The sequence below is a fragment of the Barbus barbus genome (assembly GCF_936440315.1).
Source record: "Barbus barbus genome assembly, chromosome: 44".
NCBI classification, from domain to species: Eukaryota; Metazoa; Chordata; class Actinopteri; order Cypriniformes; family Cyprinidae; genus Barbus; species Barbus barbus.
In genome coordinates, this window is record NC_136722.1 from 319,269 (window position 1) to 391,357 (window position 72,089).

The following is a 72,089-nucleotide window of genomic DNA, read 5'->3' on the forward strand; positions in this document are numbered from 1 at the left end:
ATTCAAAATGACACTACATGAGCTAATTGGCCAATTACATGTGCCACCTGGCCAAACACCTCAATGGTTAATTGTTAACACTTCAATCAGGATGTAAGCACTATGAAAAGACCACAGGTGAGAACCTTTTTGTGAGAACAATGGAAGACATTGCAGAGAGAGGAAGAGGAAGAGGAAGAGGGAGGTTGAGAATAAGAGGGGGAGGAAGAGTGAGAGGTAGGGGTAGAGCAGGTAGAGGAGTTCATGGCCAAAGAAGACAAACACTTTCAAATGAAATCAGAGCAACCTTAGTAGATCATGTCATCAACCATGGGCTGATAATGCGTGAGGCTGGACCGAGAGTGCAGCCAAACTTGAGTCGTTTTACTGTCGCCTCTGTCATCCGGACCTTTAGACTGGAAAACCGGTATGTAACCAAAATTTCATGTAGTACACATGTAGTATACCCCATGTCATAGTGTATCAGTTGGGTGACACCTGTTTACTTAGTGTATGACATCAGCCATTCATGAACTGTACAAGTTTCCTGTACAATGTACTCTACTGTGGGGGAAAATATTTAGGCTGCATTGTCCAAGCCCTATATATATCTTTATTTGTATTTTTTCTAAAGGACTGAGAGACGACACCATGGTGGAGGAAGGGGCCAAATGTTCACCGGGGTACAGGAAGCTGGCATTGTAAACTTGGTTTTGGAAAATAATGAAATCAGAAATAAGAGAAATTCAAAGCCACATCATCCAAGACAACACCTTATTCAACAACATTGAATGAGTCAGTCTGTCCACATTGGCTCGCATTCTCAAGCGAAACCCAATCAGAATGAAACAACTTTATAAGGTGCCGTTTGAGAGAAACTCTCAAAGAAACAAAGAGTTCAGACGAGCATATGTGGATTTAAGTACTATATTGACTGCAGTACACCACACCAGTGTACTGGATAACACCATATTGACTGATTTTTGTTCTTTGTTTTCAGGGAGTACTGGAAATGGATGCTCATGCAATCCCACATGAGTTCATCTTTATAGATGAGGCTGGGTTCAACCTGGCAAAGACCAGAAGAAGGGGGAGAAACGTCATTGGCCACAGAGCCATTATAGATGTTCCTGGCCAACGTGGTGGGAACATCACAATGTGCACTGCCATCTCCAGTATGCATGGTGTCCTCCACCGTCATGCCAACCTTGGACCATACAACACAGCCCATATTCTCACATTTCTGGACAGACTTCACAATATTCTCATACCACCAGAGCGTATGAATGATGCAGACCATCAAAGAAACAGGTACGTTGCAGTATGGGACAACGTGAGCTTTCATCGTGCAGCCCCAGTCCAAAACTGGTTTGCTGACCACCCAACATTTCTCGTGCAATACCTCCCACCATACTCACCATTTCTGAACCCCATAGAAGAGTTATTTTCGGCATGGCGGTGGAAGGTATACGACCGGCAGCCCTTTGTGCGCATGCCTCTTGTGCAGGCCATGGAAAAGGCATGTGATGAGATTGATGTGGGTGCAATTCAGGGATGGATAAGGCACTCAAGGCGCTTCTTCCCTCGATGTCTGGCAAGGGAAGATATTGCCTGTGATGTTGACGAGGCGGTGTGGCCAGACCCGGCTGTGCGGCAAGATGCTGCCTAATTATTTTTCTTGCCTCTTTTTTTTGCTGTAATTTTTTCTGAAATTGTCTTTTTCAGTTTACTGTTTTTTTTTGTAAGAATATTTTTGTTCAGTCCCATGTAAATATATCTGCTGTGCAATTAGCCCTTTAGCTGTGCATAGATGTTGCACTGACTTGTTTACGGTAGTGAAAAATAAAGTTGCAACCGCGTGTGTGTGTGTGTAATCTGCAAATATTTCTGTGCATGTGAACAATCTGATACATATTTTAGTATTATGGCAAAGCATACTAAAGATGGGGGTACTTTTCATTATGCCCAACAGTGTGTAGTTGGTTAGGCAAAAATCTGGTAACATGAATGAAGTGTGTGCCATTTCATGCAAAAGATAATGCATTGATTTTGATAATGCTATGTGGAGTTTCGGTTGCAGTGCTTCATTTTGCAGGATATATGAGGTATTTTGCAGTTTGGGTGTGTGGTTTTGTGAATTGTGTTAAATATTTTGATAAAACCAGACTAGTCTGAAAAATTGTGTGTTAGCAATTGGAAAAACCTGTATTAAGTCTTATTTAAATGTTTCTGTTCTCATGTCAGATATGTATGAATACGTGTATGTACCAAGAGCTTCTTAAAAACCACAACAAATTCCTTGTGTGTTTGCGCACACTTGGCGAATAAAGCTGATTCTGATTCCACACACTGATATATGATGTGTGTTTTACAGCCGTGGGTCTGTTTGTTTGCACGGACCCCCAAATATGATCACAAGGAACCCTGTCCTGAAATTTATTTACAAGAAGAAAAAAAATACTGTGGGGGAAAAAGAATATTATTAATATGTGTAAAATATATTATTAGGAAAATGTTTAGTTTCTACGGAGCCCCTAAGAGCTCATGGTGGTGGAAAGATTTCGGGGTGGGAGGAAAAAATATTTTTCAAATCTTTTGCGTTCTCTCGCAAAACTTGAGAACGCAAATATTTTTTCCTCCCACCCCGAAATCTTTCCACCACCATGAGCTCTTAGCGGCTCCGTAAGTTTCTATTACATCATTACTTTTTCTTACATGCTATACTGGTAGATCATTTTAATCAATTATGTATTTATTTAAATATGTATGCTTATTTAAATAAAAAGTTACTTATTTAATCAAATTTAGTTAGTTGTAGTTAGTTAATTAGCTTATTCCTTTTAAACTGTCTTTGATTTACCATTTCGTTTCTCTTCCTGTGAGTCTGAATGCAACCAAACTAATTATAAAGAACTAATTATAAAGAACAAAAGGAAAATCTCTGAATCATCTGATGCAAAATGTAAAGATATTTGTGTTGATGCACTGGATTCAAAGAAATGCGTAAAGATGAAGGAAATGTTCACACCGTAATGGATGGGATTGGCCTTTTCTGAAACCGACAGAGTGGCTTTTAGTTCAGAAAGACCCAGAGAAGCTCAAGTATGTATCCGTGTGCATCCATGCATCTGTGAGACCGGAGGAAACCTTCAGAAACAGATGAAGGCTGGAAAGAGCTGATGGCATGCAGGAGAAAATAGCTTCTACTATTGGACTTCATTCTGAAAGATATCAAGGATGGCTTGGATGTGCTTCTTCTTGCACGGCTGATGAACATGCATCTCAGCGATCTCTCCTCGTTCCTCTCTGAACCTGCGTGTCGGGTCACTGATGGTGAAGATGAAGCCCTGCAGCTTCCCCAGAGATGAATGTAAGAAACACAGCAGGAGGAGACGGGAGGAACGAGTGCGGCAGGGACATGGGAAGGTCTCACGGATGACGGGTTTCTTCTGTATCCACGCCTGACTGTTGCACTTCTCTGAATAACACTGAAGTTCACTGCACTGCTCAGATCATTCCCTCCAGCTTCACACAGCGTTACAGAAGAAGCGTGCAGGACGTCCCGTGAAAGAGCGTCAGTTTATCAAACAAGAAAACCAAGACTTCTTAGATCACTGGTTCAGTGAAGAACACCAGCAGATCTTATTTATCTTATTCATCAAAAATGTGGAAAATTTACATTTATGCATTTAGCAGAAGCTTTTATCCAAAGCGACTTACATTGCATTCAAGTTACAGTTTTGACATTTTATCAGCTCTTGCTGAATATCAACTAAATATTTAGATAATATCTAAAATATCAACTTATTTCTATAAACTGCTGGGAAAGACCTATTAAATGTGCTGGTTGTGTGAAAATAGATCATAATGTGATTTTTCAGATAAAGCAAAGAGAAATCAGGTCAGGGAGCCACAGATGATGACTCTGTGAATGTGATTGGTGATCGATGCATGGATCTGAAGCCTTTTCCCACTACATCAGAGACTTCTTACAGAGAAAGACCAAGTGTTTTCTCAATCTCCTCCTCTGTGCGTGAGCTTTAGAGACGGATGTTTTACTGAAGATAAGACAGAAATTCTCTCGTCTCGTGTTGGTCAGCAGCACCATGTCATTTCTGGAGTCGCATCTGTTACAGGCGTAGCAGAAACAGTCTGATTAGATTGATTGTGGTTTTACTGATATGACTCTCTCATACGCTCTCAGGGCCTGTGCACAAACTCAGACTAGATCATGTTTTCCTTCTGCTTCACCGCTGCGGCCTGTCAATCACTTTTCATCTAATTGTGCAGCTGTAACGAAACTGCTGGACACAGAAGGTAAAGTAAATCACACAGTGTTTATTAATGAAGTGAGCAGCACACAGGAGGAGTGAAGAGTCTTCAGACTTGGTGAGTATCAATCCGTGAGATTAACGTGAGGTGAAAGTCACAGTAACAGTTCGTCTCTCTATCTTGACAGATCCAGTAGATCGGCAGCATCAGAGTGGCAGAGACGTACACACAGGACACCAGGAACAGGAGAAGAGGATGACAAGACAGAAGGTAAGTGATAACAGGTAAGCTGAAGGTAGGTATACTCATCGGCATTTGCAGTGTGGTAACTTCAAGATTGGACCAAGAGTGACTGGAGGTGCGTGCATTTCTAGTGTGCAGGATGATGATGGTGACGATGATCAGGTGCGCATGATTAGATGAGGTGCAGGTGGAAGTGATCAGTGAAGGTGGAAACGGGCTATTCTGTGACAGCAGCTCTTTCTTCATGTTTTTTTTGACATGTTCAGTATCTTAAGTTTGTCTTTACATGTGAAGGGCATCAATGGACATGTACTCAGATTCTACGTGGGTTTGGTGATTTCTTTAAAAAAAAGTTACACATAGGTCCATAGTGGACAAAAATGTCCGTGTCAAAAAACTGTCATGAAAATTTGAAACTTGGGAGCACAGACTTAAGTCTCATTTTAAAGAAGACCCATGGCAGATTATTGTTGAAGTAAAAAAAAGTTTAAAAAGTGAAACCAAAAAAAAAATTATAGAGGTTTAAGTTTATGAATATGATTTATGAAAAATATTTTATAGAACATATATATATATTATGAAACATGTTGAACTCTAAACCTGTTAGAAAATCAAAGCCATAAATATAAACAAATGTGAGGTTTATATCTCAAAACAATTAGCTTTCAGTAAGGAGCAGTACCAAATGTTCTCCATTAGATGCCAGCAAACTCTGCTGGTGACACAGTGCTTGGATCTGCAGTTTTTCCCTCTCAAATATTACAAGAACACACACTATTATTTTATGACACACTTACAAACCACACTCTGACATCTATACCAACACACCTACACAATTATAGCTGCATTATTTATCCAATTGGCTTTATAATACGCAGAAGCAGAAAACAGGAATAAAGCGAGTATTTGCTTTATAGACCCTTTATAGACCAAACCTGAAAAAATGGCACCATCTGGTATAAAATAGTAAAAAATATATATTTTAAAGCCTTGCCAACAGAATGAAAGCCTATTAACAAAATTGCATCATTTTACAGTTAAACGGCACTGCGATTAAAAATAGCAGTTTTAACGGGTTTCAATGGGGACATTTTTGTCCTTCAGGTCCTGAGAGGAACTATTTTGTGTACCTAGTGTAAAATAGTAAAATTACAATAAAATTACACACATGTGCCAAGAATTTATGCATCTGGCAATAACACAAGCAAAATGATCAAAAAAATAAAAAAACTGTAAAGAACAGAAATGTCCAAAAGATCGCACAAGGGTTAATGCAACATGGAGGATTTTTTTCCATTCATAATCAGAAGCAGATGATTGAGCTGATGTTTACTCTTGTTTTCTCTGGTGAGATGAAGCTGGACATATTAAAGGCTCTTTGATCTGAGGCCATGCAGATGACATTCATAAACACGCATGATGCTCGACTTTACCAAAATTAGCAAACATAATCTCTAAACTGTTGTCAAGTTGGGACGTCTTGTTTGTTAATGGTTAGAGAGTTGGGCTCGTAATCCAAAGGTTGTGGGTTTGAGTCTCGGGCCGGCAGGGATTGTAGGTGGGGGGAGTGAATGTCCAGCGCTCTCTCCACCCTCAATACCACGACTGAGGTGCCCTTGAGCAAGACACCAAACCCCCACTTGTGTGTGTGTTCACGATGTGTGTGTGTGTGCACGGTGTGTGTGTGTGTGTGTGTGTGTGTGTGTGTGTTTACTGCTGTGTGTGTGTGTGTGTGTGTGTGTGTGTGTGTGTGTTCACTGCTGTGTGTGTGTTCACGGTGTGTGTGTGTGTGCACGGTGTGTGTGTGTGTGTGTTCACTGCTGTGTGTGTGTGCACGGTGTGTGTGTGTTCACTGCTGTGTGTGTGTGCACTTTGGATGGGTTAAATGCAGAGCATGAATTCTGAGTATGGCTCACTGTACTTGGCAGTATGTCACTTCACTTCACTTTAATGTCAAAAACACGGGGTGGCCAGTGATGAATATTACCTGCCGAATTATTTGTTGTTTGTTGGCGATGATTACTTTACCAAAAAAGATTCAAATTCTTTTTATTGGTCACCAACCCGTTTGACAGGTTGGCCATCAACCTGTTTTCACAATTAATTGATGGTTACTTTATTTTGTTTTTGTACAGAGAATGCATGCATTAAAACAGTATTAGCTCAAATAATTTGAAATAATATGCGTGAATACGAGTAGCCTGTGTGACGGTTCCTGAACAACTGCTCAAATGTCAGATATCACACACACACACATTGTTTTCTTTTATCAGTCTGTTTCCCAATAAATGTTTGGATTAATTAGCTTTAAACAGTGACTCAAAGAGTGACCTGGACGCCGGACATGAGAACTGGACTTATATCTGTCATATATCTATAGATTGAGTATAAATGCTGTCATCATTATAGTACAAATCATTTTAGAAAACATCTGGATTATATTTGTAGCTGATTATATGTCAAATGAATCAATATTTATTCAGCATGTATGATGTTTGCATGCCTGTAATTATTCATTTCTTTGTTAGTCTTCAGTAATCTCTTCAGATTGATTTCAGTTTTGACTCTGAGTGTCATTTGAATAAAGTACATGTACAACTAAATAGTGTGTGATGAGTAATTATGAAGAGATCCTTAACGATCAGTAAAGATTCTGCAGTAATTGAGGTTAACTAAAGAGCTTGTGAAGACACTTTCATAATTAGTGCTCGATATCTGCAGTCACAAGTTCATTATGATGAATCTCTTGATACTGTAAATATCACTCAATAACTGTACTGTACATGTTTCACACAAGAAGAATCAGTGAGACTGAACTCAATCATGGAAATAAATGATTCAGTAAAGAGACTAGCAAACAGAAAATAATTTATGATCTCTTAAAGTAAAGAAACCATGTCAAGATCAAGTTAATAATCACAAGTAAATGTGATTATTAACTTGAAAAGCTAAGAAAAGACAATTAAATTGTTCTTGTCTCAAAATAAAACTGCCATGAACCCAGAAAGTGATGCAGGTGAAATCAGCGAGACATGGTGATGATTGACAGAATATCTTGAAATGTAACATAATAAATTAAATTAAAAGCAAAAGCTTAAATTCTCTTTATAATTCTAATAGGACTGTAATTTCAAATTCATTCAGTTAACAGGGTGTCACAGGCTTCATCAATAAGATAACATCAGTAATGAATATAAGACACAATTCATATTCATATATAACATATAAGTAGAAGGTAATTCATCAGTAGGTCATGTTAGATCATCGGCTTGCGTGATATGAGTCTGTCCTTGACTAAAGGTCTCTCAGATGCTGCTGATGAAGAAGCCTGAGGAACTCACCTGGACTGCAGGTAAAGGGGGAACATCTGTCCGTCTGAGTCCGCTGGACATGAAGCCTGTGTGGGACTGAACTGAACTGAAGGGTCACGTTATGAAGCATCTGATCCAGAGCTCAGCATGTGCTGCCTGTTATCCTAATGAAGTTACTCTAGAGCCGGAGAAAGAGCGCTTCTTCACGCTTCTCCAGACCCAAAACAAAACCCACATTCACTACAGCCTCCGACTGAACCTCAAGCTCTGTGAAGCATGATTACGCTCACATGAAGTCAAACCAGACCTCATCTCACATCACTGTTCTGTCTAAAAATACTAAAGCAAGACTCAAAGGAAAAGGAGTCGAGTCAAGTCGAGCTTTATTGTCATTCTGCTACACGTGTGGACATACAGCAGAACGAAATGTTGTGTCTCACAGGACCAGATGCTAACATTATTAAACATAAATATAAACATATAACAATAGAAGTATAAGAAAACCAATTATAGATCTATACACGGTTAACCATCTGACTATACATACATGCACATAAACTGAGACTGTTCAAGAACCTTACATAAATACTGTACAAGAAATTGTGCAAAAGAGATATTTTGGGGATGCAAGATGATATAGTGCACACGTTAACATATATAATCATATTGAGAACAAAGTAATATTATCATTATTTTGTCTCTAACTCTCTTTCTGTTCTCTTACAGGAGCTTGTTCTACATTCTAATAGTGTTAGGAGGAACAGAAAGAAAAAAAGCATAGGCCCATACATCTTTGACAGAACTTGTGTTTCATCTATCAAACATTTCTGTCTCAGACTTGAGAACTAAAGTCCTGATTTACAGTTTTTCTCGATTGCTAACACACTATAACTGATTCATTTGACCCAATTATCCAAACCATTCATACAGTTCTCGAAGCAAAGACACGTTTCTCAAAACCTTTAACACATTTCAGTTTTCTGCAAAACTCTACACAAAAACACACATTTAACCATGTTCTCATTCAGAAAACACAAACACAATATAATTAACTCAAGCATCACAAAATGAACTCAAAAGCACACATTTATCCCTGTGTGAACATTCAGTAGCAAAACTGATGACACACGGCTCAGGATCTCAGGATGATATGCACAGGAGGTTATGTGTTTTGGAAAATGAATCCTGACAGTGGGAGACAAAGAGGAATTGAAGAAGGAAATAAAAATGAAGGGGATGAGGTCAAAGGTCATTTGTTCCTGATGAAATACAAAGCACTATAGTTGACCATGTTCTTCTGCATGGACTGAGCATGAGGGAAGATGCCCTACAGGCTCAGATACAGGGTTTCAATACTACTGACACATGCAATATAATTACAGTACAACTTCAGATGAGAGAACTTTCACTATTCTATGTACAGTAAATACTGATTAATTTGACAGAATAATTGAGAATAATTCGAGAAAAACTGTAATAATATCATCCGTTCATAGTCTGTAGGTCTCATGCAGTGTAATGGGATATATCGCCCTCTGAAGGGCACTTCGGAGTGAAAACAATCATGGCCGCCATATTGAAGGGTCACTCCCATGATCCTTTGCGCTGATTCTTTGCATGAGGATGGCACCTCTGTGTGGGCACGGGAGGATGACGCAGAAGGGCAGTGTTTGGTCCCCTACACCCTTCAACCCTTCGAAGCTCTCACTCCAGAGGGTAAACCCTTTGAAGGGATTAGGGCTCTTCTGAATCAGCAGGCCTCATCCAGATGTGTTTGTGATGCTCTCTCGCCCTCTGCTGTCCAAACCTGCTCTCTGTGAGAGAAACCACCGAACACATGCATCTGTCTCACATCTCACTCAGAGTTAATGAAAATCATTCTTCTTTGCTGTATAAAACACAATGAAAGAAGAGCAGTAATTAACTTTATTAATTAATATGTGACTTTTTGTTCTGATACATTTTGTCTGATAGCATGTAACTAATGTTAATAAATATGAATTCTGACTGTGAATGTGCTTTACTGCACAATCCTCCAGATGATGATGGAAGAGAAGACAGATATAGTCTTGCACACGTCTCTCAAACACAAACCAGGAAATGACTTCGCTGTTTCTGGAGAGAGAAAGTGAATGTGAAGCGCTGCAGATGCTCTCTTTCACACAAACTCACACACAATGACAGAAGCCAGTATTCCAGTGGATCAGGATCAGTTCTTGTGTCCAGTGTGTCTGGATCTGCTGAAGGATCCGGTGACCACTGCCTGTGGACACAGTTACTGTAAGAGCTGTATTACAGGCTGCTGGGATCAGGAGGATCAGATGAGCGTCTACAGCTGCCCTCAGTGCAGACAGACCTTCAGCCCCAGACCTGCTTTAGCTACCAATGTCCTGCTGGCTGAAATGCTGGAGAAACTGAAGAAGACCAGACTCCAAACCGCTGATAGTGATGCTGGATCTGCAGATGTGGAGTGTGACGTCTGTACTGGGAAGAAACTCATAGCTGTCAAGTCCTGTCTGGTGTGTCTGAACTCTTACTGTCAGAATCACCTTCAGCAACATGAGAGTCTCTTCAGAAGCAAGAAACACAAACTGACCGAAGCCACTGGACGACTGCAGGAGATGATCTGCTCAAAACATCAAGAACAGCTGAAACTCTACTGCAGAACTGACCAGCGGTGCATCTGTTATCCGTGTTTGATGGATGAACACAAGAACCATGAAACTGTGACGGCAGAAGCAGAGAGGAGCGAGAAACAGGTATGAGCTCAATCACATTACACAACACAATCTGACTGATCCAGCAGCGTTCAGTGACTTTATCAATCTGCTGCCCTCTCTCATGTCAGCAAATCACTCACATATCAGACCACATTTCACAGCAAGTGAACAAAAGTGAGCATAATTTATTGCACAAATTAATACTGAGCAATTTGTCCTGGTTTACCTCCTCTAGATGAAGTGCTGAGGAAGCATGTGATTCAGATGAAATACACAGTAATGATTGTTTATACTTTAGAACATCTGAGAGTCTATACTGCTATTACCAAACATCAGCTTAAATATTTGGTTTTAATATATATATATATATATATATACAGTATATATATATATATATATGTGTGTGTGTGTGTGTATGTGTGTGTGTGTGTGTGTGAGTGTGTGTGTGTGTGTGACCAAATGTCCCCACAAGGATAGTAAAACCAGATATTTTTGATTAAAAATAGTAAATGATGTTTATCTGAAAGCGTAAGAATGCAAACAGGTTTTCTGTAAGGGGTAGGTTTAAGGTTAGGGGATAGAAAATATAATTTGGTCAGTATAAAAGTAATAGCAGTTTATGGAAAGTCCCCACGATTCACAGAAACACACACACACACACACACACACACACATGTTGGGTTTCCATGTTTTATGGGGACATCCCATAGGCGTAATGGTTTTTATACTGTACAATCTGTATGTGCTATTGCCCTACACCAACCCTACACCTAAACTTAGCCCTCACAGGGAACATGCTGCATTTTTAGATTTTCAAAAAACTTTATGCTGTATGATTTATAAGCTTGTTTCCTCATGGGGACCAAAAAATGTCCCCACAAGATTAAGATTTACTGGTACTACTATCCTTGTGGGGACATTTGGTCCCCAGGACGTGATGAATACCAGGTGCACACACACACACACACACACACACACACACACACACACACACACACACTGGATCAGTGGTTTGTATCAGTGTGTATCAGTCAGATTATGGTGTTCAGACAGAGAGGAAGCTCATCATGATGTGAACATGATGCATCTCTATAGCTCTCTCCCACTGAACACATAACCTGTGTGCAGCATGCTTTCAGTGATATCTAACCCATCTGAATTCTGTACAGAATATTTGTTAATACTTTATAGTGCTATAGAAGATACCAAACATTGCAAATGCATGTTCAGATTGTGTCTAATACAATGATTCCGACATCCTACACCTAAGATCGTGTCAGCAGGAGCGACAGTAAACTGATCATTAGCACATCTGCTGGAAGGAAGCTGCTCAGCTGCAATTCTGAATCTGTATGCACTACTAGATTTGGTGTTTGTTCAAAGGTTAGTTGAAGAACAGATGGAGATAGGGATTGGACATTCAAAACTGCCAGATATTATCCTTATATTGAGTGCATTACAGTAACAAGCTGTAATATACATGTACCTGACTTTAACTGATCTGTATGATCTCAGAGCTGTGTATTATTGCTGTAAGGACATTCATTGATTGCCAGAGGCTGAGTTTTCCTCATGAGTTTGGAGACTCTTTTTCCTCTTTTCACAGGTTCCTCTGGCTTCATGCCTCTAACATTTAAAACAAGCACTTTTTTTAAGCTGCTTTGACATTATATGTATTGTGAAAAGTGCTATACAAATAAACATGATATGAAAACTCAGTCTGGCTCCTCACTGCCTCGACCGGTCGAATTGAGTTGATTTAGTTGATTTTATGTGAGCAGGATTGAAGAGTTGAAGTGTTTTCCTGCTGGTTTCATGATTGGCCAGATAGTTCTATCAGAGAGAGACAGAGGAAAGAAATGATGAAGAGTATTTGCTGAAAAACAAAGAGAGAGAAAACAGTGTCCAGATAAGAAATCTGGAGGACGTTCTCCTCGCTGTGACTGATGTTCAGAGACGGATAAACTCCTGTAGTGCTGAGAGAGAGTAGAAGAACAGCGCTGCGATGAAGAACAAACCACAGCAATCCAGAGACTGTATGACACACACAGCAGAGAGTACAGTATATACCAACATATCCAACAACTATGAATAGGCCTGAGAAAAGATATACGTTTTCAATGATTATTTAAATACAGATAAAGAAGATGATAACCTAACAGATTGAGGTAATGAATTCCATAGCTTAGGACTCAAACAGAAAAATCACCTTTAGATTTCAAACGAGACAATGGGACAGATAAGAGATCTCCGGGGGGGGTATGGACAAGGTCTGAGATGTAGACTGGAGCCAGACCATGCAAGGCTTTAAATACGAAAATTAAAACCTTGTACTCAATTCTAAATTTAACTGGTAGCCAATGCAAATGTGCTAGAATAGGGGTGATATGCTCCCTCTTCTTCTTCCCATTAAGAAGCGGGCTGTAGCATTTTGAACCAGTTGCAAATGTGGAAAACTGGTTGACACCAGCATATGAAGCATTACAATAATCAAGCCTTGTAGAAATGAAGGCATGAATAAATATCTCTAAACCACTAAAAGATAGAAGAGATTTCAGTTTACATAAATCCCTAAACTGGAAAAAACTAGCTCTGACAACAGAGTTCTTTGCTTGTCGAATTTTAAGTCTGAATCAAAAACAACACCCAGGTTCTTTACATGAATACGGAGATTTGCTTGCAAGAGGACAGGCCGTTAATCAACTGGGGGGGGGGGGGGGGGGGGGGGGGGGGGGGCAAATAGAGTCACTTCAGTCTTGTTCTCATTTAACTGAAGAAAATGATCACCCACCCAGCTTTTGATGTTGTTTAAACAAGCAAGCAAGTCGGATAAGGACTTAGACCCAGGTTTGATTGACATACAACTGTGTCTCATCCACATGTGTTTAGCTCCTCAGTACTAGAGCGAGCTCTTATCGTATTATAGTCCTCCACGTCCGCTGCGTTCTCAAAACTCTGGCCATTTGATAACACCTAGAATATCAAAATCAACTGCGGGCGGCAGATCCTTTTCCTATTTAGCGCCCAAACTCTGGAACAATCTACCTAACACTGTTCTGGAGGCAGACACACTCTGTCAGTTTAAATCTAGATTAAAGACACATCTCTTTAACCAGTCCAGCCCATATGGTGGATCAGCTAAAGATGACCTCTACAGCCCTGACCATCAGTGGAGATCAGGACAACTAGATGAACCCCAGAGACAGATCCCCAGTGAAGACCCTGTCTCCTAGACGGCCATCGAGACAAGACCTCAGGAACCAGAGTCCTCTGCACAATCTGACTCTGCTGTAGCCTGGACTTAAACTGCTGGTTCGTCTGGTCAGAGGAGAACTGGCACCGACTGAGCCTGGTTTCTCCCAAGGTTTTTTCTCCATTCTGTCACCGATGGAGTTTTGGTTCCTCTGGCTTGCTTAGTTGGGGACACTTCATTTCCAGCGATATCGCCGATTGCACAAATACTATTAGAACTGAACTGAAATGGACGATGACATCACTGAATTCAATGATGACACAATCTGTATTGTTAAAAGCACTTTATAAATAATAATAATTTGTTGCATTTATATAGCGCTTTTCTACACTGTAAAAAATTGCTGTTAAAAAACGGCCAAAATCTGACAGTAACATACTGTTTTCCATTAAAACAGTAATGTACTGTAGAAAACAATGCATTCTGGGCAATATTTTGCTGTTTAAGAAATTGCTGTTAATTTACAGCTCATTTTTAACAGTACTCTACTGTATTTAAGGAATACGGTTTTTTACTGTTTGCAATGCATTGTGGGCTATGTTAAATACAGTACAATGCAGTATTTTTATTTTTTTAATTGAGTGTACAAGTTTGGTCAAAGTGCATTGCTGTTTTGTCAGTTTGGTTAATTTGCTATTTTCAAGCATCCGAAATCCTTTTCATTGAGGTACTTGTGATGACAATTTTTACAAACGTCATTTGTGAAGCACTTTTATTTCCCGAAGAGGAAACAAGTTTCTAAGGACATCTGCTTCACATCTCCATTCGCCATCCGATGTCCTTCAACGGCATTGACCTGCATCTGCACCTACAAGGTAACTAAAAGCATTTCTTATATTCCTCACCAGTATTTTATTCAGGTAATATTACCAAAAGTAATGTTATGACAACGATGCTCAGCAAACTGTCGAGCTAGTGAGTGTATGGTTTTAAAACGTCTCTTCACCGCTAAAATGTGTGAATAATTCAAACATATACACACATTTTACAGTCACCAGGTTTTATTAAGTTTGTTTTAGATTATCTATAAACTAAGACTGTTAGTCGTTGTTGAAAACAAGTCCTCGCCTGATTCTACTTGGTATACATTTCATTGATAGACGTATTACATTGCTATTTTTCTGTGAATGTACAGATTTTTATGCAAGGTGAGATGAATGTTGCTATTACTTGGAAGCTTACATGTAGTGCCCGTACATGGTAACTAATTAGATACTTTACTGTACTTACTAATGTATATACATGGTAAATATGTAGTACTTACGGACAAGTGGGTACAAACAGGCAGGTCCTTACAGTATCCCTATATGGTGACTAATAAGACATTACTGTACATACTAAAGATATGTACATGGTAAATATGTAGCACCTATGGAAAAATGTGCTATTATGTGGTAACAAACAAGACACATACGGTCCTTGGTATACACGTGGTAAATATGTAGTACTTACAAACAAGTGTGTGTTAATGTTAAATTGCTCTCCACAAAAGTGCTTGCAAAGTTTGAAGAATTGGTAATTCCTGTGTAATGTTTATGTAAAATGGTGCACTTTATTTTAGTCATATTTCCATATACTTACTATGTACCATCTACCATCAATTACTCAATAAGTACCGTGGTCCATGTTTATACCCCCAACTTGAGTACCGCATAACTTATTCTGTACATTAACTAATAGGTACATACACAAGTACTTACATAGTAAGTATATGGAAATAGGACTATAAAATAAAGTGCACCATTTTACATAAACATTACACAGGAATTACCAGTTCTTCAAACTTTATAAGCACTTGCTGATTTTCAAATCACACTGCATATAAGCTTGAATATAGGCATAATACTGTCTCCTGTGCATAGTAATACACTTGTAATTTTTAACAAGTAAATTACTTCCAAGTTGAATTACTTCATTACTTCAGTGAATACACATGTCTCCACACTATTGAAGAACCTAATCGACTTTCAGTGGGACTTCATATAAAAATTAGTTGACTTGAGACATGCAGGAAGCGTTTTGTTAGTCAACACTATCAGCAATCTCCTTGTTATCTGAGTTGTACTCTACATTGACAATTCTAGAGTTATTTTGATAAAATGTTTTGTTTGCTGATGTTTTACAGAGGTACCAGTTGGAATACCTCAGGAGACAACATGCAGCCAGGTCGTCATGGTTAAGTAGGTGTAAAATGACAAAGTCATTCACCTAGGACTAGAACTCTTTTAAAAGGTACACAAGCCTCCTCACTGGAATGTTTAAAGAAGTGCTGAAAAAACCCTGAACATTTTTTTTTTTTCACTAAAATGTTTCAAATTTAAATTTGTTGCATGTTCTGAGTATATCCAAAAATGATACAAAATGTAATTTTTTTTTTTTTTAAATGTTTAATGACTTCAGGTTGTAATGTTTGTAACTTATATCATGTTTGTGTTTTTTTTTTTTTTTGAATCCTTGTTAAATGTTGACTGTTCTTTTAAATAAAATTATTTTGGTTTATATTCATTGAGTGCTTGCTTGTTTAGATATTTCAATATAATGTATTTTAAAGTAGATGCGTGTAGCCCATAGAACAATGTTCGACTGTAAATCCAATTACAACATCATTGGTTACTTTAAATTCACTCTTTACAAAGGCATAAAATAACACTAGATTTAAAATAAATCTAAAAAAAAAAGGGAAATAAAATAATCTTCAATCCAATTACTTATATACATTTTATGCATTTGTACAATAATGAGTGAATTTAAAGTAACCATAATGTTGTAAATTGAAATAATCACAGAAATGTTCTGCATTTAATTTTTACAGAAACAAGCTGTTAAATAATTCACAGTATGCATACTGTAGAATTACAGTAGATTGCTGGCGACTCTGCTGCCAGTATTTTACTGTAAAAAAAAAAAAAAAACAGAATTATACTGTATTTCATTTTTACGGTAATAAACTGTAAAATAATTTCACAGTATGAATACTGTAAAATTACAGTAGATTGCTGGCGACTCTGCTGCCAGCACATTACCGTTATTTAACGGCACAATTTTTTACAGTGTAGATACTCAAAGCACTTTACATTGTGAGGAGGTATCTCTTCATCCACCACCAGTGTGCAGCATCCACCTGGACGATGCGACGGCCATAGTGCTCCAGAACGCCCACCACACACCAGCTTACTGGTGGACAGGAGACATAGCGATGAAGCCAATCAGCAGATATGGGGATGATTAGGAGGACGTGGTATTCAGAGGCCAATGGGTGAACTTGGCCAGGATGCCGGGGTTCCACCACTACTCTTTTTCGAAGGACATCCTCAGGACCTCAGTTTAATGTCTCATCCGAAAGACGGTGCTTGTTGACAGTATAGTGTCCCCATCACTATACTGGGGTGTTAGGACCCACACAGCACCCCTGCTGGTCTCACATCCAGGTACTGACCAGCTCAACCCTGCTTAGCTTCAGTGGGCAACCAGTCTTGGGCTGCAGGGGGATATGGCTGCTGACACTAAGGTGACTTGACTTCAGTAGTGTGTTTTATAGCACATGTAGTATGAGACGCTTGGTTGATCATAGGTTATAAATTATACATCATCTTTATTTAATGTTGAGAAATCAAACCTTAAAAAAGCTTCAAGAGTCAGAGATCAAGGCCATGACATGAACATGAAACATGAGACATGAAAACAAAAAAACCCCTCATCAGACTGAAAAATGAGTGTGTTTCCCCAACAGTGATTTACAGTCGCTCGATCCACATTGGTTAGAACTGTTAATGATGTCAAGCAGGTGGTGGAGTGATAACTTCTGCTAATTTTTCAGTCCCAAATTAATGTTGGATTCTTGCTGTAATAATGATCACGGCATCTGAGGACTGCTATGTCTGTTCTCTGTTATTTTGCTTTTTATTGTGGGTTTCCTTATGTTCCTTAAGTTTTTGATGCTGTTTGTGAATGTTCGTTTGAACTATGTTTGTTTGAACTATGGTTTCAGGAAACACTGAATCGCTGAACTGTGTTGGTAATGACAGACCTTGAGACCACAGCTAACGATGCTTTGGGGAAACGCACTCCTGAATGTGAAAAAGAGCAGGACTGCAGACACAGAACACAGAAAGACAAATGCCAATGCAGGTTACAATCAGTGGTTTGTGTGTGTGTACATGGCTAAAGAGAATTATTACAGTGTCTCTGCAAATGTTTTGCATGCAAAAAATATAACTAAAACATTCTATAAACACAGTTTCATGCCAAGTGAAATGAAGAAGTGCTTGCTCTGTCAAATTACTTCTGGTGGAATTCTGTGTAAATTGGCATTCAGGTGACAATTGTAAAACATTATTTCAGCCAAAAAGAACATTTCAAGTCCAAAAAATTCAAGCATTCGTCCTAATTCATGGTTAAGTCACTTTAGAACGGCAATCTCATCGATCACCGAATATCTGATCATGGCAAAAAAGGCATGACCCCTTGTGGATGTGGACACTGATATGAATTCTTCATGTAACAGTGAAGTTTTTCAACCAGTGGCCCTAAATGTGATTATATGGAAGAGAATCATTAGTTTTAACTTGTCCCTCTCTGGAAATTAAAGAGGGCACACCACCGTATGTAGATAACTGTGACTAACTCACTGATATCATACTAAAGGAAAGCGTGTCTAATATAAAGAATACTAATGTGAATATCTATAAAAGTGAGGGTTGGTATGATGATTTTCCAAGAAGTCTCTTCTGCTCAACAAGCCTGCATTTATTTGATCAAAAGTTGCAGTTAAAAACAGTAATATTGTGAAATGCATACAGTTTTCTATATTAATATATTTTAAATATAATTTATTCCTATGATTTTTTTGCAGTCATTAGTCTTCTGTGTCACATGATACTTCAGAAATCATTCTGTGCTGATTCTATTATTTTTGTGGAAACTGTGATACAGTTTAAAAAAAAAAGATTTTTCATGAATAAAACGTGGAAAAAGAACAACATGTATTGAAATAGAATTTATTTGGAACAATGTGAAAGTCTTTTCTGTCACTTTTGATCAATTTAATGCACCCTTGCTTTGCTGAATTCACTCTTTCCACCACACTATATATACAGTTGTGCTCATAAATTTACACGCCCTTGCAGAATATGCAAAATGTTAATAATTTTAACTTTGTTTATTTAATACTCTCCTGAAAAAGCTATTTCACATAAAAGATGGTTATATATTCCCCACAAGACAAAATAATAACTGAATTCATAAAAAATGACCCTGTTCAAAAATTTACATACCCTTGAATCTTAATAATCTGTGTTGTTCCCTGGATTATCCACAACTGTTTTTCTGTTTTGTGATAGTTGTTCATGAGTCTCTTGTTGGTTCTGAGCAGTTCAACTGTCTGCTGTTCTTCAGAAAACCCCCCCAGCTCCTGCACATTCTTTGGTTTTCCAGCATCTTCTGCATATTTGAACCCTTTCCAACAGTGACTGTATGATTTTGAGATCCATCCTTTCACACTGAGGGCAACTGAGGGACTCATACACAGTTATTACAAAAGGTGAAAACATTTACCAATACTCAAGAAGGCAACACAATACATTAAAAGCTGGGGGGTGTAAACTTTTGAACAGGATGATGATGTGTAATTTTTCTTATTTTGTTTAAAGATCATATTTTTTTCATTTGGTACTGCATTTAAGAAGCTACTTAAATACTTAAATGTTTCCCAGAAAAAATTAGTAAAAAGTTTACACCCCTCTTAATGCATTGTATTGCCTTCTTGAGCATCAGTAAATATTTTCACCTTATATAATAGTTATGTATGAGTCCCTCATTTGTCCTCCATGTGAAAAGATGGATCTCAACATCATACAGTCACTGTTGGAGAGGGTTCAAATATGCAGAAAATGTTGGAAAACCAAAGAATGTGCAGGAGCTGGAGGATTTTTCTGAAGAACAACAGGCAGTTGAACTGCTCAGAACCAACGAGGGACACATGAACAACTATCACAAAATATAAAAACAGTCCTGGATGATCCAGGAAAAGGCACACAGTATTAAGAGTCAAGGGTATGTAAACTTGGGGTCATTTTTATAAATTCAGTTATTATTTTGTCTTAGGAGAATATATAAACATCTGTTATGTGAAAAAAATTTTCAGGACAGTTTTAAATAAACAATAACATGCAGTTTTCATTTTCCCTCTTATTTTGTTAATATTATTAACATTTTGCATATTCTGCAAGGGGCGTGCAAATTTATGAGCACAACTGTATATACACAGAGTATGTCCTGAAGTGATTGCAGTACAAAATGTTATATGTTAGATTGGACATGGTGCAGAAACACAAACTGAAGTTCAATTCTTGTGCCTAGTTCTTTCATTTTCACTTTACTTTGTCTGCAACAAATTTGTGCAAAAATACAACAGAAATATCACACAATCAGATAGAAGAGATGAATGACAGCAGCTGTCCTGCAGCTAATTAATCAGTGAACCTGTGATAGCCCAGCTGCCTCATCAGGAATCCACATGTGTACTCTATGAGTCTGATATCTCTCCTTGGCATGTTTCTTCTCCATTTGTCGATATTGGCTGGTGAAATGTCCCCTTCATACATCAGATTATACAAGTTTGTGGAGGTGGTGAACATGAGCTGATTCAGGGCTGAAGGAGATACAGGGATCCCAAGGAAAGAGTGAATCTTCTCAGCCGTCTCTTGAGGATAGTTCACGACATCCTCGAACCGCACTTGAAGATAGGATGCTTCAGATAAGGTAGCTGTGACTCTGAGGACAGCAGCGGTGTGAGCGAGCCACAGATGGGCCAGCAACAGCACAGGATCGGTCTCTGAACGAGATATGAGCTGCCACAGCTTCCTAAACTCCGCCGCAAACGCGGCCGGACACCTGTCGCTCACCATGTCCTGCTTGAAAATAAGAGCTAGATGCTGGGGAATGTTCTTGAGTGAGTAAAGGCTGGGTTTGCTATTATACAGCATCAGATAAATCCATGCACGAGGGTCCCTGATGACGTAGATGGCTCTCAGAGAAGGGCCGATAACTTCTTGGAGAAAGGGCAGCTTCAGAGCCCAGCTGCCGCTGCAGAGATTGAGAACCACACGGGCGTTAGGATAGTCCAGCGTGTGTCTCCTCAGCTCTCGGACGTACTCAACATCCCTGTCGACTCGCACCCGGCCTTTCATCTCAGCCTTGGACTCTCTCCTCCTCAGCCTCCTCCTCTTGTCCTGCGAGAGACTCACTCGTTGGGCTGGTTTCAGACGGCTGGTGTCGTGGAGAGGGATGTTCTGCAGGAATAAGTGGGTGTTGTGAACCAGTGAATGCAGCCAGCCCTGGATCATTTTAAAACGCCCACACTGGGCTTCCGACCGTGTCCATTCACAAGCATCTACTAGAGAGTCAAATTCGAACTCTGTTTCGGGGATATCCAAGTGTTCTGTAGGGATGCGCAGGTAGACAAAGTCTGTGTTGTTGTAGAAAAGGTGCTTAAGGATGTCAGATCCCGAGCCAGGGAGCGTGGTGATCACTACCGTGGGCAGAGGAAGCTGATGCTGGTCGTAAAGCGTCATTTGTTTGCTAAGCTCCGGGTCTGTGGTGGCTCCGCTCCACGTCACCTTACACAGGAGCTGATCGCAGCTGCTCGAGACGAACAGGAGCTCGGTTATCCACAGCATTAGCACCGACAGCAAAGCGTAACGCATCAGTCTGCTAAAGCAAACATAAAACTTCCGCTGTAGGGTCAAGAAAACAATGGCCACACACAGTATTACCCCAGCTACGACATTCAGCGTAACTCCAAAGTCAAAGAGGTGATTGTGAAGTTTAGTCTGTCTGGGGACAAGCTGCGTCCCCAAGCCAAAACGGATGATCTGATGTCTGTCTTCCACCTTAGCGTAACCCCCAAAGCCCAGATAGCTGGAACGGGCCCCAATGTCTCTGTGATTGGTTACAACAGACACTATTTTCTCTGTATTATTGATGAGAAGAGAAAGCTTGAGCCCATTCTTACTGCTTTCAATGAACCTGCAGTTGGAAACTTTAACGTAAGGCCCGTGCATCACATACACCATCCTACCTACTGACTCTGTGAAAGGGAAGGTGATGTTTATAAACTGCGTCCACCTCTTTTTAAACTCGGCCTCCTGCTCGGCCTCCTGTATTTGTGTATCAGGGCTGCGTCCCTGACTGTCAAACCAGAACATTTTGTAATGAGCATCCCAAACATCCATCAATGCCCCATTGTACCTGTCTGTGCATCTGTGGGGCACGTATTTAAAGTCAATATCGAGATTGTGAAAGAACGCACTGACGGCGTTCACAGGTGAGTCGTCTCTCTTCTCGACGTGGTCCACTACAACAAGAGTCTGTGAGTTGAGGAGAAGCAGGGCTCGGTACACACTCTTCAGTCTCATGGCTGAGGAATAAGCTGCAGCCGCTTCTCCACTCACAAACATAGTGTCTCCATGAGCAGAAGCAGTGATCAGTTCTCCCGCCGAGTCTCCGACCCCTGCATCTGTCCAGCGGAGCCACTTGGCACATTCCCCGAGCTGTCCTTCCCAAGGGACATTACACTGGCTCGTCGGGGAAGGGCTGAACACTAGCACGTTGTTTAGGAAGCTGTATTTGGGGCCATATAAAGCCTCAGAAACAAACACTTGTCCGTTAGGGGCGAAAGTAAATGAGTTTTGGTCTGGGTGCTCATGACCAGGGTTAAAGCTGTTCCAGCCATCCACCCATGAATAAGGCTTGGCGTGGACAATGTCAAACACCGCCCGGCCGCCCAGCTTACCAGATTTAAACGAGACGAAGGTGTTGCCTTGTGCAACAGATAACCCAGCCCCGTAAGTCACTACACCCCAGTTTGAGAAGATGTGCATCTTAGCCTTATTGTGATCATAAGGGGGCTGTGGTGTAAGGTCGGCAGTATACCAGATAAACTCTGTGTGAAGCGTCGTCCAGCGCTGGGCAAAGGACTGACCCATGGGACCATCTTTAGGTCTATGCCTCCTAATCTGCAGTGCCAGCCAATTCCCAGACCCGTTTTTGATCACAAAGGAATCTAAAAAGACTAGTTGGCTCTCTGGTCCATAGAACCAGTTATAGTTTGAGTCCCCTATACCAACTGTTCTCTGAAAGCCTGGGAGCAAAGTGGCGTAATAAAACCAGAAATGAGTACGCAGCCAATTGTTCTGCGTGTTGTCTATGTTGAAGTGGCGATTTGCCAGGAACACATACTGCGTGATTGACTTTGCTGTGTAACTCCCGTATGCAACTCCCTCGTCCAGAGAGCCGTCTACAACGTGATTCAACAGAAACATTGTCTTCTCCATGTAATTTACAGATACCTGTTTCCAAACCATCGACTGAGTGTCATCATGAGCACCCACAACTATTGCTCCAGTCAGAATAGCAACTATATTAGTGGTTTGATGGTTTTGAAGAAACTGCTTCCCCCAGCCCCTGTACTTTGACGTCTCGTAGAGCGCTTGGGTTTCAGCTGAAATCTTCTTTAAGTACAGCTCTCGGCGCTTCTGATCCAGCAATGAGTAGATGAAGTCAAAAGCAGTAGCAAATCCAGTGAGCGAATGAGCCACTGGAACTTCATCGTTTGGTGCACTGCTTACTTTCCAGTCAGGATACTCCGACATCCGGTCCATGAACTTAATCAGGAACTGCACTGCAGCGGTGTCCTCGGGGTACAGGAGGCAGTAGAGGGCCAGAGGAGGGAGGTTGTTTCCATAAATCTCATTCCACTTGCTGGTGAACTCCACATGCTTTGTGGGTGGCATGTAGAGCTGGCCGGCGGACAACATCGTCAGCACAGCCGTCCGGATCACTTTAAAGATGTGGCTGTGAGACGTAGTTGACCTTTGTCTCAACAGTGGCACGTCGTCTCTGTTAAAGTATAAGTTAGGGTGAAGATTAGCGTCTTGGAGTTTCCGTAGCTCTGGTGGCCCATTCTCAGTAATCTGGAACTGTTGAAAGTCACTAAAAATATCTTTCCCTGTGGTATTGAAGACTTCAGAGAATGACGCTCCCACTGCTAGAAATAGAGATGCTGCAAATGTAGGCCACCCTATGGTCCTCCAAACCACTGTCCACCACATCTTCCCTTTGTTTGCTGGCTTTAGCACTCCTCTCCCATGATTTAATCTGGTTTCCCTCTTCCCACGTTACCTTCTCGTTCAACAGGAATGTCTTTCATGACACAAATGATAATGGGTGCTTGTTTCAGCTGTTATTGACTTGGTCTCTGGTAAGCGTTTTCTTTGGCTTCCACAGTCTGAAAAACAGAAACAAAATATGAGTGACATTTCTTTCATTGAACAGTATTAAAAATCAATTAGACATTAAAGGGGTTATGACTGGGATAGGTGATATGGCCAAAATCAGAAATAGCATATTTTATTTTACTATAAAAAAAAATTCTTTCTTTCTCATACTATATGCATTCCTCTGTTTTTTCTGGAAGTTCAAGCACAGAAAGACGTCTGTCGCAGTACTGACTTCTCTTTCCAGGATTAATGCGCTTTAAATAACTCTTTAATATCAAACATGTCCTGCAGTCCTGTTAACCCTAACCAAACTGCATTTATAACAGTCACATTCATTTTTGGCAAATTAGTATGAATGGTGTATAAAAAATTAATCTGTTTGAAAATGTTGTACTGGTTTGTCGTTTAAACTAGCATATCATCAATGCCTAGGTTATGACATACAGGAGCTCATAAAGCTCAGTTCCTCCTCACTGCATGACTGCTGTGTGCACAGCTTCCTATTACAGCTGTCATCTATCTGAGCGGATGCTGAGACTCAGCTAACTCTGCTGCTGCTGCTGGCTACAGAAACTCACATCTCTTCTTCCCAAGGATCGATATTAGGAAGGGCTGAGGCTTATTTTAACAAAGTACCTGATCGCATCAATGCAGGATCTTGATTGTTCAGCACATTTCAGCACAGACTGTTTATGAAGCATGATGCAGGCCTGGCAAATAAAGCTTCACTGAATGATGGGACAAACCCCTAGCAAATAATTTCATTCTAATGCTTCATCCGCTGGAGTTATCTTTATGGCACTTGGGGATTCAGAGTGTGCTGACTTTTATTGTTACTTATATTTGTTCCAGGTGTCTAATGTTTAAACAGGTTGCTGTGTTTGTGCTTTTATATGGCTGTATTTCACTAGTTTTACCATTTAAAAATGAACAAAGACATTTGCTTTTCTGTTACAACCCCTCTTTCTTATCAAATGGGCTATTTTGTTGGCTGAAGTCACACAGGTGCTGGTAATAATCTCCACACCGGCTGGCTACAGGTGTATTATTAACTACTGCAGCTGAAGTGGACTCTTCCACCTGCACTACTAACACACTCTTTCTCTTGATCTGTAAATATAAACCACTGGCTCCTCAGAATCACAGTGATGTGTTTGACTGGAAGGCGTTTGACTGACCTAAACCCCTGATTCTCAATCGCACACGGTCAGTTTTTAGGATTAATGTAAATTCACTGTTACTTCATGTTATCTGAAACGCATGGGCTTTTCCACAGTCAAAGCTTACTATGCATCATCTTGCTCATATAAATGCTTGGAAATAAAGATTCATGTATTCAAGTCCAAATACAGTCAGCATTATTTCTGTATATATTTGTGATGTTTATTTTATTTCCTAATGTTTTTTTATTAATCAACATTACAATAACTGTTAAAAAGTTATAGAACAGTGCAAAATGTATGGTGTTTGCAGTCTGCATAGGAATTATGGGTTATGTATAAACAGTTTAATTAATTATTAATTTTACCAATGTTTAAATCAGTATTTTAACTCCTTCGTAGCCACAGTTGATAACTGTAACTGTAAATGGCAAACTATGTTTAGCGTTTGTAAATCCTTCTGATCTGATGTTCAGTACTCTTATGAATATGAATGTAACTTTTCCCCAACTTTACAAATAATATTTACATGCTTAGGATGTTTGTGCTATAAAAATGTTCAGGGAGACTGCAGGTATGTTAGATAACGCTTTGATTTCGATATTCAGTAGAATGAGTGTGAATATAGCGATAAGACAGCGTCACGTGTTTGTGACGTCATCATCAATCCAGGTATTAGATGAGTGGCCCAAACTAGTTTTGGCTTCATGTTAACATGCTCTTGCACTACACTGCAGTCAGATGATTCCAGATGCTCTAACTGGGCTTATTTCCTTTGTTGACATACATTATTGTTTACTATTACACTGATGATGTTCCTACAGAATGAACCGGTCTAATGGATCCACATGCATCAGTTTCTCATGAGCAGGTGTGTGTGTGTGTGTGTGTGTGTGTTCACACCTGAGCATCACAGAATACACTCCACATCAACAAAATGGACCTTGATGGAAATAATTGGAGAAGTCATGTCATAACCTGTAACAGCAGCTCTGTTAGCATGAACTCACATGTGTCCAGTGATGCTGATATCTGTGAGATGAGCTGTGAGTCTAATCCTTTCATCCGCCCTGGCTCTGTGTTATCCATCAGATGGAGCTGTGGCGCATCATCATCATCAACACCACCTTCCGATCATAACACATCACCTTCATCATCATCATCATCCTCATCATCACGCGGCGCTCTTCAGGAGCGGATCTGTGCAGACAGACGCAGACACGGAGCGAGTTAATGGAAAGTTCCAGTAGAAATGAAGAAAAGGCACAATCCACGACATCCTGAATAACGGAGATTTGAGTGTCCGTCTAATACTCCTCAGAGATGACATTTATGATATGTGTTAGTCCGCATCCGTCCGCTGACGCGTGACTTCGTTGCGTAAAACGCGTCTGATGCTCGACGCGATCTGCTATTCGTCTGCGGCGCAGTCGATGACACTGACGTTACCATAGCGACCACCGACTGTAGAGGGCGCTCACACACACACACACACACACACACACACACACACACACACACACACACACACACCTGTCCTTTACCATTGCATGCGATATAAAACAAAACAACACCTAAATACAAGAAATAATAACATGAGCAGCACATCATCATATCAGTAATCAGATTCCAGAGGAGTTCAGATGAAGAATGAATGCAGAATAGACTCATTGTTTAAGGGACATTTAACTCTGTTTCCTGCTCCACGCTGTCGCTCTTCTTCAGTAAATCTGTGTGGAAGCAGGTCAGAGATGTGCAATCACTTCCAGCATTATACAGATTACTGTGTTGAAGACTGTCTATAGAATATTTGATCAAATGATCGTTGTTATGAAACACATTACTGTAGTAAAGTCTGTCCGGAAGGACTGCATTCTGTCATCGTTTGTGCATAACTCTTCCACTGAACACAGAAGTTATTTCTAGCAGAAACTCCAAACTCTTTCCAGTGAAACTGAAGGACTGTCAAGACAGATTGTGAAGGAGAGTAAATAAAAGCATAAATGATCTCTCCTCCTCAAATAAAGGCTGGTACAGGAAACTTGCTGCTTTGCTCTGATCATCATTCGTGTAACCTGAAAGCCTCTGGCATCATGTGTTTGTGTGCTGGAAGAGAATATCAGCATACTGAACATCTACAGAACAGACTGCATATGCTTATTAAAATATGATCAAGAGCTGGAGATCACAGCTCCTCTTTGCACTTTATTATTATTATTATTATTTCTGATCAGTCCTGTTCTGCTGAGACTGAAAAGCTGTTGCTGATTTCTGCGCAGTTATCATGCTGGTCTATGAGTTTCATGTATTAATCAAATATCCAGAGCCTGATATTCTTTTAAAGGGACTTCAAGAGCAAACACAGTCAGATTTAGCTTTCATAGCTCTTAGCTCACTCAAAACTGAACATTATCAGCATTTACTTGCCCTCATTGTTTCTAATATGCATGACTGTGCTTCCTCTATAAAACATACTTTGTTTCTGGGTGAACTGTCCCTTTAATAGTGTGTTAATTGTGTTTTAATGGTCAACTTTGTTTTAGACGTTTCAGCTAATTAATACATAGAAACAGACACAAATGTGAGCTGGTGATGTTCAGTAAAAGTATAGCAGCACATGATAAACAGCGTTCAGAATAAAGAGCCGTCTGTAATCTAAGCTCAGATCGACACGTTCAGATCTCTCCTGAAACTCTACCGCAGCTCTGTTTCAGTGGATATAAGCAAACACTTTTCTATGCATACCATGTTAATATAATGTCGTCTAAAAGAAACCATTCCAAAAAAGGAAAGAATAATTTTTCTGATGTCAAATGAAACACAGCTTCGGTGAAATCACAGTCCAGCAAAAGCAAGCACACATGCCGTCTCTGCCAGGACCGAGTGTGTTTCTCTCCTGTGGTTTAGACCAGACTAAAACCAGCTGCGCTTAAACAAAACCTGCTTCATGCTCTTGCTGTCTTGATGGAAAGGTTCCAGAAACCACAAACATTACATGGAACAAGTGTCAGGACTCTACAAGCATGCTAAAATAACCCAGCCCTCTCTTAATATAAGACTGACCGCTGCTTATGAATCAGATTCGTTCAGTGAAGACAATATCTGATCATTTGAAAACAGCATGAGCCAGGAATATGTATTGGACAAAAGATTGATCCACTGGAGACCACAAAAATAAAAAAAATAAAATGTAAATATGAACTTCTGCCTCTAAAACGGTTCAAAGTTAGACTTCCAGGTTCTGTAATGATCCCTCGGCAAACTGGAGGTTCTTCAGAAGCTTTCTTCTAGTAAAGGGTTCATATGAGAAGCTTCCCTAATGCAGAGGTTCCTTTATGAAACGCTTCTGCATGTACAGTAGGAACACTTTAAATAAACAGAAGTACATTCACACCAAACTGAAATGACAAATTATCTGATATTATTAACTTATAATAAGAGTTCATTTCCAGCAGCGGTGATTCCAGAAAATGAGCATCAACATGATGAGAGCAGACAGCGATCAGCTGCCGGATACAGAGACGACCTCTGACCCCGTGACCTCACACTGACAGAGCACGCTCAAGTCATTTACAGTTACTTCAGCGATGGACGGGCATGAAGACTCTGAAGTGAGTCGAGGCTTTTGATGAATTACAGCTCCACAAACATGTTCAACATGGAGTTCTTTATTGATTGTAATTGTTTTTTGGCAGAACTTTACTGTTCATGATAGGCCCTTTATAAATATGTGTACAGCAGACAAACATGTTTGGCTAAAGAAACGGACACATCTTACATCACTAATACCTAATCAATATCTATCAATACCAAACATCTGGGATGGAAAAATTAAAAAAGACTGAATCTTTCATCAAAAGCAGCAGTCTGTTATAAATCCCAACAATTACCTTTCAGACGAATATAATCACAAACAAAACCTGGACATAATCTAATCGGTCTACTCTTCCCTGATATTGATGAGAACGAGAGAGACAAAGAAACGTTTAATGAACAGCAGAAACATTAAGACAAGTTTGTGTTCAAATATGAGAATCCTATAACAACAACCGGCATCATGAAGGGAATGTGAAGGCAACGTTACTCCATCACCATCCAGAGTGACCATAAACCGCTTCAAACACTCGTCAGTGCTCTCGTGTCAGGACAGCTTTGGCTCGATGCCGTCCAGAAGCTGTGTCTGAGATCAGACGAAGCTCTTCAATGCCACGTCATCTAAAGAGCTGCTCCGTTCATCACGTCTCCTCACATACTTCTATACCTTTACAGTGATTTGCTGGAGTTTTGAGAAGCTAAGTAAAAGTTCTGCATCTTTCATTTTTATGAACTTAAGAGTTTGAGTAAATGTTGGTAATCGATGGTGAGAACAGCTGACATATAAGCCTTATATCTATAAAACACATGCACAGACACTACCTGCTGTTTAATGTTAAATGTAGCACCTACAGAAGGAACGCTCATGATGGTTTTCTCCAGGATTGAGACTATATAAAAACTCAACATCAACTGAACCTGAAGCTGCTGTGTGTGAATGTGTTCAGTGCATATGATAAAACCCTAGCCTTCCTTCATCATTTCACACAGAAATAAACACTCGCTGCTAGAATAGCTTCACTAGACTTCTACATTCGGTCAGATCACGAGCAGGAGAAAAGCATTGATGTGCGGTCATTATGCTTTGATAATGTAACAAATCTCATGTAAGACAATCCTCCGGAGATCAAGTCTCTGATGCAACAATAACTGCACTTTCTCATCTAAAACATAATAAAAAAAAGGGAAGCGAGTCCACTGAGAGATGGATGGTTTAGCACGTCTCAGCTGCAGTCCACACATGATTAAAGTGACGATAGAGAACGGCTCATAAGGGCACATTATTACAGTAATGATTATTAATAAGCACAGAGACCTGCCACTTTAAAACAGTCCGTGTTTGCGTCTGTGTGCTTTTGTAACTCAGTAGTCACACGTGCCGCTCCATGACTGATCCTGAAGATTTCAGAAACAAAACTTTGAATTTGGTGGAAATTTAGGGAAATTCTGAAAATAAACAATTAGAAAACAAACAAACAATCCAATGAAACCCAGTGAGGAGATTCTAGGCCGTGGTTTCCTCTTCTGAGGCCTTCATTTCTCGTTAATCCACCTTTTTTTCACTCTGACTCTTTTGTTCGATCTTCTCTCCGTCTTCATCCTCGTCTCCGGCCGTCAGCTGTTGCTGCTCTTCCTCCTCACCCTCCTCTTCCTCGTCGGTGAAGCCGTCTCTCTTCATCAGCTCCGTGTCGTCGTCGGACTCGGCCGTGCAGATGCCGTAGCACATGAGACTGATGACGCCTAGCGGCAGACCGAAGAGAAAGCAGCCGAGCAGCGGAGAGCTGCGGAACACCGACTGCAGACCAGACACAGACCATCAGACTAACGAGCTTCAGCAGTCACACTCATACACACCATTCACACACTGAAGCGCCTCGCACACACTCACACTCTCACACACACACACACACTCACACTCATTTACACGCACACACTCACTCACACACACGCACTCACGCACGCACACTCTCTCACACACACACACACACGCACTCACGCACGCACACTCTCTCACACACACACACACACACTCACACACGCACTCACGCACGCACACTCTCTCACACACACACACACACACACACGCACTCACTCGCACACACTCACACACACACTCTCTCACACTCACTCGCTCACACACACACTCACACGCACGCACTCACACACACACACACACGCACTCACTCGCACACACTCACACACACACTCTCTCACACTCACACACACACACACACACACACGCACTCACTCGCACACACTCACACACACACTCTCTCACACTCACACACACACACACACACTCACACGCACGCACTCACACACACTCACACGCACGCACTCACACACACTCACACGCACGCACTCACACACACGCACTCGCTCACACGCATAGATTATTTTATGTCCTTGCTATGTTTCTGAATCTTCATCATGTTAATTATATTGCTGTCTATGGAGGGTCTGAGAGCTCTCAGAGTGCATCAAAAATATCTTAATTTGTGTTCGGAAGATGAACGAAGGTCTTACAGGTTTAGAACGACATGAGGGGGAGTAATTCAACATGACATGAGTGACAGCAGTTCAAGAGCTGCACCAGAGTATGATGCAGTTTAATGTATTTGCTATGGCTGTTTATCTCTAAATAAACACTTGCGCAACAGCTCATATTCTAAACTGATCTAGAGTCTCCTCTTGAATCACATTAGCTACTGTAGTAAATAAAATCAGACTCCAGTCAGCATTAGTCTGAACTTTGGTTTTTCTTCTAGCAGAAATGTAAACAGCAACAATGATTTAATTAAAGGGAGGAACATGATTTCAGTCAGTACATGAACATCTATTTACTAAACATTACATATTCAATAATGACTGATTTAGGTTTGTTTTCTGAACTGGGCTCACCATTATGGTGGATCTGGCATCGTACGCCACGCGCTTGATCCTCTGGAAGAACCCGTCTCCTCCGAACGCCTGTCGGGAAACACAGGGACAGAGCCGGATCAAGAGAAGTCCAGCAGCGTCTGCTTTCAGAGAGGGATTCTGCTCTCGCTCTAAAACATTAAAGCTCCTGTGTGTGGCACTTACCGTCCAGACAGACACATTTACAGAAGCTGCTTCATCTCGTACAGCTGTGAAAACCAGACCATGTGTGTATTTCGTATCTAAAGAGACGTGATCCGTCAGTGTTTTAGTGTATGTGACTGACGCACCGGAGCGCTGCCGTCCAGGACGCTGCTGAAGAAGCGCAGCAGCTGCTCCAGATCCTCCACAGGCTCCGGCGGCACGAAGTACTGCTCGTTTGAGGTGTTGAGGATGATGATGCTGGGCACAGACACCTCGCTGCGGAGGAAGAGCACTCAATCATTCACAGCGGACGACAATATCATTAGAACACTAGTATATTCAGCAGCTAAAAATGGTTTAAAGTGAGTTATTTCTATCTTCTGCTGGAGTGTGTCAGTAGAAAATATCAGTTTACATTTCCAAACATTCATTTAGCCATTAATTGTAATAATCCAGTGAGATGTTTGAGATCTGATCTGATCATCATCAGTCTGTCTGGAATGACATGAAGAAACAGAACAAACTGAGACTAAATCCAGAAGAACTGTGTCTCCAAGACGCTTCAAGAAACCTCCTGCAAAGCTACAGTGCTGTTAAAAGATTTAGGCACTTGTGTAATAATGCTGTAAAATGAGGATGCTGTCAAAAATAATGTCATAAATAGATTTTCTTGATCAATTAACTTCTATGAACTAAATTAACTCAACATTTGTTGTGAGCATGCTTTGTGTTTAAAGCAGCTTTTGTCCTCGGTGCTCTTGAGCAGAGTTTCTCAGGAGCTTTGCAGGAGCTTTCTTGAAGCAGAGACACAGTTTTTCTGTATTTAACTGACTTTAACTGGATTTAACTGTGTTCTAATCATTTTGGCCAGTGCTGTATGTCACAGTAATGTTGTATATCATGACCCTCTTCCCCTAACCTCTGTGCAGTCTTCAGTGAAACTCACCCCATTATCAGGCTGTTGATATAGTCGTTCCCGTCCATGTGTCCGAACTGGAAATCCCTGGAGGACAGCATGAGAGACACATCTGTAAAACTCTTCTGATCATTGCAGAAACACAGAGTACAGACAGAAACAGCTGCTGATTGTCCGGAGCGTGTTCATCTCTCAGCTCTAATGTCTACTCTATGCTATTCTAGAAATAAAGCAAAAACAGAGCATCTTTAACTAGACTGTTAACTAGCGATTGTCTAGTTGGACCAGGGCAAACATGACAAGCTTCTGGATATTTGTCCGTCCAGACTGAAAAAACAAGACAAGAACACAATATATCTGAGGAGTCAAGCGCTCACGAATCATGCGGATGATTACTGGACACAACTGAAATATATCTTGGCTAATATAATGTGCTATTTTACTGCAAACAAACTCCACCTTGAAACTGAAAGATAAGTCAAAAACCTTCTGTAAAATGTTTACTGTCATAATACGGGTGATAATATGATGTGGTGTATATATAAAGATTTCAGTGTAGATGAATCATGTCAAGAATGAAGCGGTCTGTATGATTACATATATATATATATATATATATATACCTACAGTTCATATTACAACACAAGCTTGTACAGTATTTGTAATGCGCTGCAGCATGTAGTAATATGATCACGTGACCACACATGGAAAACTCAAGGGGTAATTCAGGGTAAAAACAATGATACGTAATCTCAGGAAACTGTATGTTTACAGTAGAAGCTCTGAATAAAGATTACTAAACTGAATAACAGAAGCTATGTTATCTTGATCTAGAGTGGAGAATAGCAGCTATGTTATCTTGATCTAGAGTGGAGAATAGCAGCTATGTTATCTTGATCTAGAGTGGAGAACAGAAGCTATGTTATCCTGATCTAGAGCGGAGAACAGCAGCTATGTTATCCTGATCTAGAGTGGGGAACAGCGGCTATGTTATCCTGATCTAGAGTGGAGAACAGCAGCTATGTTATCTTGATCTAGAGTGGGGAACAGCAGCTATGTTATCCTGTCCTGAGTGGGGAACAGCAGCTATGTTATCCTGATCTAGAGTGGAGAACAGAAGCTATGTTATCTTGATCTAGAGTGGAGAACAGAAGCTATGTTATCCTGATCTAGAGTGGAGAACAGCAGCTATGTTATCCTGATCTAGAGTGGAGAACAGAAGCTATGTTATCCTGATCTAGAGTGGAGAACAGCAGCTATGTTATCCTGATCTAGAGTGGGGAACATAAGCTATGTTATCTTGATCTAGAGTGGAGAACAGCAGCTATGTTATCTTGGATCTAGAGTGGAGAACAGAAGCTATGTTATCCTGATCTAGAGTGGAGAACAGAAGCTATGTTATCTTGGATCTAGAGTGGGGAACAGCAGCTATGTTATCCTGATCTAGAGTGGGGAACAGCAGCTATGTTATCTTGGATCTAGAGTGGAGAACAGAAGCTATGTTATCTTGATCTAGAGTGGAGAACAGAAGCTATGTTATCCTGATCTAGAGTGGAGAACAGCAGCTATGTTATCCTGATCTAGAGTGGAGAACAGAAGCTATGTTATCCTGATCTAGAGTGGAGAACAGCAGCTATGTTATCCTGATCTAGAGTGGGGAACATAAGCTATGTTATCTTGATCTAGAGTGGAGAACAGCAGCTATGTTATCTTGGATCTAGAGTGGAGAACAGAAGCTATGTTATCCTGATCTAGAGTGGAGAACAGAAGCTATGTTATCTTGGATCTAGAGTGGGGAACAGCAGCTATGTTATCCTGATCTAGAGTGGGGAACAGCAGCTATGTTATCTTGGATCTAGAGTGGAGAACAGAAGCTATGTTATATTGATCTAGAGTGGAGAACAGCAGCTATGTTATCTTGATCTAGAGCGGAGAACAGCAGCTATGTTATCCTAATCTAGAGTGGAGAATAGCAGCTATGTTATCTTGATCTAGAGTGGAGAACAGAAGCTATGTTATCCTGATCTAGAGTGGAGAACAGAAGCTATGTTATCCTGATCTAGAGTGGAGAACAGAAGCTATGTTATCTTGACCTAGAGTGGAGAACAGAAGCTATGTTATCTTGATCTAGAGCGGAGAACAGCAGCTATGTTATCCTGATCTAGAGTGGAGAATAGCAGCTATGTTATCCTGATCTAGAGTGGAGAACAGAAGCTATGTTATCCTGATCTAGAGTGGAGAACAGAAGCTATGTTATCTTGATCTAGAGTGGAGAACAGAAGCTATGTTATCTTGATCTAGAGCGGAGAACAGCAGCTATGTTATCCTGTTCTAGAGTGGAGAATAGCAGCTATGTTATCCTGATCTAGAGTGGAGAACAGAAGCTATGTTATCCTGATCTAGAGTGGAGAACAGAAGCTATGTTATCTTGATCTAGAGTGGAGAACAGAAGCTATGTTATCTTGATCTAGAGTGGAGAACAGAAGCTATGTTATCCTGATCTAGAGTGGAGAACAGAAGCTATGTTATCTTGATCTAGAGTGGAGAACAGAAGCTATGTTATCTTGATCGAGAGCGGAGAACAGAAGCTATGTTATCTTGATCTAGAGTGGATAACAGCAGCTATGTTATCCTGATCTAGAGTGGAGAACAGCAGCTATGTTATCCTGATCTAGAGTGGAGAACAGAAGCTATGTTATCTTGATCTAGAGTGGAGAACAGCAGCTGATGCTCTCACCTGTTGAACTGATCCCTGTGTTCAGTAGCAGCTCTCTGGATCAGACCTTTCAACCTGAACAATCACGGATCGGTTAAGCACAGGCAAACACTGACCTCACAGCGTCACATGACACACAAACCGTCTCTGTACCTGCTGCTGCGCTCCGTCAGATCCTTCTCATCAGTAATGGCGATCGCCACCAGTTTACCTGAGAGATGAAGAAACCAGAACAGTCTCCTGATCAAGACAGACACCTTTTGCAGAGACAGAAAAAAGGCTTTCAATAATTCTCATTCATCAGGAATCCAGTCTAGGCTGTGAGTTTGTGTAACGGTGTAATGTATGTTTCATATATGATCATAAGTCAATGTATGATCATTACATATAAAGCTCAAAAATCTGTGTAAAGCTGGGGACACACTACATGACTAACTCAACACACTTAAAGACTGTTTCCATCGACTGGAGCAGATTCTAGTCTTTGACAGTCAAAGTGTTACCGTTTTTTTCTGCTATGCTGGTGTTGTTCCTAATAAATGTCTCAGCAATGTGTCTTGAATATGATTTGCATTAAGTCTGATACTTCGTTCTTTTTGGAATGAATGCTTGAGTAGACACGTTTCATTAGCTAGGCCTGTCTTTTCAGTTCCCTTCATTTCCACAGCTATTTTTAAATGTTTAGTCAGGCAACAATATATTAATAATCTCATGTATGTCTAAAATCAGGGATTAAAAATTTATTTGATGATTTTACGATTAATTTTATGAATTTTTTTTGTGAACTTTGTTTTTAAAAATAGAGGAATACGCAATTCATTATGTTCGTATATTCATTATGAAGAAAATTAGTTAGCCTAGCCTATTTGTTATTAAGTTAAAAATCTTCATAATTAAGACAAATGGAGTAGTCTGTACTCTATAGACAGGCCTATAGACTAATTCAATTTTTTCTTAACTTTTATTAGACTGAAGATCAAAATAAAATAATTCTTGATCATCTTTAAAATGGGAGAAATCACTGACATAATTTAGGTTATAATTTCTTCGACTGCAGATTTTTCTTGTAATCAAGGAAAAGATATAACAAAATTACAAAATGAATGCTGAGTGATGTTTGAACGCATCTCCACTGTATATCATCAGTCGCAAATATTAAACATCTTTGTGAAACGACTGGCAACACCTGGTTCTTGAATTCTCAGATTATAATCTTCAGACACCACGCACTATGGGACTTTTACTGCCGACTGCAAACAGCGACTGAGCTCAACTGGACACGACCCGTCCTCAAGACCAACCTCCATTCATAATCGCCTGACAGTCGTGTAGTGTGTTCTCTGCTTAACCAACACATAATGGAAAAATAACAATCCTTTCCAAAGTATGTTCACAAATGTGGTTGCTCTAGGGTGAAGCTGCTCAGTGTTTAATTGAACACGGCAGAGCTGTATTACCGGTCTCTCCCAGCTCATAGAGCGTGAATCCATCGATCGGCAGGTAACTCTGGAATCGCTCTCGGTTCACCCAGGATGACAAGCTGCCGTCTTCATACTCTGAAACACAACAACCATCTTACTACAGAGACAGAAGACAAGCCATATACATCTGTGACCAATTCACTGGTCAAGCACCGCACAAACATTCATTAGATGCTTTCTTCACGTACCATCATATGTGAAATAGCTTCCATCTTTGAAGACGACCACTGAAGGCAATTCATGCAAAGCCACAGACTGCAGCAGAACAACGCATTTCAGTGAGATTTCATGTGATTGTTTCAAACACAGCAGACTGGATAAATCAAACGCAAGCAGAAGAATCTGAAAAGGACTCATGTCACCTCTGGTAAGACGTCTTCAGACGCAGAGAAGAAATGTGTGTACACAATGAGCTCAGACGCCACCTCTATGTACTTCTCCTGAAATCACACAACAGCAAAATGAGCTCCGATGATGAGTTAAAGAGGGGTGTGTGTGTGTGTGCAACAGCAAAACACTCACTAAGGTTTATGGACAAAATCCAAAGCTTAGAGAATAGAGTGATTGTTTATTAATCTTGCATCAGCTGTGTGTTGTGTATAGGGCCGTGTTCCCATCCGGGTTCATGAGGAACTGCAGGGTTTGTAAGTTGATGGAAAGCTAATAATGAAATTGCGTGTTTATCTTTTATCAATCTAACGTAGATCCGAGCACACAAATCAACTTACGACAGAGTTCACATGTGATTCATGAAACATTCGTATGCCTCCAATCTCATTGTATGAATGATCGTATGTTGATAAATGTGGCGGCAGAAAACAATCATTGCTTGAATATCACGCCGGTTTAGAAGCCTTGCCCTTAGAGTTTACGACACGGAGAAACCAAACCCGGCCAAAAAGAGGAAGTAATCTCATTAACGAGAAATTGATCTTACTCCAATAACACACGTTAACCTTGTAATTGCACACAATTAGGCTACATAAAGTTGTAATTTTATAATATTATATTTTACAATATTAAAATACTGATAAATTTACATTATAGCCCATTTAGTTCCCCTCACTCTACAACAAATATTTTAAATTTAACGGTATTTAGAACAGAACAAGAATTAAAAATAAGTAGTTATAAAGTTATATATTAAACTATAAAATAAAACACAAAGTAGGCTATAAATGGCATTCATTATACACATCATACAAGCAAAACTGAAACGGCATTGGGCTAATTCCACAAGAATCAGAATGTTTCCATTTCTGCCATATTTGTAACATTTGGTTGCTAAACTATTATTCATTTTAGCCTAAATAAGGCTTTATACTTCACTCTAATATCCGTGTACACGGCTACACGCTGATTTTACAGTCGACCTTTTAAAATAAACAGTTTAAATAAACTTATGTTTGGTTGACTGTATTTTAGTTTGATGATGAATTGTTGAAATGTCAGGCAACGCTAGAACTAATGTTGTGTGTGTGTGTGTGTGTGTGTGTGTGTGTGAGGTACCGGTGCGATCAGATGGACTAAATCAAATAAAGATATAAATAAAATGCATTGAGAGTGTCACAAAACCTTTTTGTTTTCTTTTTCAAAAACAGTTTTTTCCCTATTGTTTATGTTAATTATATTAGGCATATAGCATATTCTATATTTTGAGTAGTCCTATTTACTTTATTCCTTTTCTAGACTTAATTTCTATTTTCCTCCGTTCACAGAAGCGCTGCAGGTGCGTGATGCGATGATGTGTGAATCCTCATGTCTGTACGCTGCTATTCACGCATATAAAGCCCTGAATAAAACAAACACAAATCAAGACTAATCTTACTGGTCAGTGACTGACTGATGAGCTTCGGATGTCAGGAAAATAACCTAAATAAACAAAATTATGTCATTCTACAATTCTCCACGATAGGCTATTTAGATGTTGCGCGCAAGTTTAGTTTAAGTTGCGAACTTGCGTACACGAGCTGAGACCAGACATGAGCGTAGCCACCGCTCACATCCATACTGAGAAATTCCCACTTTTCTGTCGTACGTTCGTTTCGTAAATCAGGCCCACTGTGTTCATTACATGCTGCTCCACATCAACATCCACATACAAGAGCTCGAGCCACTCATAACGGCCATTCAGGACACACTGAGTCCCAATACTGTGTAATACATCTGTGAAGTTAGCACAAATCACATCTGCTTTATTATGAGCTAAAAACTGAAACAAATTAGCATAAGGCGGCAAGATAAATGAAGGGCTCTGGACATTGAATGAACTGTAACTGGCCGGTCAGTCATGATATAGGTAAGCAACATAACAGATGTTTTACAGAATATCAGCACGATTGCAATGCGACACTGATTTTATACAATAGTAGTTCAATAAATAAGGAGTTAAGAAAAATTAAGTGGTTTATATTTTAGCTCAATTTCACAAACGAAAATCGCTCCAATAGCTTGAATGAATGATTAAATGACTCATTTGCTGCCACCTACTGGTGGTTTGTTTTATATATAAAAGTGTCATTGCATTTTTCCAAACATTTCTTAATTGTATATTCAAAGGAATTATTTAAAATATTATTCTTATGACATTTAATGAATTTGAACTGTTGCAGTGTAAATGCATTTCTGGCAGCTCAGCTTCATCAAACAGTAAATGCATCTAATGCCTCTCCAGAGGCAGCTTCGGTGTTTCCTGCGGGGGAAAGACTTCAGTGGTAACAACTCTAGTTTTTTATTATTATAACTGAATTATTTTTATTTTTATTATTTGATACAATGTATGAATTTGATTTGAAAGATGACATTTAATAAAGTTAAGAAACTTATAAACTTATTGGGAAATGACATTGTTTTTTTATATACAGCAACTAATTTCGACCTCGTTCCAATCACAGTGAGAGAACATCTGTAACTTGGTGCAGTTTGGGGGAAATTGTAACGTTTAATCATTTATTTTATTATGAAAATAAAATTTTCCATTGAAAAAAGTAGATTTTTGTTTGTATATGCTGGCAATTATTATTCTAAAAAGAAAATCAGAATTGGCCAAGAAAGTTGCAATCAGTGCATCTCTAGAACTGAAGAATCTCTAACTGAGCATTATCTATCCGTATCTAATCTATTCGGTTTGCTCCAAAATGAACACAGTGTGAAGGAACAAAGAATATTAAATGAGTTATTAAAGGAGACACACACAGCTGATATTTCAGCACACTTTCACATGTTAACTTTAGTTAAGTGTAGATATGAAGATGGATTGAGCAGCTCACTTTCAGAGGAGACTCGCCTCCGACATACACAAACATCACACTGTGCCTCTTCAAGACGTGCTCAAACATCTGTCTGCTGGGCAGCGAGCGCACGGCAGGCCTGAAACACACACACACACACACACACACACACACACGATCATCAGAAAATGACTTTCCTAACCTAACCCAGCTTGCTTCAACACACTCGCTGCTTCCCAATTCCTGTACACTACTAAAGCATGCACTGTTTTTGCAGATAAAGCATGTGCAGCAGAAGAGCAGGGAGGTTTTGCAGCAGAGTCTCGCCTCTATTACTGGTCTTGAGCTCACATTAAACAAAATGATTGTATTTTTGGCCATATTCACAAGAGTTCCACATAATAAAATGTTAACTTTAAAAAGCTAGTAGTGTTTAATACAATCATTTTGTTTAATGTGAGCTCAAGACCAGTAATAGAGGCGAGACTCTGCTGCAAAAACACATCGTAGGAAACAATGCACAGGTGGTTTATAACTGCAGATAAAATGACATGCAATAGCTTTTAAAGCATTAACAAGGTTTGAAGAAAAAAAAAAAACTTTAAAAGTTTCAAATTCTGAAATCTAGCTATAGTTTAGACAGTATCTGATTTAGATTCTCACCCAGCCACTCTGTTGGCAAACTCGATGATGTCATCTTTGGTTCGTGGTCCCTTGTAGTTATATGCCAGCTCCCCCTTCAGCCTGAGAGAGAGAAACACTTATTTAATCAACGATAAAAATACAGAACAATCCACTGAATCACTGACTCATCATACACCATATGAACGCATGACGCCACGACACGCATCTAAAACACGTAATTCACACCTACAGTGGGTATAAAGGTCTACAAACCCCTGTTAAAACCACAGTTGTCAGATGCATACACCTGTAATGTAATACAGAAACACTGAACCCTAATCCTGAAGGTGCACATGCTGTTACAGTAAGTGTGGAATTAACCAATCACATTCAAACTCTTACCAGTCATCATTTAACTCATTTTATTATTATTATTATTATTATTATTTAATCAGTGATTCAGTTTAATAATTGGCAGATGTTTTGGCAGACAACCTTCAACTGAGTCTATTAAAAAGTAGTGAAAGTGCATATGCATACACTTTATTTATTTCATTTCTTATATTATTGCTTTAAATGGCACGCTGGGGTTGACAGGCAAGCGGTTGTAAAACTCCTTAAAGAAATATTGTCTGTTCACTGTGTGTTGTGTTCACATTATTTTGACAGTATATGTAACTCTGCTGTCATGTTAATGATGCAATAAGTGATCACCCAGCAACTGGTGTGGTGCAGCAGCCAAACAAGAGCATTTCCTCTGGTAACAGAAGTACACAAGACTATTCCAGTCTCCTCCAGAGAGCGAGAGTCACGGACTGATCCAGCAACACACAGATCTGAGCTCTGCTTCGCCTTCAGAGGCTGGACGAGGTTACGACTGACAGATATCAACCCCAGCCGGACCATCAAACCAATCATACAGATCATCAAAGAAATATATACAATTATATAAATGCACTTTTCACATTTTCTTGTGAGAGGGACTCTGGGACTCTCATTAGGATAATTGTTAGCCTCAAGAGGAATTTCATCAGCACCTCGGTCCCCAGACACCAGGCCCGGGTCTGACGGGATTCACAGAGAAACACACACACACACACACTCTCTTCAGTACTGACAGAAACACTGACAGCAGTCCGATCCTCAGTGAGTCTGAATCAGACGCTCAGCTGAAACACACACTCGGGGCAGAGACCCCCTGCACATTATACTCACTCATAGCACTCAAATTATCAGTGGCCGTGACGGACAATGGCCTTTTATAAATTATCGTAATCTACCTTCTTATAAGCCTCTTTCATTTTCAGACCACAAAAGGAGAAGCGCCTGCTCACACTCGTCCATACAATGACAGCGAATCACAGTGATCCCACATTGCACATCAGTTCTGGAGGCAAACAGCAGGGTTTGGTGAGAAACAAGCTGAAGTCAGCAGCGAGTGTCTGAGACAGCACTAATACACCGCTCAGATCTGCTTGTGTTTTCTGCTTCATCATGACTGTGTTTCCAGAGCGAACAGCCCCGAGATCCCAAACACTACGGTTCATTTACTTATGACACACGCTTTGTGAGTCTTTTTTGTTGTTGTTAACAACTGTTTATTGAATTGTATTTTGTGGAACAGTAGTACAAAACAAAAATCAGCTGTACAAATTTAGAACCCACCCCTAGGTAGACTTAAAAAAAATACAAATAATATATAAATTAATATTAATAGATAAACAAATAATAAAATAATTTTTACAAAGATTTTAGAAAAGAAGACAAGATTAAAAGCTGAATGCCATGAATTAACAGTTTTCAGGTTAGATCCATGTATACGAGAAGTAGAGAGTTGCATCGAGATAATGTTTCATTGGAGTCAAGTAAACTATGCAGCAATTTCCAATGAATCATTTGGTGATTAGGGTTTTTAGACAATTTAAACATACCCCATATCTGATCGAAAAATAAAACATGCACATCCTCATTAAGATCCTTAGCCCAAACAGTAGCAATAGATGAAGGTTAGTATGAATGCTCAAGAAGAAAGAGATAGATGACTGAAGCAGAGGAGGGAGATTCCTCAGAAGGAAGGATTGGTTAGTGAGTGTGTGTGAGTGTGTGTGTGTGAGTGTGTGTTCCTCAGAAGGAAGGATTGGTTTGTGAGTGTGTGTGAGTGTGTGTTCCTCAGAAGGAAGGATTGGTTAGTGAGTGTGTGTGAGTGTGTGTTCCTCAGAAGGAAGGATTGGTTAGTGAGTGTGTGTGAGTGTGTGTGAGTGTGTGTTCCTCAGAAGGAAGGATTGGTTTGTGAGTGTGTGTGAGTGTGTGTGAGTGTGTGTTCCTCAGAAGGAAGGATTGGTTAGTGAGTGTGTGTGAGTGTGTGTTCCTCAGAAGGAAGGATTGGTTAGTGAGTGTGTGTGAGTGTGTGTTCCTCAGAAGGAAGGATTGGTTAGTGAGTGTGTGTTCCTCAGAAGGAAGGATTGGTTAGTGAGTGTGTGTTCCTCAGAAGGAAGGATTGGTTTGTGAGTGTGTGTGAGTGTGTGTTCCTCAGAAGGAAGGATTGGTTTGTGAGTGTGTGTGAGTGTGTGTTCCTCAGAAGGAAGGATTGGTTTGTGAGTGTGTGTGAGTGTGTGTGAGTGTGTGTCCCTCAGAAGGAAGGATTGGTTAGTGAGTGTGTGTGAGTGTGTGTGAGTGAGTGTGTGTGAGTGTGTGTTCCTCAGAAGGAAGGATTGGTTAGTGAGTGTGTGTGAGTGTGTGTTCCTCAGAAGGAAGGATTGGTTTGTGAGTGTGTGTGAGTGTGTGTTCCTCAGAAGGAAGGATTGGTTAGTGAGTGTGTGTGAGTGTGTGTTCCTCAGAAGGAAGGATTAGTTAGTGAGTGTGTGTGAGTGTGTGTTCCTCAGAAGGAAGGATTGGTTAGTGAGTGTGAGTGTGTGTGTGAGTGTGTGTTCCTCAGAAGGAAGGATTGGTTAGTGAGTGTGTGTGAGTGTGTGTTCCTCAGAAGGAAGGATTGGTTAGTGAGTGTGAGTGTGTGTGTGTGTTCCTCAGAAGGAAGGATTGGTTAGTGAGTGTGTGTGAGTGTGTGTTCCTCAGAAGGAAGGATTGGTTAGTGAGTGTGAGTGTGTGTGTGTGTGTGTGAGTGTGAGTTCCTCAGAAGGAAGGATTAGTTAGTGAGTGTGTGTGTGTGTGTGTGTGTGTGTGTGTGTGAGTGTGTGAGTGTGTGTTCCTCAGAAGGAAGGATTGGTTAGTGAGTGTGTGTGAGTGTGTGTGTGTGAGTGTGTGTTCCTCAGAAGGAAGGATTGGTTAGTGAGTGTGTGTGAGTGTGTGTGAGTGAGTGCGTGTTCCTCAGAAGGAAGGATTGGTTAGTGAGTGTGTGTGAGTGTGTGTGAGTGAGTGTGTGTTCCTCAGAAGGAAGGATTGGTTAGTGAGTGTGAGTGTGTGTGTGTGTGTGTGTGTGAGTTCCTCAGAAGGAAGGATTAGTTAGTGAGTGTGTGTGTGTGTGTGTGAGTGTGTGTGAGTGTGTGTTCCTCAGAAGGAAGGATTGGTTAGTGAGTGTGTGTGAGTGTGTGTTCCTCAGAAGGAAGGATTGGTTTGTGAGTGTGTGTGAGTGTGTGTTCCTCAGAAGGAAGGATTGGTTAGTGAGTGTGTGTGAGTGTGTGTTCCTCAGAAGGAAGGATTGGTTAGTGAGTGTGAGTGTGTGTGTGTGTGTGTGTGTGAGTTCCTCAGAAGGAAGGATTAGTTAGTGAGTGTGTGTGTGTGTGTGTGAGTGTGTGTGAGTGTGTGTTCCTCAGAAGGAAGGATTGGTTTGTGAGTGTGTGTGAGTGTGTGTTCCTCAGAAGGAAGGATTGGTTAGTGAGTGTGTGTGAGTGTGTGTTCCTCAGAAGGAAGGATTGGTTTGTGTAAAGAGTGAACAGGCAGAGAGCTCCAGGGCACCCCATACACCTGTAGAGACGATCTAATGCACAAATACATAAAGAAGGAGGTGCCTGGCAGATTATATTCAGTTTTAAGATTCCGGAAGGATTTTAAACCACTATCATCATAGATATCTCCCAGAGTGTTTACTTCATTATGAGTCCATTGCGGTCAATGAAATGGAGTACTGCCTGACAAAAGGTTATTATTGAGGAAAATAGCAGAATGATGAAATGATGACGTTAATGAGTCCATCGGCCTCTTGGACCACTTTTAATTCTATCTCCCTGCAATCTTTAAAGGAAGTAATCACAAAACTAAAACCCTCCCCAAGCCCCCATGATATTATACACCCTCGCTACTTGAAGCAAATAATTGATACTGTAGGATCAGGGCTTGTATCTCTACTCAATAAATGTCTGCAATCAGGGTTCATCCCTGATAGTTTAAAAATGGCCACAGTCACCCCTGTGCTAAAGAAACCCTCACTGGATGCTTCTATTTTAGCAAACTTTCGGCCTGTTTCTGTTCTACCTTTCATCTCTAAGGTGATGGAAAAAATTGTCTCTTTACAACTCCAGTCGTTTTTAACTAATAATCACATCTATGAGACTTTTCAATCAGGCTTTAAATCACTGCATAGTACTGAAACTGCCCTTGTAAGAGTTCTTAATGATATTCTAATGGCCACTGATTCTGGTGATTCTGTCATTTTAGTTATGCTGGACCTGTCTTCAGCCTTCGACACTGTTGATCATGCAATTCTCATCTCTCGCTTGGAGTCTTATGTGGGTCTGGGAGGGGCGGTTTTAAATTGGTTCAAATCTTTCCTAACAAATAGAACTTTCTCAATTAAAATAGGAAATTTCTCTTCCTCTTTACGCAAGCTAACCTGTGGTGTACCCCAGGGGTCTGTTCTTGCACCTACTCTCTTTTCTCTCTATCTACTTCCCTTGGGGTCCATCTTTAGGAAACACGGCGTTTCTTTTCATTGTTACGCTGATGATATGCAAATCTATCTGCCTTTGACCACGGAAAAAAAGCATGTTCTTAATAGTTTATCAGCATGTCTGGATGACGTAAAATCATGGCTCTCAAAAAATTTCCTTTTTCTAAATTCAGATAAATCGGAAGTTATTGTTTTTGGCCCCTCTGAAACTAGAACACAAAATATACCTAATCTTGAGTTCTTAAATTTAGCTATTTCATCCCGAGTGCGAAATCTGGGTGTGGAAATCGACAACGGCTTGAAATTTGACAGACAAATCAGCTCTGTAGTAGGTTCTAGTTTCTTTTATCTTCGATCTCTCTCTAAAATTAAAACCTTTCTTTCTAACGCCTCTCTAGAGGTTGCTATCCATGCCTTTATTACATCTCGGCTGGATTACTTCAACTCTCTATATTATGGTGTTTCAAAGACTCAAATTTCCCGTTTACAAGTCGTTCAAAATGCAGCAGCTAGATTCCTGAAGGGATGTAAAAAATTTGATCATGTTACACCCCTTCTGAGATCTCTACATTGGTTACCTGTTCAGTATAGAATTGAATATAAAATTCTATTACTTGTCTACAAATCTTTAAATAATCTTGCACCATCTTATCTGACGGACTTACTCCACCCATACACTCCTAAGCGAGGACTTAGATCGGGAAACAAATTCCTCCTTCAGATTCCCAGAACCCGCTTGAAAAAAAAGGGAAATAGAGCCTTTGATGTGGCTGGCCCCACTCTCTGGAATAATCTCCCGACCCAAATTAAAATGGCTTCCACTTTATCTGAGTTTAAATCTGCTCTCAAAACTCATCTGTTTGTCTCGGCTTTTAACATGTAATTCATCCTGTTTTTATTGTTTTTAAGTGATTATTGATTGTGTTTCTTTCTTGTGTATCTATACTGTAATTATTGTACAGCACTTTGGTCGGCTGGCGGCCGTTAGTAAATGTGCTTTAGAAATAAACGGAACTTGAACTTGAACTTGAGAATGCCTTTGCCATTTTGTAGTTAGGTGTGACCAAACCGAGATCTACACTGCCTAAGCAGAAAAAAACAAGATGCTTCAATTTATACGGATAAACGATAGATTCCTCAATTGCCCTCCCATACACAGAAGCATCAGGATCAAGCCAAACTGGTAAAGGGCGGAGGGAAAGGCTTGAGCATACGGTCTAAAATTAGGGAAAGAAAGACCTCCATGTAATCTACATCGTTGTAAGGTAGTCAGTTTAATACGAGGACATTTCCCATCCCATATATACCATGAAACACATGCATCTAGTTTGTTCCAGCAGCCAACCGGTGGAGCGAGAGGAATCATGGAAGAAAAGAAATCGATACGTGGGAGAACATTCATTTTAATCACCGATATCTGGGCCTCAAAAGAAGCAGGAAGACGAGACCAATTTTCCAAATCTGAGGATACTTTGGCTAGAATACCATTATAGTTTTTTGAGACGATTTCCTGCAGAGAAGGAGAAACATCTATCCCCAAGTACTTAAAGTTTTGAACCAATGGAATAGATATAGAAAGGGACATGGAATCAATTTAGAATTGAGGAGAAGTAAACATGACTTACTCCAATTAATTTTAAACCCTGAGAGAGATCCAAAATGATCAAATAAATTCAACACACGAGGAATAGACTGTGACGGCTTCTCCAAAAACAATGAGGTATCATCAGCAAACAAAGAAATATGATGATGAGTATTCTGTATAATTATGGGAGAAATAGTTTCAGATTGTCGGACCGCTGGAGCTAAGGGTTCCCAGGATAGGGCAAATAACAGAGGAGACAGCGGGCAACCCTGACGAGTACCTCGATGTATAAAGAACGGGTTCGAGCGAACAGCACCTGTGAGAACAGTGCCTGCTGGATTGGCATACAGAACTTTATCATATTTATGAAACTCAATCCCAGACCCAGATGCTGTAGAACCGCCCATAAATAGCTCCATTCTAGCTGAAGCTTTCATCGCATCTAGAGATAATACTGCGCAAGGAGAGGACAAGCTATTCTTTGAATTAATAATATGATATAACCTGTGTAAGTTATCTGAAGCGGAGCGAGATTTAATGAATCCTGTTTGGTCATGATGAACTAGCCTATTCATAAATTTCTCTAGATGATGAGATACTTTAGCATATAATTTAACATCAGTCCCTATCAAAGAAAGTGGCCGGTAACTAGAAGTCGGATCTTTATCTTTTTTAACAAGAGAGAAATAACAGCTACATTAATAGATGGGTGAAATGAGCCTTGAGTAACTGATTGATCAAACTGATTGATAAAATTGATCATATCTAACATGAGGGGCCTTAATCTGACCAAAAAGTAGAATACAATTCGATTGGAATGCCATCTATGCCGGGGGATTTCCCCTTGTTCATCGATCGAATTACTGACTCCAGCTGGATGCCAGCGTCTCTCATCTCCTTCCTAATTGGCGCAAATGCACTTCTTTTTGCAGTGACCAGAGAAAAATCTTGAAAGAAAGATAGCGTTGCTCCGTCGGATGTTGTCACCGGGGGATGAAGTCTGGCGGCCCGCAGAATGAGCTCCCTGTCCGTGTACCGCAGCAGTTTAAAGATGAAAACCCGTGGTTTAGTGTGATCTGAGGAGAGCCTTGTGTACACTCGATGACCTCACTCCACTTCAATCTCTTTGCCCACCAGAGACGGGAGCCACGTCAGTAGTGATCTTTTCAAAAAGCCCATAGGGTCGTCCTTTTCAGAACCTTCAGGCAATCCGACCAGACGCAGATTGCTGCGCCTATTGCGATCCTGCAAGTCCACAACCTGTTGCTCGAGCGCGGCTACTCGCCTATCGTGATCTGTGACGACTTTCTTTTGTTCTCTCATCTCCCCTGTAAGAAGATCCAGTTTAGAGCATAGCGACTGAACAACTGACATGTGAGAAGCGAACTTGTTCCACATCACCGTCAACTCGCTTCTTAGAATGTCCTCAAAGTGTGTAACAGTATTCGCCATATTGTCCATCATATCGCTCACGGTGGGTGGCTTGGATTTCTTCTTAATCGGAGAAGCTGATGGAGACAACTCCTGCTGTTTACGACTGCATGCCATCAGCTAAAGCACCACCAATGAACAAAAACTTAAAACAAAACGAAAAGAAATCAGCAAAAAGAGGCCAAACGTACGGATCTCTACTCAAGTGCGACTAGGTTCATGAGCACGTCACGTGACTCTCGCTTTTCGATTCTTCATGTACATCGTGTTGTCTAATGACTGGATTGCATCTATTTTACTTTTCATCTGCACATGTGTATTAGTGTGAGAGGAACGCTGGAGACTCACAGTTTAATGGTGGGATATCCTCGCACGCCGAACTCTGACGCCATCCCTGCATCTCTCACACACACACACACACACACACACACACACACACACACACACACACACACACGACCATCAGGAAAGTGTTCATATCAGCAGCAGAGAGATCTGAATCATTTGTGTTACTGTAACTGATGAAAGCCCAGTCTAGTGTTGTACCAGATCACCGATACACCATATTATCATGCATTTAATATCATCACAATTTAATAAAAACATTGAAAGTTACTAATTAAAAGGCTTCCTTTTCCAGTTATTCAAAGAGTGAGTAAATTATATACAGAAAACAAGCAAAGAACATTATAACTGACTCCAGTGATTAATTACAGCAATTATTTAAGCTTTAATATAGTTATTTCAAACACAGCATGTTAGATTGCTTCATCCACACGCGTGACTGCACAGAGTATATCATGATAGAGTCAAGCATTCATGGCTGGTTCTCACCTGAATATGCGGTGGCGTCCATTTTTCCGACTCGTACCGGCGACCCCGAGCGGGTCAGCTCTGCTCCCACCTCCAGCCAGATCGGCTCCAGCTTCTTACAGTACCCACACCACGGCGCATAAAACTACAGCAACACACAGACCAGTCAAACACACACACACACAACTTTACATTAGATCATGTGTGTTTGACTCACATCCACCAGCCAGACGTCCTCCATCCTGCTGTCTTTAAACCTGAACAAGGAAGACAAACAAACAGGATTTGCATTTACTGGAGGAAACAACAGCACCTTTATCAAGTGCACTGCAATGTTTGATAGATACTGAAACGTGCAATATGGATATTGTTATGTCCACGGACATACGGTATATATATAATATCACGCAGTGATGTGTGACGGTGTTCTCTTCCCTTGTGAGTGTCTCTCTCCTAGTCGCTCTGGGTTTCTGCTGATTACCTGGGAAGGTGGATAGACTCCTTTAAAAACGCACGTCTGCACAAGACAGGAAGAGAGGGCCGCGGCGGCGAGTGTGTGATCTGCCGAGAGGTGTCGGCATTCCTCCGGCTTATTGTAAAGTTGATCAAATGTTCAAATAGCCTGTTACTTGCTCAGCGTTATTTTAACTGTTTTTTCCTCTGTTTAGTTTTATTTTTGTGTTCAAAACTGAGTTGGTATTAAAGGGTAATCTGTAAACAGAGAAACGTCAATATCTTGTGGCAGCTTGTCTTCTTGTACGCTTAACATTGTATCAGTATTACCAGGTAACCTGTAAATACAGCAAAGCCACTTTTGTAGGAAATAGCTGCCTGTTTCTTTTGGAAAAGTCTATTTTCTCCTGGTTTTAATTAGACATGGAGGCAGGGAAGTGGGGTGTTTTTTCTGTAATTTCCTCTGTTAAGGTAAGATAGCGCCTAAAGGAACAGTTAGTTTGGTTTGTGTGTTGTTTTGGCTTATACCCATTTCTGAAGTTGGTTTAGTGGCTTGTAAATATGAGTTGCTCCTGCAATAAATGGAAGTCAACGCTTTCTTTTTGTGACGTTCTTCATTTATGTTACAGCAGGTTGTCCCTAGACTGGGACGTAACAGATATAATGACAAAGAGAATAATTGAACTACATTACACCACAGATATCGATACCGATCACACATTCAACACAAACAACTTGATAATTCCATGATCTGAGTATTCATAGATTAAATAAGGAGTCTGAGGCTCAACAGAGATGTTAGTGTTTTTCGTATATGGCTTGAACCCTGTGATCCCTACAGAGAGAAACGATGAAATCTGGCACGCTTATTGGGACGGTCCTGATTAGTATTAGTAGCCCGGGAGGTTCATTATTATAACAGAACCTGTGGAGCATCAGTTCAGTTCTTCAGCGAAGCGCTGCTCTATTCTTCAGACTCCCGTCCTGCAGATCAATGCTTCTTCATTCTTCTTTTGTATCTGTAACTCATGAACACTGGCTTTGCTCTTCTTTGTGTTCTTCCGGCTGCTCGCAGCTACGCCATTAATCTTGCACACGATATTCATGATAATTGAGCAAAAATACTGAAATGTACAGTGGAGCGATAAAGCAGCACAACATACAGCAGAGGTTTCCTCTAACGAGAGCATACTGAGCTCACTATAACATTCATTTATCATCAAATAAAGATGATCATCATATTCAGAGCACTGAATCATCTCATCCTTCAACTTTCACTCAAACAGAACAGCTTTTTGATCTTTTAAACTCATACCAAAGAAAACTAACGAGGTTTCCTCAGTCAATGCTTCATGACTGAATTAAGCAATGAAGCACAGTCAGGTTTGCAAGAGAGCCTCAGTAAATGATGAACACACACAGGCCAGTGCTTCATATTCACACCTGCAGCTGTCAGATACTGTATGAATATGAATATGAACCGAGTCAAAGCATCGGATCTTCACTCATGCACACTGCGATAAACTCAGGACTGTTCACACTGAGCCCAACTCTGTCGACACTTCTCGAAATATTGCACAGATTATGATAATAACTCCGAAAGAATATATTACAGGAGAAGGAATATCTCACGTGTCATCGAGGTCCTGCACCAAAGCAAACGCGGAACTGAAGAGAAGAGAAGAGAAAACTGCAAACACACACATTAACAGCGTCAGACGCCGATCTGACTGATGATGATGACTGATATAAAGAGATATGAGAGATATAAAGAGTGTGCACCCGCTCTGAGCAGCGCCATGGCTCCGAGTCAGAAGAGCATCAACAGGAAATGCGAACAGCAGCAGCGGCGCATGCGCAGTGACGACATGCGCTTCCGGTCAAGAGCTGAAGCTGCGTCCGATTCGCTCTCGTTCCCTAAATAGTGCATGACATGCAGCACACTACATAGAGAAGGACAGCAATCGGCCATAATCCGCGAATGCTTCATATTCATGGAATGCAATGGTCTGACTCCAAAACAACAACTTTCTCACTTATCTCACGTAAAAAGTAATGTTTTAAACAAGTGTAAAGGTAAAAGGTCACAACATTGTAAGCACACATAATCTTGTTGCATAAATTGGAACCCTTTTATCATTGCATTGTATTCTGTAACTTATTTATATATTTTTTTCTTTTGACTAGGCTAACATTTCTCACCGTAAAAAACCCCTTCTACTCTGCCCTAAAGGATTAAAATTTCCCTCCAAACAGCAACATAGTGTACAACAGATCCGGTGAAATACTCACCGTCCCAAAGCAGCACCCATAACACTCAGTAATTAATACAATATTTATTTATTGACATACAGCCAAGTATGGTGACCCATACTCAGAATTCGTGCTCTGCATTTAACCCATCCAACGTGCACACACAGCAGTGAACACACACACACACACACACACAGCAGTGAACACACACACACACACACACACACACACACACAGCAGTGAACACACACACACACACACACAGCAGTGAACACACACACACACACAGCAGTGAACACACACACACAGCAGTGAACACACACACACACACACACACACACACACACACACAGCAGTGAACACACACACACACACACACACAGCAGTGAACACACACACACACACACACACAGCAGTGAACACACACACACACACACACACACACAGCAGTGAACACACACACACAGCAGTGAACACACACACACACACACACACACAGCAGTGAACACACACACACACACACACACACACACACACAGCAGTGAACACACACACACACACACACACACACACACACACACACAGCAGTGAACACACACACACACACACACACACACACACACACACACACACACACACACAGCAGTGAACACACACACAGCAGTGAACACACACACACACACACACAGCAGTGAACACACACACACACACAGCAGTGAACACACACACACACACACACACACACACACACACAGCAGTGAACACACACACACACACACACAGCAGTGAACACACACACACACACACACACACACACACAGCAGCGAACACACACACAGCAGTGAACACACACACACACACACACACACACACAGCAGTGAACACACACACACACACACACACACACACAGCAGTGAACACACACACACAGCAGTGAACACACACACACACACACAGCAGTGAACACACACACACACACACACACACAGCAGTGAACACACACACACAGCAGTGAACACACACACACACACACAGCAGTGAACACACACACACACACACACACACACAGCAGTGAACACACACACACACACACACACACACACACACACACAGCAGTGAACACACACACACAGCAGTGAACACACACACACACACAGCAGTGAACACACACACACACACACACACACACACACACACACACACAGCAGTGAACACACACACACACACACACACACACAGCAGTGAACACACACACACACACACACACACAGCAGTGAACACACACACACACACACAGCAGTGAACACACACACACACACACACACACAGCAGTGAACACACACACACACACACACACACACACACACACACAGCAGTGAACACACACACACACACACACACACACACAGCAGTGAACACACACACACACACACACACACACACACACACACACAGCAGTGAACACACACACAGCAGTGAACACACACACACACACACAGCAGTGAACACACACACACACACAGCAGTGAACACACACACACACACACACACACACACACACAGCAGTGAACACACACACACACACACACACAGCAGTGAACACACACACACACACACACACAGCAGCGAACACACACACAGCAGTGAACACACACACACACACACACACACAGCAGTGAACACACACACACACACACACACACACACACACACAGCAGTGAACACACACACACACAGCAGTGAACACACACACACACACACACAGCAGTGAACACACACACACACACACACACACACACACAGCAGTGAACACACACACACACACAGCAGTGAACACACACACACACACACACACACACACACACACAGCAGTGAACACACACACACACACACACACACACACACAGCAGTGAACACACACACACAGCAGTGAACACACACACACACACACAGCAGTGAACACACACACACACACACACACACAGCAGTGAACACACACACACACACACACACACACACAGCAGTGAACACACACACACACACACACACACACACAGCAGTGAACACACACACACACACACACAGCAGTGAACACACACACACACACACACAGCAGTGAACACACACACACAGCAGTGAACACACACACACACACACACACACACACACACACGGAGCAGTTGGGGGTTCGGTGTCTTGCTCAAGGGCACCTCAGTCGTGGTATTGAGGGTGGAGAGAGCGCTGGACATTCCCTCCCCCCACCTACAATCCCTGCCGGCCCGAGACTCAAACCCACAACCTTTGGATTACAAGTCCGACTCTCTAACCATTAGGCCACGACTTCCATATTCATCTGTGCAGCTGAGAGCATTCTGAAGGACTGCTTATGGGATATCAACATGTCAATTTATTATAAGCAACAGAAGACTTTAACAGCCAATGACAATCACAGCTGGGGAGACTGGACTGATTGTTTAACTCAGCCAGTTACATTCATTCTTAAGACTATGGTCCCTGGAGCACAGGTTTTATCAGCTGCCAATTTTCAATGCACATTTAAGAGAGCCTGTTTTTAACTTCCCTAGCCTGACCTTCAGTCCACAAGACTGGCCAGGAGCTCCCATCTCTCTCATCATCTGAAACAAGGAGATATAAACATGGTATCCGGCTTACTGCTGTGCACACACAAACACACACACACACACACACATCATCTGTGTTATCTCTCCCCTTCTCTCTCATTCACTGATCCACACTAATGTTACTGAACTTATTAGCTAGTAATGTTGGCATGAGAAAGCCGACATACTGTTGTATTTAAACTTATTATTATTCTTCTGAGACCAAGAATTATCAACTGTACTGTATATCCTCCTAGAGCTTTAATACTACAGGCACCAAACTCATCAGAGACCTTGGACCTGATCTGTAGTTTGTTTCTATATCTTTTCTAACCGAGGAGACTTACAGTTTTCGTATTATAATTATCAAAAATCAAAGATTTCCCATAGACTTGCATTGGCTGAGCAAAAATGCCCTCTCTAGAGGACAACTGCAGTCCACTAGAGGGAGCCACCGGATAAGAAATCGTTCAACTCACATCATTTACTTTCGTCTTCAGTTAAATTTACAAATAATTGCATACCTTTCCTTTATGCTATCCTTTATCCCCCCCCCACACACACACACATTCAATTCCGTGCACTGGTCATCAACAGAAAAATGGTGTGATTTTCAAAAAGTCAGTGCTTCACACAACAATGAATTTATGAATGAACGTGTGAAAGCTTAAAGGGATCCCCGGGTATTAAGACATGTATACTTTAATATAAAGTAAATTATGTCTCTTATTTAAATATGTAGTAGAAAACCCATGAAAATGTATGTGTCATGAATCAGATGGCCACTGGAGGGCACCCTCTCCTGAGTATTGACTTTCCCGGACTCCATTTCCCTTGCACCCGTTCAGAGACTAACCACCTGCACAGGTGTTCCCCATTATCCACCACTACTTAAACAGCACTCACACTCATTGTGAAGTCTTGTTTTGGTCAGGCTGACATTTCTGAGCGTTTACCCTGTGATTCTGTGTGTATGATCTTGGACTGTTTGACTACTGTTGATTCTCTGCCGCCTGCCCTGACTCCTGCTCGGTATCGTTTCTGCCTCTGAGATTCCTGCCGCTGTTGATTGAACACTGCCTGTTTGACCCTGCTTTTGATTATTAAAGTTATCTGCAAATGGATCCACATGCTTTTGACCCATCATTACAGTATGTTATTTTAAACAAATCGACATCGTTTTTGGACTATGGGGGGGGTGCCAATATTTTATGTGCACGGTACATTCTGCATCGATGCCGTCAAATGCTACTGGCTCTTTTTACGGCAACACAACTCAGAATACACAGCTCAGAAAATAAAATACGGATACAATAACACATTGTGCGGCTTTTGGTTGTAATTCAGTCGAAGGGCAAGAAGAGAAGCAATGAAGACTTCACTGCTTTCCTAGCGATAATAGGAGAAAAGAATGGGAAGATGCCTGTGGACGAATACAACTTCCCAAAGACCTGCTTTTTTCTCTCCACTTTAGCCCTGATGCCTTTGAGTCTTTTAGTAGACCACAGCTACTGAAAGACCTTACAAACGGCTGAAGCAAGAAACGCTAGATGCTATCTGTTAGGATGTAAACATGCCGACGCTAATCATGACACGCGGCCGCTAGAGGAGTTTCTCAGCGCGGATTTCCCTCGAGATCCGGGGCGTTTAGACTCCTTGTGGGGGGAAAAATCGATGGTACAGCTTTTGGTTTAAACCTATACTTATATCCATCGCCACATCTAAGCTCTTTCAGTGGCTATGGTCATCATATCAGTATTTTATTTTCCGAGTTGTCTATTCCAAGATGTGTTGTGGTAAATAGCAACAGGTGCTAGCTCATAGAGTGCAACCATTTAACATCAGAACAGTGGCGCCCCCATAGTCCAAAATATGTATAAAATGATGTGATTTTTTAAAATAGCATAAATCTTTAATGGGTTTTCTACTACATATTTCAGTAAGAGACATCATTTACATTAAGCCATACAAGTCTTAATACCCAGGGATCCCGTTAAGATAACCAGAGGCCCTGGGCTACAGCATTGCGGCAGGCCTAACCCTTTCTTTTCTTTTTTTCTAAAGCTTCATGACAATTATTTATATTAAAATTTCGATTTTGTTTTATGTTTAATATGCCAGCTAACATTCACAACACTTCGGGGAAGTCGTGGCCTAATGGTTAGAGAGTTGGACTCGTAATCCAAAGGTTGTGGGTTTGAGTCTCGGGCCGGCAGGGATTGTAGGTGGGGGGAGGGAATGTCCAGCGCTCTCTCCACCCTCAATACCACGACTGAGGTGCCCTTGAGCAAGACACCGAACCCCCAACTGCTCCCCGGGCTAAAATGCACAAAGTCTCCTGTGAGGGCTAAGTTTAGGTGTAGGGTTGGTGTAGGGTAGGTGTAGGGTTGGTGTAGGGTAGGTGTAGGGTTGGTGTAGGGTTGGTGTAGGGTTGGTGTAGGGTAGGTGTAGGGTTGGTGTAGGGTTGGTGTAGGGTTGGTGTAGGGTAGGTGTAGGGTTGGTGTAGGGTAGGTGTAGGGTTGGTGTAGGGTTGGTGTAGGGTTGGTGTAGGGTAGGTGTAGGGTTGGTGTAGGGTTGGTGTAGGGCAGTGCTTCTCAAAGTCCGGACTCCGGTCGGGATCCGGACCCGCTTCTATTTCATATTTCAAGAACACTAATTATATTTCCTACTTTGATAAACGCACGTTAAACTTGTAAATTATTTTATTTATTCTTATTTTTTTATGTCTTTTGGAGAAGGTCCGAAATTGCAGGCGAGATATTGAATCTTTTCCTTCATGACATTTGTTGTCATCATGACATCCAGTGAGCGTATGACGTTTGACGTAATCGGGCGACATTTCACCGCTAATATTTTATTTTTTTGTTTTGTTTTGCTATCACTTATATTATGGCAATTTGTCTTATAGCAGTGCCCAGTGTATACATTTATTTGTGGCGGCTTGTCACAATATCAAAACTGACCGCTACAAATAGATTTTCCAAAAGGCTTATACTTCGTTTAATAAAATGCTGCGCGGGTGTTTTTATATGAATGTATCTTTTAAAAGAACCGTCCGTTTTCTTCAGAAAAGCTTTGATGTCAATTTTCATTTGGTCTTTCCTGTAATGGCTGATAAAGTAGCGCTTATTTGATTACAGTCGTTACCGGGGAAACAGCTATATATCACGCTCCAACAGCGCCTCCTGCTGGCAGAGAATCAACTTGCATTTGCTAGTCTGCGGGAAACACTGGTGTCTGTCAGCAAACAGAAACAAAAAAGCATGCTTCAGAACTGTTTTGAGAAGGTGCTTAAGTTTTGAGCCATGTATTATTACTATGAATTAGGCTACTACTACTCTTACTATCTTGTGCCCTGCAATAACCATTTACGCAAACTCTCTTTTGATATAAAGGGAAAAAAAGAGAAAATCAGCCCAAAAAATCAGCATCATGTATCGGCCATAGGCTGCCCTGATTTCTAAATATCGGCATTGGCCAGAGAAAAAACATTATAGGTCGACTTCTACTGCTGACACTTAAATGAATTGTTTTGCCACTTTTGCACTTGTTATTAAAGTATTTTGAATGCAAAGGGAACCTTTTTTTTTTTTAAATGAGTGTTTATTTGTTATATGTTATGTATGTTTATTAAAAACACGTTTTGTAATAATCAATTGTTCCGGACCTTTGACACTGATGAAAATTCAGATTTGGACCTTTGAATGTAGACTTTGAGAACCCCTGCTGTAGGGCAATAGCACACACAGTTTGTTCAGTATAAAAACCATTACGCCTCTGGAGAGTCCCCATAAACCACAAAAACCAACATGAGTGTGTGTGTGTGTGTGTGTGTGTATATATATATATATATATATATATATATATTAAATGCACTAGATGTTAAAAATGTCACTAGAGTGTTCTAAGTGGTTGTTAGCGTGTTACTAAGTGGTTACCCATGGGTTTTGTGTGGCAGCAGCTTTTCATGATTTGATAAACTTGGAATAAACTGTGTTTGGCATTTAAATAAGGCAGCTATTGTTAGCCAAGATAAATGGTTTAAATGTGCCATAAAATTAAAGTTGAAATCTTTAGTCATCACATCAAAGCACAACAGCTCTGTGGACCGGTATCAGCTGAGAGTGCGCCGAAGCTCTCTAGAATCACGAGTCTGATCCTGGATCAGCCTGACAGAGTCTGAATGAGATGTGATTGAGTTCCAGCGGGTTCCGTGAGTGTGGGAACCGGCTCCAGGTGGCCGCTGGGGTTTGTGAGTGACAGCTGGCCGTATTCCTCCGGGAGATCCAGTGCTTCTCATGATCTGCTCTGTGTTTAATCCCTCCTTCCGTTTGAGTCTCCTGAGCTCTGGCCACCTCGCTCTCTCTCTGTTCTCTGTCCGGAGGCAGTAATGATGGAGGATGCACAGATGGTTCGGAGCGGGGCTCTGGATCTACCTGTGCGGACAGCTGGTGATGTCCCATTAACACTTAAAGAGAGGACTGCCACTGTAACCTGAGCACCGGGAGGGCCCTGACAGCCTGCGTCAAAACAGCCATCAGGAAAATGAGAGCGAGAGGAAATATGTGCTATATGCTCTTTTTGCACGCAGTGATTGGACTCAATCATGACTCAAAGTCACCATGAAATGAAGGAACTGATCTTTTCTTCTGTATTGTAAATGTAGGGCGGGATTTGGTTCTGTATTTCAGTTGTTGATTGGATGTTGAGATGTGGGTGTGGCACTCAGAGCTTGAAGGGGAGGAGTTTAACAGCATGATTGGAGAAGTCCTGCACATGTAACCAGAGAGAAGACTGATGCTCCACTGGAAGATCTAGCTAATATTTTGATTAAACTTTTCAAAGTCAAAACATTAAAAAAATTTAAAATAAATAACACGTACATGGATGAATTGTTCACAATAAGATCTAAAATCCAGCCACATATTTGTTTAGAGCTGTTTTGTCTTGTAAACACTGCTTGCTCTGTGCAGATTTCTCTCCTGATTCAGACGTTTTTCACTGGAGGAAGAGTTATTATGGATTATGGACTCTATGGTATTTTAGCTAAAAACATCTTAATGCTGGATTAGTTTGATCTTTAGTCTTCTCCAGATGTTAACTGATGGACTGGAGTGCTGTGGATTATTGTGGTGTTTTTATCAGCTGTTTGGACTCTCATTCTGACGGCACCCATTCACTGCAGAGCATCCATTGCTGAGACACTGATGCAGAGACACATTTATACAAACCTGATGAAGAAACACACTCATCCTTCAAGATTCAAGATTCAAGAGTTTATTTGTCACATACACAATTATACAGAGTATAAGCAGCAGTGAAATGTAGGTCAGGTCCGCTCCAAGGACAGTGCAATTATATAGAATACAAATATTAAGAAAAAGAAAAGTAGAAAAAAAATAATAAAATAAAATATAAACAAATATAAATATAAATGTGCAGGTCAGTATGTTGTTGACTTAAATAGTAATATAACAGGAATGTGCAAAAAAGTTGTCCAGGGTATTTAAATAGCAGCAATATGAGGTAGAGAAAGTTATGAATAGCTTATTGATATGGTGATATTTACATGGAGTCAAGTGATGTTATGACACAGAGTTAGAGTTTAGGAGCCTGATGGCCTGGGGGAAGAAGCTCCTCCTAAGTCTCTCAGTTTTTGCCATCAGGCTACGGAAGCGCTTACCAGATGGAAGCAAAGTGAATAGATGGTTATCAGGGTGATTAGAGTCCTTGATGATTTTAACAGCTCTATTTTTGCAGCGTTTGAGGTAGATGTCCTGCAGAGAGGGGAGAGCAGACCCTGAGATGCGCTCTGCTAAGCGCACAACTCTCTGTAGTTCTTTGCAGTCCTGATTGGAGCTGTTTCCATACCACACTGAGATGCACTGAGTCAATACACTTTCTATGGTCCCTGAATAGAAAGTTTTCAGGATTGCTGGTGAGACCCTGAATTTCCTCAGCTGTCGCAGATGGTACAGTCTTTGCCTGGCTTTCTTTGATCCTGATCTCAGATGACCTGAGAGTGAGTACAGTCTCTGCAAATTTTCATTTTCAGATGAACTATTAATTTAAAGGAAAGCTGTCTAGCCTCACACTGTATATGGTATCATTCACATCTGTATCATGAACGGTCCTGAACGAGTTACATGCAACAGTTTAATACTTTAATGAGCAAACAGTGGTAAAAATAATTAAAAGTCTAAATCAACCCAGGGGGCAGTGTGAATGTGTTCATCTCTCTCGTCTCAAGACAACTCTCCTCCCTCAGACATGAATGCCCCGATGAGAACGTGTTTTAGAAAGACTTTAATAACACTAATTAAGGATAAATGGTGTGTGACCCTCAGTAACCCGTGAGACGCGAGGAAGTGTGAGTGTATAGCAGACGAGCGAGACTCGAGGAGACAGTGCTGATTCATCTGGAGTAAAACTGTCCTCATTCACACGACTGCATGAAGGGCCTCGAGGAAGCAGAAGTTCCTCTGCTGGGATAAAGGGACTAAATTCAATATTTCTGGCTTCTCTGTGAATGCTCAAACTCATCTGACTGCGTTTGTGGGAGGGTTCTGTCTGGTCACTGGAGTGTGAGCGAAGTCATCCAGACGTTTCCTCAGGACTGCTCATTAACCACCAGCCAGACATCCCATAATAAGCAGAACACGCCATATGAAACAGGAAATATGATTCAGCATCTGCTAAATGCTGTTCCTGCTAAATCAGGAGCGCGCCGGTGCTTTCTGCTGTGAAGAAACAACAATCGTTTCTCTTAAAGGAAGGTCAAGTATAAAGATTTAACCAGACACTAGGGTCCATCGTTGCTGATATTTTCCTTTTTGTATGTTTCAAAATCGTTCCATATGAGAGGCATATTTTTCGGCAAGCAGTACAAGAGCAAGGTGAATCCGTGGACTGGTTTGTAAGCAGATTGAAGCAGTTGGCTGTGACATGATCACAAAGATGATTTCATTCGTGATCAAGTCATTGACAAGTGTACCTCTACTGCTCTCAGGAGAAGGATCTCACATTGTCTATGTTGCAAGATATTGCTAGAACTATGGAAGCTGCAGACCAACAAGCTGCAAAAATGGAAAAACTCACCATTAAGGGGCCGTTCACATATCGCGCCTAAAAACGCGTGTCGCTTTCTCCTTTTCTCCAAAGCGCTCTGGCGGTTGCGCTCCGGAGGCGTCTGTTGTTGCTAAGCAACCATCAGCTGCTTACCAGTTATTCCAAGCTCCAAGCCTATGCGTCTCCATGCATTGTTCCTCTTATTTGAGTCAAAATAATGAGGGCTTGACAAGTCATAAAGTTCAGGAAATGCCTGGACCGCAATGATGAGCTGCTCCTCCATCTTTCTGCTGAGGTTTCAAAGTAACGGAAAAGGTGAGGAAGCTGATTGGTTGGTTCTTGTCACATGACCCGCGGTGCGCTTGCGGCGTTCTGAAAAGTTGAGATGTTTTTATCCCGACGCACCTGGAAAAAACGAGCGCGTCACTTCCATTATGAGCGCAAATACGGCGCTTCTACATTTGAAATAACGAACTTGAGCGCGCAAAAGACGCGGTATGTGAACAGCTCCTAATGCTGTTGGAAAAGGCCAAATGTTGCATGTGAACACACAGTCTGCTGAGAGCAAGCCACGATCAAACTACAAATCGTCTGCATTTTCACCACAAAGCACAAAACATGCACACCAGCTAACATGCTGTGGTTGTGGCCGTGTAGGACATTACGGGAAAATGTGTACTGTTGCAAAAGGGAAACAGTGTCGCTCCTGTGGCAAAGAGGGCCACTTTGTAGCGGTTTTCCATACCAAAACAGGACTAAAAGTCGATCAAGTGACGAGTAAGGCACCACACAACAAAGTGTCAGTGGACATCACAGGAGAAGATGATGATCCTGAATGGGTGTTTGTTCTGCAAGGGGACACAAATGATGCCGAAATGTCAATACTGCTGGACAGGATACCAGTGACCATGCTAATAGACTCGGGTGCAAGTTGTAACATTATCGGATCAAATGTGTTCAAAGAACTGCATAACAATGGTCATACGCAGCTAAAGAGCACATCCAAGCAGCTATATGCTTATGGATCAGACACACCACTGGCTGTGGAAGGATATTTCACTGCCGACATTAGTCCTGTTGCAGGGAATAAGAGCATCAAAGGGGACATTTTGGTTGTGAATGGTGCACAGACATCTGTTATGGGACGCAAGACTGCAAGTGCCCTTGGAATCTTACACATTGGTGTTCTGTCAAATGTCAATGCAGTGCACCATGAGGACGCTTCTACATTTGTAACATCATTACAACAGGAATACAAGGCATGTTTTGAAGGCTTGGGGAAGCTAAAAGACTACCGTCTACAACTACACGTTGACAACAGTGTTGTTCCCGTTGCACAGCCAATACGCAGACTACCATTCAGTGTCAGGAAATTAGTTGAGGAGAAACTACAGCAGCTCGAACAATCGGATGTCATCGAAAAGGCAGAAGGACCTACTCTATGGGTATCACCTCTAGTGGTGGTGCATAAAAAAGGAGGAGATATCAGGATTTGTGTGGATATGCGTAGAGTCAATGAAGCTGTTGTGCGTGAGCGATACCCCATCCCCACCATTGATGAAATTCTGGAGGACATGACAGGTGCCGAGTGGTTCTCCAAGTAGGACTTGAAATGGGGATATCATCAAATTGAGTTGGAGCGTGAATCACGAGCATTGACTACATTTGTCACACACACTGGCCTATGGAGATATAAAAGACTCATGTTTGGCATCTCTTCCGCTCCTGAAATGTCCCAACATGTAATTCGTCAAGTTCTGCAGGGCATTGATGGAGTCCACAACATCTCGGAAGACATTATGGTATTTGGAAAGACTGTGCAGGAGCATGACACACGCTTGCATTAAGTGCTGAAACGCTTGCAAGAGAAACAGCTGACACTAAACAAGGATAAATGTGTCTTTAGGAGGACGGAGATGGAATTCATGGGACATGTGCTTTCAAAGAACGGAGTTGGAGCAGCACAGTCTAAAGTGGAGGCAGTGCAAAACACCCGTCAGCCAAAGAATGCCACAGAGGTTTTCTTGGCTCGGTAAATTATTGTGGTCGATTCATTCCCAACCTGGCTACTATTGCAGAACCTTTGAGGCGTCTCACTAGGTCAACGTGCACATGGTCATGGGGGAAGGAACAAGAGGCTGCATTCAGGGCATTGAAGGTGGCACTGGCAAGTTCACAAACGATGGCTTATTATAGCCAGGAGGCCGGCACACAGGTGATCGTAGATGCCAGTCTGTCACGGTTCATGAATTCACTGGTTTCTTCATGTCTCGTGCATTGTTGTTCTCTGTGTGTGTGTGTGTATGTGTGAGTGGGCGTCGCCGCTCAGTGCTCATCAGCGCGCCAGCTGATCTCATTACCCGCACCAGCTGCTGCCAATCCACTCACCTATAAAGTCTCACCGCACTCTCCTGTCTTTGTCAGATCGTTGGTTGATGTCCTCTGTGTGTCTTCGCGTGTCGTCTGCTGCCTGGTTCCTGGTCCGTGTTTCGTCTTCTTGGTTCGTCTCACCTGGATGTGCACCTCAGCTGGATTCACCAACACCACTCACCACCTGCACGCTGTCTGTCGAGTCCCTGCGCCACCTGCCCACCCGAGAGACTTTGAGATTCAGTTTGTGTCCTCTGACTATTTAATAAAGCATATTGCTTGCATCCTTGCTTCCTCCTGATTGATCCGTGACAGAACGATCTGACCTGACATGGAAGCAGCAAGCAGTTCCTCGTCCTCGCTAGAAAGATTCGTCCGCTCTAGTGTAGCGCGGATGGAGACGCAGGAGAGGAACATGCAGGAATCGGGTCGGGCTATTCAAGCCCTGGTGACGCAGGTGTCCGAGCTCACCCAGCAACTTCAACATCTGCGAGCTCCCACTGCGCCACTCACACCGCCTATTCCCCTCGTACCACCTGAGAACGCCTCCCCGTCAGAGCCCCGCCTACCAACTCCCGAATTATATAACGGTGAGCCCAATTTTTGCAGAGCGTTTCTAACTCGATGTTCTATGCACTTTTCCCTGCAGCCCAGAACCTTTGCTAAGGAACAAAGCAAGGTGGCTTTTGTGCTCACATTACTGACGGGGAGAGCGGCGCTATGGGGAACAGCGGTGTGGGAGAACCAAGATCCATGCTGTGCCTCGTTCCAGACACTCTCCGCCGAGATGAAGAGAGTCTTCGACCGCGCGGTCGCGGGAAGGGAGGCGGCTCGTGTCCTTGCGGATCTCAGACAGGAGGAGAAGTCTGTGGCCGACTACTCCATTGAGTTCCGGACCTTGGCGGCAGAGTGCCAATGGAACGAGGAGGCGCAGTGGGATATGTTCCTGCATGGGCTGGCTGATCGCGTCCAGAAGGAGATTTACACCCTGGATTTGCCGGCCACTCTCAATGGCCTGATTGAGCTGGCCATTCGGGTGGATTCCCGAGTCTCCAGAGTGGAACGCCGGTTTTCATCCGCTCGGGTTCCAGCAGCCACTCAGGATCTACGAGCCAGCGGCAGGGACGTGGTCAGCCCCGTCTACGATCACGAGCCCATGCAGGTAGGGCGAGCTCGGCTTTCCCGGGAGGAGAAGGAGAGGCGGAGATCCCAGGGCCTTTGCCTTTACTGTGGCGCCGCAGGACACTTTGCTCACAACTGCCCGGTAAAAGGGGCAAGCCCGGCAGTAAGGTTGAGGCTACTGTCGGGTGGGATCTCCGCTGAGAAGACCTCATCGACATCTACACTCCTCCCGGTAAGACTACGATGGTCAACTCACACGCACGACTGTCATGCACTGCTGGATTCTGGGGCTGAGGGCAATTTCATGGACTACACATTTGCACATAAGGCTCAAGTTCTCCTTCTACCCCTCACTCAGACCATCGCAGTCCACGCCCTCAATGGCCAAGCCCTTCCCACCATTTCATTCACTACTGGACCCATCACACTCATTGTATCTGGCAACCACTCTGAAACCATCTCCTTCTACATTCTGGACTCCCCCCTGGCACCCATTGTTTTAGGACACCCCTGGCTCACCGAACACAACCCCAGGATAGATTGGCAGCAGAAATCAGTATCGGAATGGAGCACTAAATGTTATGAATCTTGTCTTATGTCTGCCTGTCCGTCTGTTTCTGTTTCTACGTTTCAGGAGGAGACAGTGGATTGGTCAAACGTGCCCACGGAGTATCACGACCTGAAGGAGGTGTTCAGTAAGTCTCGTGCTGCTTCTCTCCCTCCGCATCGTCCCTATGACTGTGCTATAGAGTTATTGCCAGGTACGTCTCCGCCTAAGGGCAAGTTATATTCACTTTCTGTTCCAGAGAGAGAGGCTATGGAGAAATATATTTCTGATTCTCTAGCAGCGGGGTTCATCCGTCCCTCCTCTTCTCCAGCGGGGGCGGGGTTCTTTTTTGTGGGGAAGAAGGACGGGTCTCTGCGACCTTGTATTGACTACCGGGGGCTGAACAACATCACGGTAAAGAATACTTATCCTTTGCCGCTGATGTCCTCAGCCTTCGAGAGGTTGCAGGGAGCGTCAATCTTCACTAAACTGGACTTACGTAACGCTTATCATTTGGTCCGCATTAGGAGGGGGGATGAATGGAAGACTGCCTTTAACACCCCCAGGGGGCACTTTGAATACTTGGTTATGCCCTTCGGGCTGTCCAACTCCCCGGCAGTCTTCCAGGCACTCGTCAACGACGTGCTGCGAGATATGGTCGATCAGTTCATATATGTTTACCTGGATGACATATTGATTTTTTCTTCTTCTCTCCAGGAGCACGTGCAGCACGTTCGACGAGTGCTTCAGAGGCTGTTAGAGAATGGGCTTTTTGTCAAGGCGGAGAAATGCGCTTTTCACGCACAGTCTGTTCCTTTCTTAGGGTACATTGTGTCGTCTGAGGGAGTGCGTATGGATCCTGAGAAGGTTAAGGCTGTGGTGGATTGGCCAAGTCCAGATTCCCGTAAGGCCCTACAGAGGTTTCTGGGGTTCGCCAATTTTTACCGGCGGTTCATTCGCAATTTCAGCCAACTAGCCTCACCTCTGACCGCCTTGACCTCCCCCAGAACTACGTTCAGGTGGTCAAACGCAGCTGAGGCTGCGTTTGCCAAACTGAAAGGCCGCTTTGTTTCAGCCCCCATCCTAGTTACCCCTGATCCATCACGTCAGTTCGTGGTGGAGGTCGATGCGTCAGAGGTGGGGGTAGGTGCAGTGCTATCCCAACGTTCTCCGGCAGACGACAGAATGCATCCATGCGCGTTTTTGTCTCACCGTTTGTCCCCTGCCGAAAGTAATTATGACATTGGTAACCGAGAGTTGTTGGCAGTCAAATTAGCATTGGAAGAATGGCGTCACTGGTTAGAAGGGTCGGGGGTACCTTTTATCGTATGGACCGATCATAAGAATTTGGAATACATTAGAACTGCTAAAAGATTGAACTCCAGGCAGGCTCGGTGGGCACTTTTTTTCGGACGTTTTGACTTCACTCTCTCGTATCGCCCGGGTTCTAAAAACATCAAACCCGATTCTCTATCTCGTATTTTTGACCGTTCCGATCGCCCGTCTACTCCCGAGTGCATTTTTCCGGAGACCTTAATTGTCTCCACACTCACATGGGAGGTCGAATCGAAGGTCAAGACGGCCTTACAAGGGGTAACGCCTCCGGTCGGATGCCCACCGAACCGGTTATTTGTGCCAGAGGGATTACGGTCCGACGTTATTCAGTGGGGACATTGTTCCAATGTGGCTTGTCATCCAGGAGTCAGTCGCACTACATCTTTAGTCAAGCAACGATTTTGGTGGCCACTTATGGCTCGTGATGTTCACAGTTTTGTTTTGGCTTGCTCAGTTTGTGCCACTGGTAAGACTTCCAATAGACCCCCAGATGGGCTCCTTCAACCGCTGCCGGTCCCTTCGAGACCCTGGTCCCATATCGCTCTAGATTTTGTCACCGCCCTCCCACCCTCTCAGGGTAACACGGTAGTTTTAACCGTGGTGGACCGATTCTCGAAGGCGGCCCACTTTATTCCCTTGCCCAAATTACCCTCAGCCAAGGAGACAGCGGTAACAGTCGTTGACCACGTCTTTCGGTTACATGGCCTCCCGACGGACGTGGTTTCCGACAGAGGTCCCCAATTTGTGTCCAAATTTTGGCGAGAGTTTTGTAAGTTGCTGGGTGCTACTGTTAGTCTGTCCTCAGGGTTTCATCCCCAGAGCAATGGTCAAACTGAGAGAGCCAACCAGGATTTGGAGAGAACGTTGCGATGTCTGGTCTCCAAGAATCCTTCCTCATGGAGCCAACAACTGTCAATGGTGGAGTACGCCCACAATTCGTTACCAGTGTCATCTACGGGCCTGTCTCCGTTTGAATGCAGTATAGGTTACCAGCCACCAATTTTTCCTAGTCTGGAATCCGAAGTCGCGGTTCCCTCCGCCCACGCCTTTGTCCAGAGGTGTCATCGCACTTGGACTAGAGCCCGCGAGACTCTACTCCAGGTGGGAGCGCGCACCAAGGCCAAGGCCGATCGCCACCGGTCTAGACCTCCCGTATACGTCGTCGGTTCCAAAGTGTGGCTTTCTACTAAGAACATTCCTCTCCGCTCCGTGTCTAATAAACTTGCTCCTAAATTCATTGGCCCGTTCGCTGTCACCAAGATCATTAGTCCGGTGACAGTCCGCCTCAAACTCCCTCCAGTGTACAGGAGGATTCATCCCGTTTTCCATGTGTCCAAGATTAAACCTGTGTTTTATGCACGCATAAATCCGCCAGCCCCGGTTCCCCCACCGCCGCGACTCGTAGAAGGGGAACCCGCCTATTCGGTCAATCGTATTCTGGACTCTAGGCGGAGGGGACGCGGATTCCAGTACTTGGTGGACTGGGAAGGTTACGGTCCGGAGGAGAGAAGTTGGGTACCTGCTAGAGACATTCTGGATCACTCCCTTATTGATGATTACAATCGACAGGTAAGGGAGTCTGGGAACGCCAGGAGGCGTTCCTAGGAGGGAGGGTACTGTCACGGTTCATGAATTCACTGGTTTCTTCATGTCTCGTGCATTGTTGTTCTCTGTGTGTGTGTGTGTATGTGTGAGTGGGCGTCGCCGCTCAGTGCTCATCAGCGCGCCAGCTGATCTCATTACCCGCACCAGCTGCTGCCAATCCACTCACCTATAAAGTCTCACCGCACTCTCCTGTCTTTGTCAGATCGTTGGTTGATGTCCTCTGTGTGTCTTCGCGTGTCGTCTGCTGCCTGGTTCCTGGTCCGTGTTTCGTCTTCTTGGTTCGTCTCACCTGGATGTGCACCTCAGCTGGATTCACCAACACCACTCACCACCTGCACGCTGTCTGTCGAGTCCCTGCGCCACCTGCCCACCCGAGAGACTTTGAGATTCAGTTTGTGTCCTCTGACTATTTAATAAAGCATATTGCTTGCATCCTTGCTTCCTCCTGATTGATCCGTGACACAGTCCAGTGGGGCTCGGAGCGATCTTGACCCAAGCACAAGCTGATGGTGCATGCAAGCCAGTCTACTATGCCAGCCGTGCTCTTGACGGCTGTGGAAAGGCGGTATTCTCAAACCGAAAGAGAAGCGCTGGCCATAGTGTGGGCCTGTGAGAAGTTCCATGTGTTCTTGTACGGTAGAGAATTTTCAATGATAACTGACCACAAACCGTTGGAGGTGATTTATTCACCAAAATCAAAACCGCCTGCCAGGATTGAGCGTTGGGCTTTAAGGCTGCTGTCTTACAAATTCAAAGTGATTTACAAACCTGGCCCACAGAATGCGGCCGACTCACTTTCTCGTCTCACTGTGAACCCACCACCAGTTGCAGCAAGTGACGACGAGCACATTTACTTTGTTGCAAAGCATGCTGTCCCGAAAGCTTTTACACCTCGTGAATTAGAGGAAATAGCAGCAGCGGATGAAACTCAATGCGGTTTGAGGAAGTGTATCCAGCAGAGTTGTTGGAGCGTGTGTTCCCCTGATTACACTCGCATCAAAGATGAACAGTCATGCAATGGCCACTTGATTCTGAGGGGCAGCCGCCTTGTTATTCCTCAAGCAGCCAGTTTAGCAGTATATCAGAGATTTCAGGATAAGCTCTGCTGATTTTTGCCTGCATGCAATCACTTGGCAACCACATAGAAGCACCCTAGCAATGACAGATACATTGTGACAGTGAGTTTTAAAAGCACCACTCACATCTCCTTCAGATTTTGAGGTTGTACATCTATGAAAATCCAATCTTTTTTTTATCTCTGCATCTCTGTAGATTAAAAAGCCTGTGTTTTGACACAGGCAAGAGGCAATATATGAATTATGCATTAGATTTTACAGCTCTAAAGTCTCTCATACTACTTAAATCTAACACTGCTCAATCTCAGTGCTGTTATAATCTAACACATTGTACCTCTTTTATTTGCCCAATTAGCACAAAAATGGCCTTATCTTCTTTTGAGCATGTACTTTGTTGAAGAATTACTCTGAGGACCAAAATATTCTCTTAAGTGGAGAGATTTTTTGTTTGCCCTACTTATGGTTAACCCCATTACTGCTTAATAGCAGAGAAAGTTTTTTTTAGAAGAACACTGTTGCAGCGCAAATTAATGAGTGTTTCTGCGTTTTGGGCTCTAAAAGAGGTGTGCGCCAGACGGGCCATTTCTAACACGTCTCAAGGTTAAACACCACACCCATCCTTTGCCAAAACCAGGTCAGGTTAATGCATGTTCCATGCAAATCACTTCTTATGCTCAACAACTGTGCATAATTAATGTACCCGTGTAATTAACCATTGCTACCAACCACACTTAAAAATATGCATATTTTGGACAGGAAGTTTTAAAATGCATTTAAACTTAACTTTAAATTATTGACTATATAAATCCCATAATATTACTGATTTTTTAAATTATAATTGTTTTAATTTTCCTTTTATTATGTTTGCATTATGTGGCACTCAAGTGTTCAGTGTTGAAATGTCTAATAAATCATGTCTTGCTGCAATGAACACATTCAATAATATGAATAATCATAAGGAACATTAATTGCAACAAACAATAAAATAAAACATAATAAAAAACAACACAATCTATAAAAATAAAAAAAAATTATAAAATGAATATACCATGCAAAACATCTTACAACACAAGGAATATCATAACATATAAAGGATAGCACCTTATTATGTATATTTTAATTATTATTTTGACATAAAGGCCAATGTGGGGGGAAATTTATCGTTTTGCAATTGTAAAATTTTTTTTTTAAAAAGCAGTAATTGAAATATAAAATATGCATATTAGATTAAAAACTTTAATTGAAATATTACCATAGCAAGTAAATAAAATAAGTTTGCGTTGAAAATGACTAAAACTGAAATTAGCTATAAAGAAACACCAAAAATACTTGCATTATAATAATAAAATAAATAAATAGAAAAAAGACAAATGCTCTTAACAAAATGACCAAAACCTAAAAAAAATTAATAAAAATTGAAAATAAATAAATAAATACTGATTGAAAGCTAAACAATCAATAGTTTTCTCAGGTAAACTCATGGTCAGACAGGAGGAGGATGATTGTCCAGCGCAGGGTTAAATCCCATTAGTTTCTGAGGAATCGGGGCCCTCGTGTGCTGGAGGGGGAAGGGCCCCTGCATCCGGCCCTACAGAGACCCAAAGCCTGATCCAACAATGGGCCCTCATCAATCTCTGGGGTTTGGGGGTTGGAGGTTTGACGAGGTCAGATGTTTTGTCCCTCAGAGATGAATATATGCATAAGGCACAGCAGATGAGACACAAAGACGATGTGACTGAGAGACATGCTGTGTTTATTGAATATGTTTAGATGCTGTTTCATACCTGCTTTGGATGAAAAGTGAAGATTGTGAAGTTGCCTGTTGCTCAAAACAATGATGATTCAAGATTTGAGATCAAGCATGTTCATCTGATCAGATTAAACTGGATTTTTTTTTATATCCGTGTTGCTCTGAAACACTTTATACAAAAATTCTTGTTAATATAAATTTTAACAGCACTGTAGCTTTGCAGGAGGTTTCTTGAAGCAGACACAGTTCTTCTGGATTTAGTCTCAGTTTGTTCTGTTTCTTCATGTCATTCCAGACAGACTGATGATGATCAGATCCATCTATCTATCTATCTATCTATCTATCTATCTATCTGTCTGTCCGTCTGTCCGTCTGTCC

General features: G+C 41.8%; 2 protein-coding genes across 2 annotated transcripts; both read right to left on the reverse strand.

Annotated features, from left to right (window-relative positions):
* Positions 1-20,139: 20,139 nt before the first annotated feature.
* LOC306862996 (dermatan-sulfate epimerase-like protein) lies at positions 20,140-26,358 on the reverse strand. Its single transcript, XM_079406130.1, has 2 exons — positions 26,226-26,358; positions 20,140-24,063 (listed from the first exon to the last, which is right to left on the reverse strand). The coding sequence occupies exon 2, from the start codon at positions 23,885-23,887 to the stop codon at positions 20,246-20,248; it is 3,642 nt and encodes a 1,213-aa protein (XP_079262256.1). The 5' UTR covers positions 23,888-24,063; positions 26,226-26,358; the 3' UTR covers positions 20,140-20,245.
* A 2,828-nt stretch (positions 26,359-29,186) lies between these two features.
* On the reverse strand, positions 29,187-51,826 carry LOC306863186 (protein disulfide-isomerase TMX3-like). Its single transcript, XM_079406406.1, has 16 exons — positions 51,747-51,826; positions 51,597-51,654; positions 49,729-49,768; positions 49,533-49,656; positions 49,047-49,092; positions 40,879-40,959; positions 40,255-40,354; positions 37,348-37,425; positions 37,174-37,240; positions 36,962-37,060; positions 35,658-35,715; positions 35,526-35,579; positions 32,819-32,875; positions 32,019-32,148; positions 31,711-31,779; positions 29,187-30,604 (listed from the first exon to the last, which is right to left on the reverse strand). The coding sequence occupies exons 1-16, from the start codon at positions 51,763-51,765 to the stop codon at positions 30,353-30,355; spliced, it is 1,332 nt and encodes a 443-aa protein (XP_079262532.1). The 5' UTR covers positions 51,766-51,826; the 3' UTR covers positions 29,187-30,352.
* Positions 51,827-72,089: the final 20,263 nt, after the last annotated feature.

What these genes read in the sequence shown, in the direction of transcription:
- LOC306862996 (XM_079406130.1), bottom strand. Translation starts at nt 23,887, where the DNA reads ATGTGGTGGACAGTGGTTTGGAGGACCATAGGGTGGCCTACATTTGCA.
- LOC306863186 (XM_079406406.1), bottom strand. An exon ending in TTTGCCAACAGAGTGGCTGG is followed by an intron (nt 40,355 to 40,878) that starts GTGAGAATCTAA and finishes TGTGTGTTTCAG; the next exon opens with GCCTGCCGTGCGCTCGCTGC. An exon ending in GAGGCGAGTCTCCTCTGAAA is followed by an intron (nt 37,426 to 40,254) that starts GTGAGCTGCTCA and finishes GTGTGATTTCAG; the next exon opens with GAGAAGTACATAGAGGTGGC.